The sequence below is a fragment of the Limanda limanda genome, chromosome 5 (assembly GCF_963576545.1).
Source record: "Limanda limanda chromosome 5, fLimLim1.1, whole genome shotgun sequence".
NCBI classification, from domain to species: Eukaryota; Metazoa; Chordata; class Actinopteri; order Pleuronectiformes; family Pleuronectidae; genus Limanda; species Limanda limanda.
In genome coordinates, this window is record NC_083640.1 from 8122117 (window position 1) to 8194205 (window position 72089).

General features: G+C 41.4%; 1 protein-coding gene across 2 annotated transcripts; it reads right to left on the minus strand.

Annotated features, from left to right (window-relative positions):
• Nucleotides 1-7318: 7318 nt before the first annotated feature.
• Nucleotides 7319-44348, minus strand: mvb12bb (multivesicular body subunit 12Bb). Of its 2 annotated transcripts, XM_061072175.1 has the most exons (11): nt 44271-44348; nt 44070-44142; nt 42102-42203; nt 36004-36099; nt 32758-32848; nt 31595-31724; nt 31330-31446; nt 25050-25108; nt 13599-13654; nt 12058-12117; nt 7319-7636 (listed from the first exon to the last, which is right to left on the minus strand). In XM_061072175.1, the coding sequence occupies exons 3-11, from the start codon at nt 42192-42194 to the stop codon at nt 7595-7597; spliced, it is 744 nt and encodes a 247-aa protein (XP_060928158.1). In that variant the 5' UTR covers nt 42195-42203; nt 44070-44142; nt 44271-44348; the 3' UTR covers nt 7319-7594. The 2 variants fall into 2 exon arrangements, with proteins under 2 accessions (XP_060928158.1, XP_060928159.1); XM_061072176.1 differs by lacking the exon at nt 44070-44142.
• Nucleotides 44349-72089: the final 27741 nt, after the last annotated feature.

Sequence of the window (72089 nt, forward strand, 5' to 3'; positions counted from 1 at the left end):
ACAGCCTAATGATTTCCACCCCCCCAAAGGATTCTCCTTAAAACACTTTAAAAAGTTGTTGAAAGTTGGATCAAACATGGCAACAGATGATACATTCTGAAACCCTGCAATAACAAATGCTTTTTATTCTGTGATGTGGGAATCTCCCTTTCTGTTCTGTTTCACTTCACACACAGGCCACGGCCAAACAAGTCTGCATGTGAGCTGAAGCTGTTCAGACACATGAGGAACAACTTACAGAGCGGCCATTTCAAACTAAATTAAACCATGGTCTCATAATGTCTCCATATGACACACGCCCACAAGGATTTGTCCAAATGATAATCACCTAAGAAATCTTAAATCTGCCTCCAACCAGGTCATTGAATATCCCACACAGAGGTGCTGAGTGGAGGACTTACACTGATATAAAACAATGTTTGGCCCTTTGAGATCCGACTTCCACAAACTTTTGAAAATCCTTGGCTCGTGTGCATGTGAGCAACTGATATTATATCGTCATGTCACAGTGGGATACACGGCTTTTGTTGTTACATGGCCGTTTTCATCATCAACTAGAGTGTCACAGCTCAGGCAAGATTTGCAGCCCCTTTCATCAGATGATCATGTTATTCAGTGGATTTGTCTTTGTAAAAATAATGTTTCCTCTGACGAAGAAGTTGGAGCTGCGGGAGGCCAGGAGCATGATTTTAGGATGTGTGCCATTAACAACAAACATAGGCCTTCCCTACCCGCTCCTCATGTGGAATGTATAAATTCTGTCTCTGCAGAATAAATTTCATGGACTCGCAGACTTTGTGGCTGAAGTAGGGAAAGATATTCTAAATATGTCTACACAGATACTGACTGTGATACAGGGCTGCAGTTGAATGGCTTTGTTTTCATGGCTAGCACATATCTGTAGAATCAGTTGAACCTGGTATCAGCACTAAACCTTGAGTTACATGTTCTCCAAAAACAATGCACGGGACACAAAAACAAGAAGTGAATCATCGCAATCGAGAGGACATGTGCAGAAAATCTGGCTTCTGGGGAAATAAAAGAGAAACATCCGTGTAATCAAACATCTGTATGTGTGATTTTGTTCCTTCTCTGCCTCAAACAAACACACTGGATGAGTTTTGTGTGTACTGGATGTGGAGTGTGCGTGCACGTGTAGGAGTTTGTCATTAATAGGCTGCACTTCAGAGAAAAAAAAAGGTAGAAATCCTCCAGATGTTTTGCAGCTGGGTGGATCTGGTAGTGAAGATCTAGACAGCATCTGTCACAGGCGAACATTTCTAATCTGTCCTGAACATTAGGCAGAGAGCACTAAAAACCCATCACTGGCCGCATGTGCTGCTCGGTTCACAATGTGCTCGCCACAGGCTCCGCCGCTCGGCCCCGAGAAGCTTCAAAAACAAATGAGAAACAAAAAAAGAAGAAAAGTAATAATCATCGCAGCAGAGACGCCATGTTAACTTTTCCACACTCATGTTTGAGAAACTTTTCTCTTTCTCCTTTACACAGAGACAAACGTTTAGAAATTAAAACAAGGCCTAACAGGCTAAGTGAAGTTTTTAGGGCAGAGCGCCTGAGGCTAAAGACGGAGGCTTTGAACTAGAGGTCCAGCAGAGCTTAGTGAGGTCAAGATGTGTCAAACAGCAAGCAGAGCTAACATCACAATGCTCCAGACAAACATGTCTTCAAAGAACTTCAGCTGGGCATTTAAAAGAATGAAACAGCTCAGTATTTAGGTTACAGTGAGCACTGCCATTTACAGTTTAGCTTCATAGAAACAACTTTAACACAAGGGTAAAAACCCTTAGTTCAGAAAACGACAACTGTAAACAAGATAGATCCGATCACTGAAATACACTTTCTGTATTTTTAATGTTGTCCTGGCAATTAACTTCCAATCATGTCTTGGCCATAGAGAACTAGCATATGTTTAGCTTATAGGCTGACTTTGCCTGTGCTTTATGCATCTGTGGGAATCGCTCCAAGCTGACCTTGATGGTCTTGAGATATTTCCCTTCCTGGGTTCATGTGCCTAGTTACCAGTTGGTCAACCTCGTGCCCTGTGAACTGACCCTGTCCTCCCTCTGAGATTTGAAAGGAAAAGAAACCCAATCCTCCGGGGAGCGCTCCGACTAACAAGAAAACTGCTGGCCCGAATCTCTAAGAAGTGCCGTGTTTTCCCACTGGACCACTTTCAGCTTAATAAACATCTTAACTAGCCAGAGGTCCCGCGGGAGCTGCTGGGAAATCCTCTGGGCAGCCAGAGCTCAGGAGCTGGCCCTTTATTGCATCCAGGTGGCTGTTAAAAAATGCTGGCCGGCCATAAATGTCCAATAAAATGCAAGTGGCACCTTCAGAGGTGGACAGGGTCAGTGCACCTGTCTGTGGACGAAAGCTCCACTCGCTCCCCCATGTCCGAACAGTTTGATGTGGCACTCGCATGTTGTGCGACCACCCTGTCCACAAGGATTATTTAAATGCCCCAAAGTGGGCACAGGCTCCAGGGAACCAAAGATTCAGGCAGCCAAAGACAAATTGCCAAAAGAGAGACACCGAAGACAAATCTGATGTGTAAGTAGTCAATTTGTGTCTCCTTCACTGTGACTTGCTCTTATAAAGGAGAAGGTTTGGGACTGAACGCACTGTGGGAGACAGAGCCATGAAGTCATGGAACCTACTACCAACAGAAATTATAAACGTGACACGTAAATGTATGTTCAAAAAGCAAATAATGAAACACTTGGGTACAGCATACTGTACATAAATGTGTAGTATTCTATTACATGGTTTGCAGTTTTCGCTTCTATGGAATTGGATATATCAGTGTTTTATATCATGACAAAGGTAAAACTGCATAACCACTAAGTTAATTTTTGATATCTGTAATATACAATTGTATGATCATTATTTTAATGTATTTTAACTTTTGATATTTGTAATTTAACGTATGTTTTAAATGTTTGATATTGGTATTGTAATGTATGTTTTAAATGTTTGATATCTGTATGTGTGTCTTAAATGTGGACCCCACTAAAAGTAGCTCTGTCTTAGGGTAGAGCTAATGGGGATCCTTCTAAATAAACAAATAAACATTCTTTCTGCAATCATGTTTTGTGATAATCTATCCAGTTATTTTTGCACAATCTCGTTTACAATGAAACAAACAAACACACCAACGTACAAACAGGTCAGGGGTGAAAACATGACCTCCTTGGTGAAGGTAAGGATACATGAAATCAACAAGAAGCAAAACAACCTCAGTGAGACAACCTGACTCCTAAGAGACACAGAAGTCAAAGTCCACTTCCCCATTTGTCCACAATGTCCTCCATAAAACCTTTCACTCTGCTGTATTAATGCACAACTGAGTGGCAAATTAAGGGGAATGCTCATCGAAATTCTCATCGCTCCCGTTGTTTACGACTACTTCACACGTATGTGAACAGTGGCAGCCTTCATCTGTCCGGCCTGGTCGCTGTCCAGAGGGAGATTTTAATTGTCCCACAGGTTGAGCGGAGACCTGGATGGTGTACTTTGTCTTTGATCTGACTTGAAAGCAGTTAATTGATTTCTGTGTTACAGGCGGTGTTAGAAGGAAGGGAAAAGAAAAAAAAAAAAAGGGATGCTTGCTGGTCATTTCACAACATGTGCAGGAATATCTAAGAGAGAAAGAGGGAGAGCGGGAGGGAGGGAGGGGATGAAGAGAGAGATCACCTCACACCCCACTCCATCCCTGCTCAATTACAATAATTTGACTCACATGGGCTGGCTGTTGTGGCAGTGAGAGAGAGAGAGAGAGAGAGAGAGCGGGAGAGGGGAGGTGAGCCGCTGTGTGAGAGATGGAGTGAGGGGGAGCTGGGTGGGGGGGGGGGGGGATCCCCGTCCTGGGACATCACTCATCTTACCTCTAGCTGAGGTATAGAAAGACAAATTTGATGTGCGGCTCCCCTCAGAGTGCAGCCCGGGGGCTTGTTACGGGAGAAGACCACACGTCTAACCTCCTGAGTCTCAGAGGGGGAATCCAACTGGTGATGACGTCAGCGTGCAAGGAACCAAGAGACAGTGTTGGAGGTGAGTGGTAAATTGCAGAGTAGTTTCACAGCCTATAATTAGTCGATTTTATAGAAAAATAGCACTTATTTGTTAGTTTTAAAGCATTTCCTGTTGCTGTTTCTATCCCAGCATGAACTCACATGAAGGAATCCCATTTGGAAGCACGCTGTCCACGGTTGTTCTTATGCAAACATGAAGTGGACATTAAGTGGGGCTTGTTCGAGTGATTTGCTGCATCACCTGCCCCAACCGTCTGCTCACCAGCTCTGGTCCGGGGGCTGCTTTGACAAGCCTTCACTCCTTCACCTCTCTGTGTCTCTGGTCAGCCCAGCTCTGGGGGGGGGGAAACAGGGCTGTCAGAGGGAGAGTGGCTGGCTAAGCCCGTCTTAACACAGCACCTCAAACCACCTCATAAATACAGGCTTCCTTTTCTAATTTCCAAGCAGCCCATCCACCTCTGTCTACATGCTTACACACTGCTCCATGTCATGTGCCGGGGTGTGAGTTTAAAAATGACCACGGGACATCTGGTGGGCTCGCAGAGGGGTGGGGCTTTGATCTGCTGCTCTGCAGTTCAGCTCAACTCCGGCGGAGCCAAGATCCTCGGAGCGATGCAGCAGCGGTGACCGAGGAGCCTGAAGTGGGCCTGGTCAGTTTAGAGATAGCGGAGGGGGTTTAAGACGTCCCTCTCGTAACAGATTCACCATATGTGAAAGGCTTAGAGGCAACAGCCCCCGAGCTATTCCACCATCATTTAAACTACTGCAGATCAAAAAAAAAAACGTTGTATCCATTTTAATTTTAAAATGTGGTCTTTGGAAATCATAATTTTCCACATGATAAAGTGGAGTGCGAGGAAAAGTGAAACCATGTGAGGCAGCTTTTTGAGGGGCGATGCCGGGCTGGGTTCACACAGGAACTGCAGCTCAGAGTTAAACTGCCCCGGTTGCCCATCTGGAGAGCTCAGCCACGCCGCTCCAGTCTCCATCAGCACAACAGTCCCAGCTAATGATCAGTTTCACTCTAAACACTTAGATCTGACCTGCAGGGCTAATGTCAGACTCAAGCTGCCGTCCATCACTGATAACATCTCTGCTTCTGACACAGAACGGAATATTGTGAACAGGTGACTATGCAGGCGCAGGGCCACATTACTAATTTGAAAGGATAAGTTCTAATTTTGCAATTGTCAACACTTCCCGTAGCTTGAGTGGCCCAACGGCCTTCTTATGAAACCACATTTAAATGGATTATTTGGATCTGCACCAAATTGCACACAGTCGTAAATATCAGTCCCCTCAAAATGCCTTATTCTTTCATCAAGATCCATGAATTACTCTCTGAGAAATCAAGAAGACTGTAAGAGCTTTTTCCCTGAACCACACCACATCCTTCCACCAAGTTTTGTGTTAATGCGCCAGTAGTTTTTGTGCAATCTTACTTACAACAAATCAACCAGAACACAAACAGTAAGAGATGAAAACATAACCTCCTGGGAGGTAGAAAGACCTAAATCAACAGATTACCAAAAGAAGTCCACATCTTACTTCCCTGCTTCTCTATGGCACTATGTCCCAAACACATTTGCTCCTTGTGAGAACCTGAATCTTTTAAAGCAGACAGAAATATTACTTTGTATTATTTTAATTGCCAAATTCTTTCCTTTCAGCAGCCGGGCACTGTAGTGTTTAGCACATGTTACTGAAACAACAGTGAATAGTGCTCGGATTAATACTCTTTCTGTATTTACAGCAGCAGAAGGTGTAAGTAGGATCAGTTAAAAAAAAGGATATTAGTGTTAATGAAGGACGTCACTCACTCAAACAGTGCGTGTGTCATCCATGTGCGTTTTGCACCTGTGACAAACAGGAATATGAAACAATATTTAAATATGAGGACTATTCTTGTTTGATTCCTCCATTGCTTGTTTTAGGCTTTTCATTTATAATTAATAAATAAAGTAAAGAATGTGTAAACTTACCCCAAACCAAATATTATTGAAACGTATCATCTCTAACCCTAATAACCTTTAAATGGTCAAAGTAAATGATTGAAGTTGTTGAACAATCTTAAATGTTTCAAAATTCTTCTTCTATACGTGATTCAATAAAGTAACGGTAGAAAACAGTCTACATGTGGATGTGGGTACATATGGAATACTGTGTGGATGCACTTTAAGCACAGCGGGGAGCAGGGCTGTCGGAGCCTGTCACACTGTGCTCCAGGGCATCACTGACATGAGTGTCACCTTCATGAAGGAGCATGAAAGCTGTTCCCTGTGCAGAGGATTCCTTCAGACCGTCGCTCTGATTCCCGCAGCAGAACAGAGGAGTTAACGCAAACGCTCGTGGAGGGTTGTCATCTGCCGGACGCTTCACTAAACACCTGTGAATATCGCAAGCCATTAGGAATTTTGGTCAAGGGGGAAAAAAAGCGAAAAAGAATACCTGCACTGTAAGCAGGATCTAAAAATTCTCAAAACACAGCAGGAAGAGCGCAATTAACAAGACATTAATACATGAATGAGTTTGTAATACTAATTACACCTGCAGACATGTGCAAATGGATTCTGGCAAATTAATGTAGTTGCAAAAGAGATGAGAAGGGAGAGGAAAGTGATGTTTTGGTGTCCAAGTGTAAATTCTAGCAAGGAGGATGCAACAAGGATGTTGCAGATAATTGATAGTCCTGTGTATAGGATATAAAGTTAATAAATCTGTGTTGCTAAAAAACTTAAAATGAATAAAGTTTTTCAGCATCCCCCCCAACCTAACCCAAAACCAGTGTTACATAGGAGCTGAGACTTACTGTTGTTCTAGTCTTAAAGATCTGACGTGGGTGGGCACCTGGGGTAAAAGGCTCCTGTGTCTCAAGGCTCTGCTCATTCTTGCTGCACGCTGCTCATGATGAACTTTGTGACAGAAAGATGCTTCTGCTGGAAAATGAACGTCAGAGGGGCCTGTGTGTGTGTGTGAGTGTGTGTGTGTGTGTGTGTGTGTGTGTGTGTGTGTGTGTGTGTGTGTGTGTGTGTGTGTGTGTGTGATGAGGCTGCGGCTCTGCTCCCTCTAGTCGTCTCTGACTGCCACTCACTGTCAGCACGACCCTGTTATTCGGATGAGCAAAGAGCGAGTCACAGTTAACATCCCTTTATCACTTTAACTGTACGGGGATATTCATTATTCTGTTTTAAACAATTCTGCTGTGACTTCCTCAGTAAGACAAGAAAAAACGCACACATTTAGCAGACAAATTTTAAAGACAGATACAACATTTCTAAAAGTTTAATGTTCAAATTTGTACATTATCAAAAAAATTTTAAGAGCTGAATCATTTACATAGAATTCATTAAAATAAAAAAAACTTTGTGCAATTTTGCATTAAAATTTCCAGCTTAAAATTACATTATATACATTTGAAGCAAATCTTGATTTCAAACCTTTCTTCATTTCATTAGTTTGTTATTTTACAAATTATCCCTTTTTTTCTTGAGTACTTGTCCAGTCCGTGTGGCTCTGTCACCTTTGGAGGCCCGGGAGGAAAGTTACAGGGCGACGCTTTGCTCTGCGCTGAAGTTGTAGTAAAACTGAGGAAGATTAAGAAGAAGAAGAAGAGTTAGAACACACAGATGACTGAAAGCACATTGTCCAAAACAGAACAGAGGGCATACATTTACAAGAAATCGCCATCATTAAATTCAGGCTCACAAATTAGTAGCATTATATAACCAATTTAACACATTTATAGCAGCTGAACCGTGGATTCAAACTTATTGGTTTAATGTTATCCTTGCTATTGAAAGCCACAAGCATAAAATTGGCCTTACAGCATAGTGATTAGTGGGTCAACCAGACTGGAGATTGAGGAAATATAAAGAAACACTGCCCCCCTCTGGAGTGTCAAAGACATGACAACAGGGCTTCTAACTATCTCAGCTTATGTTGCATTTAAAGACGGAAAATCGTATTTAAAAGAATGAATAAATCATTTAAATTATACTTTAATCATTTGATCTCATCATGTTGATGAGATCAAGTCTTGGAAGCCTCAGCCACAGTAGTCTGGAGAGCTCAACACACAGCAACTTAAGGAAACACCTGCAAATTCAGAAAATAGTAGCACAAGTGCATGTAGCACAAACAACGCTTGAAGACAGCGGCTGTTACTTGTGTTATTTGTTTTTCTTACCCCAGGTGGAGGAAGACCCTGCCTCTAACTGGCCTCTAACACAGACCAATCAACACTCTTCATGTCAAAACCTAATCCAATCAGATGTAGGGTAGAGGCAGGCGTTCTTCCACCTATAGGATGGAAAAAGTACTCAGAAAAGAAGACTTAGATAGCTTAAAAAGCCAAAAATATGACAACAAGCATGTCCCACCCAAGTTCATCACTTGTTTGTGTCTGCTTAAAGAACTTTGGTTTTCTGCCATGTGTCAGTATTTGCATTCATTAAGTTAATATGCTTGGGTTTTGTGTTTTTGCATGCGTTTTCTGATGTTGCAGTATTTTTAGCTCTCTCTGCCTCTGTTCTCAACCCCTGGACGTTTAGAATTTCTGGTGCCCAAAGTCTGTCATATTTTTAAAAGTTATATTAAGTTCAAAAGAGTTGCTTTTAGTGCGAATCCACGCCTATTGGCAACAACATGACAAATCCACTTGAACAATTGTTTCTTTGTTAATGATTCTGTTCTTCCACCATCAGTTATGTTCACTCAGTCAGTTTTTTAGTCCACCTGCAAATATCTAGCCTCAAGTTATCGAAAATAAAATATCTATATAAATCCCTGAGTTCCATGCATGAAGATATAGAGATGGTAAATTTGGGATAAGGACAACCCTGACTTGAGATAGTGAAAGGGGAAACAGTTAGATCATGCATCCCAAAAAACATTAGCAGTACAAAAACTTTTGATTATTTCATAAAAATCCAATTATTAAAAAATGATAAGAAAGAAAAGGTTCTAGAGGTACTTGTGATTAAATGATGACTACAATTAAATATTCTAAAAATAACAAACCTCACCTTTGATTAGTCGCTGTTTTAAAATTAAAAACATGGATTATAGCTCCACTGACTGTACATGGACCCTAATGTATTTTATAAACATGTTTTTGTGACTATTAAGTACTGCTCATTTCAGAAGGTCAGACAGTTGTATTACCACAACACAACACTAGGTGTTGCTGTATGATCACTGAAATAAGTTTCCGAATCTCCATCAGAGGCCACAGAGCCACAATGGCTGACACTGGGTTCTCCCGATCAAAATACCACCTTCCCCGATTTTCATCTAGTTGAGGCGAAGCTTCAAGTTACCCAAAACCTGTCACATATCACAAGCCTGTTAGTTGTGAAGAAATCCAGTCCCTCACCACACTAAAATTCAGACTCAACATCTGGCACAGTAAATAAATAAGCTAGTGTGTACGTGTATGTGTGTGTGTGTGTGTGTGTGTGTGTACGTGTGTGTGTGTGCGGATGATGGATGGGGGAATGGGGTGTTATCAGGGAGAGCATGTATCAATGTCTGCCAGTTTTACACACAGGCTGACAGGACAGTGACACACTAGAACATGGGCGGCAGTCACCCAGACGAGCCGAGCTTCATTTCCTGTCCCTGCTCCACTGCCAAAAATATGTGACATGTTGTCTTCATTAATTCCACCTCCATTTGGAGCTCTCCCTCTCACACCTCTCACATACCCCTGTACACCACTGTCCCTCCATCCATTCACAAACACACACACACACACACACACACACACACACACACACACACACACACACACACACACACACACACACACACACACACACACACACACACACACACACACACACACACACACACACACACACACACACACACACAAGCATATTCATGCACAGAAACACACAGATAACTCCCTAGAAAAACCGAAAACCAATCATACATAGGTGCTAATGAAAATCTTGTCATGTCTGCACACACGCGCTTCTTTCCACTCTTGCATACTCCATCTGAAAATCATTAGCCAGCCGCCAACAACAGTTTTCAGCCGAGCAAACTACATAAAGATGTCACTTTAAATCGCTTACTAATTAACACTTAAAAAGACACAAATTAGATATGCGTGGCTAAAAGCAATTATAATATCCGCAAGTTTTGCGAGTCATTTGGGAAATGAAAAGAATGCCTAATTGCTGGAACCAACATCATCCGAGACATGGCTTAAGTGATGCCTGTTAGGAAATGGTCTTATCTACAACTGTGGCTGTGATTACAACAGTTTTCCTCAATTACATGTGCATATGTAAAATTCTGGAGAGTGAGTCTCTCTCATGAATCTATATGTATTAATGGGCTAAGAAACCAGGCAATTACATTCTGTGCAGGAAGCACCGCTAGTTTCTGAAGAGGGGAAAAAAGGCCCACAGTCAAGTATGGACAGTGACCTCTTCTGGACAACAGAGGGAGGAATTCACTTCATTTATAAACCTGAGATCCAGTTTCATTCTAGAAACATCCGTTTATGAACCACAATATTGTGAATTTGGGGGTTTTCACATTTGTTTCATGAGTCCCTTCAACAGAAGCACAGACCCAGAAAACACAATGGAATTTAAATTGAAGGTTCAAGGCTGACAGAGGAAAACTAGACAAAGAAAAGATGCGGCTCCACAGACATGCATCACTTTATAAAAGAAGAACCTCTGATGTCCAGCGCGTTTGTGAGAAAACTATATTTCCAGCCCTTGTTCTGCAGATATCATCGTGGGATAATAATAAGAGGAGAGAAGTAAAAATAACACAATGGTGAGGGATGTTTCCACTTGGAAACTAATTATCAAGCTAAGCTGTGACTTCATCCTCATCAGCCTGGCCCCGCCATTAATCTTGTGCTGTCGTCCACTTCACTAAATCCTATGTGTTACACTATCTCACATTTACTTCATCAGCTCCATCGCGACTGTAATTAATGATTTCTCATGCCCTTCCCTTCCCTTCCCCAGCTCAGCTCACCATGTGTCCTCCTGCTAATCACACTCTCTGAGAAGAAAGGCAGGAGGAGAGGGAGCGGGAGAGGAAGGAGGAGGAGAAAAAAAAAAAGAAAAGACAAGAGCATATAGGATGAGCAGCCAGCCTGTCTCCACCCTGGACACACACACACACACACAGAGACGCATACACACCATTAATACCTGCGCTGACAATGAGCTTCATTCAGATGACCATATGACAAGATGGCGACTGTGTGATTTGGATAGTATGTGACAGAAGACAGAGGCAGAGTGCAGAACAGACACCCAGTTTGATGAGGGAGTGTTTGCTCTGTAACACATCTCAAACCCAACAGCACCTGTTCTTTTACAGTGGTCTGTCACTTCCTGGCAGTTCTGATACCAAGATACCGTGCTAATGAGAGAGAAGGGGGGTTGTCACTCTCTTTAAAGCATGTGCACGTGCACGCACACACACACAAACACGCTCTCACACGTGCACACACACACACGCACACACACCCTTTCTTCCCTCTTGCTCTTTCAAACACATGGGCTCTAAAGAAGGAGCAGCACATACTGTAGATGATTTCCTTCCCACTAATGCCTGCAGGCTACAGTGTTTCATCTGAAATACAGTCGTGCTTTTATTTGCCTCATACATGATCTCCAAAATTTTCACCACTGAAGATGAAGCTGATTGGAAACTTAAAAAAAGTTAAAACATGGAGAATCTGAGCAGGAAAAATAAATCGCCTGGAGATCCGCGGCGCTTCGCGAGTTGCTCGATTGAGCTGTTGCACAGAAGAATTGGGGGATAAAAGTCAAGTGTTTTGGAACAGGAGATGAAGCTTTTAAGAGAGAATGGCTGCCTAGTCTGGCCATGCTTTTATTCAATTGGGGCTTAGTGGAGCCAACAGGGCCTCGCTGTCTCAGACACTTAATTACAACCCCAAGACCGTTTGCTTTGCATTCTGGGCCAGCGGCGGCAGCGGCAGCCGAGCGTTGCAGCCTCTACTCACTTCCTCCTCGATCTCTGCCAGGGATTTGATCGTAATGCCCATTAAATTGACTTGCTGTATCTGAAATCAAAAGCAGGGAGAGGAGGAAGAAGGAGGAGGAGAAAAAAAACACACACAAGAAACATGGCGGTTAGGCTCATGGCTAAGTAAGCATGCTTAAAATCTTTAATCCTCTCCCTCTCTATGTCAGTACAAACGGGGCTATAGTGACAACCGCCGCCAGCCAGCCAAATGGACTGCATTGAGCCAGCTCTGCCTGACTGCATGCATTCATCACTCAGTCTGAAGGAAAGGAGAGGAGAGGAGAGGAGAGGAGAGGAGAGGGGAGGAGAGGAGAGGAGAGCAGAGCAGAGGAGAGGAGAGGAGAGGAGAGGAGAGGAGAGGAGAGGAGAGGAGAGGAGAGGAGAGGAGAGGAGAGGAGAGGAGAGCAGAGGAGAGCAGAGGAGAGGAGAGCATCCATGGACAGGGATGGAAAAAGAAAAAGACAAGAGCATATAGGATGAGCAGCCAGCCTGTCTCAACCGAGAGAGAGTAAAAGGCTAGAAAGGAAAAGAGGAAAGTAGAGAAATTAGAAGAAAGGAAAGAAGAGCAGAGGAATGGAGAGGAAAGCAGAGGAGAGGAGAGCAATGGGAAGGAAAGGTACGGAAAGATAATGAAAGGAAAGGAAAAGAGAGGAATGGAGAGGGATGGAAAAAGAAAAAGACAAGAGCATATAGGATGAGCAGCCAGCCTGTCTCAACCGAGAGAGAGTAAAAGGCTAGAAAGGAAAAGAGGAAAGTAGAGAAATTAGAAGAAAGGAAAGGAGAGCAGAGGAATGGAGAGGAAAGCAGAGGAGAGGAGAGCAATGTGAAGGAAAGGTACGGAAAGATAATGAAAGGAAAGTAAAAGAGAGGAATGGACAGGGATGGAAAAAGACAAGAGCATATAGGATGAGCAGCCAGCCTGTCTCCACCGAGAGAGAGGAAAAGGCAAGAAAGGAAAAGAGGAAAGTAGAGAAATTAGAAGAAAGGAAAGGAGAGCAGAGGAATGGAGAGGGGGAAAACAGAAAGGAAAGGAAGGGGAAAGAACGTAATGGAGAGGAGAGGAAAGGAAGGGAAAAGACAGAAAAGTGGAGAAAAGGAAAGGGAGTGAGAGTAATGAAAGGAGAGAAGAGGAGAGAAAGAGAGAGGGGGGAAATGGGAAGGAATGCAGTGGTAAGAAGAGAAGGGGAAGGAAAGGACAGGACAGGAAAGGGAAAGAAAGGAAATGGAGAGGAGAGGAGAGAAGCGGAAAGGAAAGGAAAGGAAAAGAAAAGAGAGGGAAGTAGAGAAAAAGAAAACGAATATTGAAAGAGGGAGGACAGTAATGCTAAAGGAAAGGAGTGGGAAGGAGATAAATGGAAGGAAAGGAAAAGACAAAAGAAAAGAGGAAAGCAGAGAAAAGGAAAAGAAAAGAGAGGCATGAAAGGCGTGGCAGCAGGACAAGTAACCATTATCCTTCTCATATTAAAAACTTAATTATGCATCTGTCACTAGTTCCTCAAAGATATTATTTTTTTTTACCTTTTTGGGGTTGTCATAAAACTTCTCAGAGATCACAAAGGGCACGTCATCCAGAGCTGCAAGGACGAGAGGAAACACACGTTTAATTTGGACTTTTAAACAATAAAAGAAGCACCCTGAGTATTTCCACAAGAGTAAATGTGGGATTATAAAACAGCAAAGCTATCAGCATCCCCTGTCACCCCCCCCCCGCTCAGACGTCTCCCCTCCTTCCGTCTATGGAGAGAAGATGAAAGGTTTTTTTTTTTCTATTCTCCGCTTTATTTCAGCACCTCCACTCTCTCCTCCAAACCCAGCCCTTTCCCAACCCTCTTCCAGTTTAATTACTCTTGATTATTCCCGATTCCGTCTTGTCTGGGAGATGTTCACCTCCGAAACAAAGACACACTCGCACCAGGCACAGAAAAGTGGAAAGAAGAGAGACAAAACATTCACCAGATATCAAATTTGCATGAAAATAAGCCACACTGTTCAACCGGCAAAAAGCGGATTGAAATGAGGACTTGCCAAGAGCGTGGTGGTATAATTAGCATTTGACCAAACAAACGAGCTTCAACAGAGCTATAATTAAGCAGGCCTGTAATTAAGTGTATGCCCTTTATCATAATGATCGTGGTTAAAATGGTGTGATGGCTGCCAGTTGATTATTAATGGTGTAACCCTGTACTGCATGCATCCTGCACTGGAATCAAGGTGTCATGACTGTCAGGCTAGAGAGCAGCCCTTTGTTTATAAAATACATTAGGGTCCAAATTAACACAGGGTGACAGGGGACACAAAGCCCCTCGTTTCCAGGCTGAAGGGAAAGCTGCAGCTGTTCGGCTTCATTATAAAACTCCCAAATCTGGAAGCACAAAAACTTCTGCAGCCGCCGGCTTCGTCGGGAGCCCAGAGAGCCCGAGAGCTTCCAACTGGTGTTCTTTAACCCACAGTCCATCAGAGCTGGCACAGGAAAAGGAACTCATAAATGTAAGCCTGGGCTGCTCAGGAGTCATCGCTTTGGAGCTGACACTCCTCTTGGTCTTTTCCTGTTCACAGCAATATTTTTAAGTATGAAATTCTAAAATATCATTCACTTTGACACTTATGTGACTTTGCTTTCCTCTCTCGGTTATTGCACAGTTTGGCACTTTCCACACCGCTGTAGTACAATGAGAGCTTTGTAATCAAGGCATGACCTTCACCCTCACGGCCACAAGAAAGCTTATTTAGTTTCTTGGCTTCCAGTCGATTCTGAGTAAAAGTGCAGTCCACATTGGTCCATGGTGCTTTGAACTAAATGAAAATATCAGCATACTAACATCCTCACAATAGCAATGCAGTATCCATTCAACCAGGATGATGATAACAGATTAAATGTTTACCATGTTCAACATGGTTGCTGATAATAGGCGCTAAAACTAGCTGAAGGCAGAAGTAGTCGTAAGTAGTTGTGGTCGTTATTTAATCTTGTGAACAAACCTTACCTTGGGGCGGCTACGGCTCTCCCATTATGAGTGCCCCAGTGTCCTTGGGCAAGACACTGAACACCAAATTGCCCCCGGCAGCTGTGCCGGCAGTACATATATGATAGATGCATTATAAAGGAATTGCTGCTTATAGATGCATTTTATTAAAGTATGTGTGAATTGAAAAGAGCTTTAAGTGGTCATCACGACCAGAAAAGATCTATATAAAGACAAACCATTTACCATTCACCATTTACATCATGACTAATTTGACTAATGATGGCGCTGTATGAAAATCTAGGGATCACCAAAGTAATTGATGTTCGGTTCATGACATGAGTGTTTGGAATCCACCGAATACTTGAGATGTAGAGTATCTCTCTAATAAATCCAGAAATATCTGTCTGTGGAAAGTATATCTCATATAATTGGCTTCACACCTGCTATATGCATTGTGATGGGCGATGTGGACGTTCAATATTAATACACTTATACAGGCGACCAGTGCTCTGTAGCAGCGGTGGTTGAGAATGTAAGTGACGTTAATCAGAACGAGAGGGCGTTAACAACAATATCAAAGAGACAACTGATTCTCCAGTTCGGGGTTATGCGTATTATGTTGAGCTTCATTGAACTTTGAATGAGCAGGTGAACAGCTCTTTGTGCAAAAGCTTCAGGGTCCAGAAGCCGGTCTTTACTTGCAGGCAGGTTTAGAATTGATACTGAACTACTCGCTCAAAACCCCAAATGTCAACCTCATGGTGGAAAAGAAAGTCAGGTGATCACCAAAGTCATCAGGACACATCATCTGGGAACCAATCCTTTTATTTCATAGGAATCCAAAATCTGAAGTATTAAATTCACCCAAAAGCTGTTCTGTGACACCTACATCCCTGTAGCAGCTTTGGATGAGTGGGTATTTAGAGCAGCAAGGATGCCAGGCTGACCAGCCAAGCACAATGGCTTGTTGTAGTCATAAAAACAAGTGAATAAACATGCACTGCTGTGTCGCTGGGAGTACCGACTCCAAGAAGCGGTCGGCAGGGAGAATACGGTTTAATCTACAGCCAGCCACGAGGAACTGAGATTGTAGCTGCTGATGGATCTGCGCGGCACGGACAGATGAATGCACAAGAGCTGAAGGCCAGAGAGTTTCTTTATTGCTCACGGATTACATTTAAAACCAGATCTCACTTTGTATTCCTCCACCATCTATACTGGAGAGGCTATCTTACACCCAGACAAATGGAGAGGCGCGGGAGATGACTTTGTGGTAAGGAATGAATGCTGCGCAGCGGAAAAAATCCAAAGGTGCAAAGGGCAAAAATAATGTAAATCCAATCTTCTGACCGGGAATCCCACTTTGAAGCATGTTCGAGGCTCTCAAATGACCGGGCTACAGTCCATTAACCCGTGAGTGTATTACAGTGCGGGGGAACCGGGTAGCTATTGGGCGTTTGGAGTGTATGAGCGCAGTCAACATGAAAACATCTGGCAGGAATTTTGGCACAATGACTACATTGATGATGATGGTGATGATGATGGCGGCGGTGAGCACAGAGGTGGCGTTAAGTAAGGAGGACCCTGTGGCTTGAGTGATTGTAGTGTAAAGAACGGAGTCAGCACGGGCCCCGTGTGGATCATTGCCTTATTAATGGCTCCGTCAGGTGCGATGAGCAATGGCTGCATTGTCATCTCCAGCCCCTGGGCACAGATGAATGGCTGTTTCAGGGCGGGAAGGGCTCCCTCGTACGCTGGGCTGAGCACTAATCCCTCACTTTTCCATTGTTGGATGCACTGTCACCCAGGACTTCGGCGGCGCCATACATTGCATCTCCAGGACTCGTACCGACGTGGCCATGTGGACAAGCGTACGTACGCACACACACATAAAGCACACGAGTTGTGCCCCGACACTGACTGATGGAAAAATATGCGCGGGTGATCGAGCGTAACCCCATATCACCACCACAACTCAAGAGTAACAGTTTGGGAACGTTGATGAACTTTTATTTTACACTTCACTAATTCAGCAGAATTGCATTGATCTCTGTCTGGTGCGATTACTTGGGTGAATCTGTCTCGCACCTGAATTAAGTGAGAAAGTCTCGGCTCGGGCAACAATCAGCAAGTGAACATCCATCACAAATTTTCACTCGCGACTGAGCTGAATTCTCTTGTTTAGTAGCGTAAAAAATAAATAATAAGTAAAGCTGGTCAAAAAAGTGGTTGGAACTACATCTGGAATCTGCCATAAAAAAATGGGATATTGCCTCCTCTCCCTGTGTATCCAGGCTAGACATTGCAATGCCTTTCCTGTCGGCGTGACTCTCAATTGGAGCCGGATTCTTTATGCAGACCATGAAGGCGCTATTCTGGTTGCAGACCCCGCTCTCTGTCACCTCTGCAGATAATGGTGAGTAGATGAACAGAGAGCTGGAGGAGGACCCCCTATGCCCACTCACAGCCCTTAGCCCCGCTCTGACATGAGAAATAGTGCCCAGGCCTGACAGCATCTCGGAGACATATTGTAGTTTATTTTGTCGCCCGGGCATGCCATCTGTGCCATTCCAATGGAGGGTGTGTGTTCAGGCTGCTGCAAGAGAGAGGGCGCGAGGCTCTGGGTCCCTCAGTAACTCTGCAGCCGCGGCAGGTCATTAGTCAAATTGCCTAATGAGAGAGAATACAAATGGCCCCCTACCCTGACAGGAGGAATTTTGGAGGTGTCAGAGCTCCTGACCCGTGCTATGAGAACAGATGATAGCGAGTTGCTATTTTCAGATTCTTTTAATGACTACGGCTCTGTGAAACCCATTCTTTTACTTTTATCTTCTCCCCGCTTTTTCAAACTCTCTAGACAGACGAGCGGAAAAAAATAAAAACTTTTTTAATATATTAAAAATTTCTCTTGCAAAAGCGGAAGTGTAACTTTTGAATTATTTAAATGTTTACTGGGGAGTCAATTAACATTCTAAAAAGTGAATAAAATTGATGCCAAAATAGATCACGCACTGAAATGATGTTGAGTGCTTCTGATAATCTATTTTTATTTGTTTCTGCCAGCTGCATGCAACTCGTTTCCCCGTCTCACTGTAGCGTACACAAGCTTCTGCTGCAGCTCTGCTGACAGAGAGTCAGTTATACTGAAATATTAATTATACCTCAGCCAAATGTTTAAAATGTAAACAAACTTAAATGAGGATTTAAACTGGGAAAACGCAAGACATCCAGTGGAAACACGCCTTTATGGCTTCAAACTGCAGGCTCGGAAAATACAAATAATGGTTTATAGAGGGGAAGAAAGAAGAACATAGTGAGTGAAAAGAAGATAAATCATTTTACATAAGCTTGCCGTTTGACCTCAACTGAAATTCAATTTTTTTTTTTACCATTTTCAGTAAGAAATGTTTACTCAGTTCTTTTGTGTATATGTACGTGCATATGTAAGTATGAGCGTATGGATATATTTGCATTTATAAATGTGTGTATAGGAACAAAAATTATGTAAAGAAGAAATGTTTAGTATTATATTAGGATGTGCTACTTCTTGTAAGAATACAAGTGAAATGTATGAAATGCACCAAAAATGTTACTTTTACATATAACACCTTTACTGACCTTTATTACTGGCCTTTACAGTCAGATTTGAACTATGAAGATTAAAGTTACATGGTGCTAAATATTTATGTCTTCACTGGCAAATAAAAAAATGAACATACTGTTTGAAATAATTAAAACAAAAACAGCGACAGAAAAACAAACTGTGCGACCAGAGGGATGCAAAATGGCAAGCTTATGTAGAATGACCCACTTACTTTTCCATCTGTGACAAGCGGTCCTTGAAATCTGGTTGTGGGTAGGGAGCCAGGCGGCAGTCCCAGTCAGGCGCTGGTCCATCAGTCTTCCAGAAAGTGGGCAGAGCCAGAAACACCTACAGTGAGTTGGCCACAAACACCGCTGCATAGCAGTGTATACCGTGTGGAGGCACGTACGTGTTTTATAACTCCTCAAATAATGCATAAGTGAAAGTAAGATTGTATTGAGTTTAAATGTAGAACAGGATAATTCAATAAAGTACCAGAATTGCACGGTCATTTGGTATAATTGTAAAGCCTGTTTTAGTTGTTTTATGATGCTCCGTACCGGAGAAATACTGGGAGAGCACTCTTTCGCTGGATAGCTCTCATGGAATTAAATGGACATTCAGACTTTAATCAGCAACACAGTGTCTTTAAGACATTGCCATGGCACCGACATTGATCCCCAGCTGTGGCTGCTGCTAAACGTGCAGCAGAATGTGTGTATAAATGGGGTACGCCTCTCTGGACAAGTGTAAACGCTGGCAGAGGGCTGACAGTAAATTGCATGTGCCGGATGGGACACAGCAGAAGGCACAATTACACAAATCCCCTCTTAATTAGCAGTTCTGTGGGCAAACTAAACCGTAATGATGCGAGGGATGTGGCGAGCCCCGGAAATCCTAACAAGAAGCACTCACCGGCACAGGAGACTGGGTCACATGGTTCCCCTGAAGTCGGGGCTGACGCGTGATCTGTTTTGATCAGCGCGGCAGCAGGAGATGATCCCCGTGTTGCCCTGCTCCCCACAACCCCTCGCCCTCGCTGAGCTGCTTGCCCTCTGGACTGTGGGTAAAGCAGCAGGCCCTGAGCGGTTGTGGGTGGCGTTATTAAGTTCTCCATGCTCACAGTACCAGGCAATGTAAAGTGGCATCTCACACAGTGAGTAATGAACTGTGCCAGAGTAGAAGCAGGAGGGATGACAGCCAAAGAGGCCTCCTTGGCAGCCACTAACCTGGGCATCCACCAATTTATCATCCCCTAGAACCAATCCACCAATGCTGCGCTGCCATTTGTCATTAATTATGCTAATAAGGACACCATTACTCTCCTGATGAAATGGGCAACTGTTATTAGTATAATGCACTTACAGTTTCATACATATGCATTTGATTATTAGTTTTATTGTGTGTGGAGAAGTGCACTTTAAAAAGAGATATCTTAAACAAAACTGTTAAGCAAAGAATTTTTCCTGCTACAAGGGAGCCCACGACATTTCTGTCCGAGCTAATTGACTCTTGTGAGATGACAAGGCAACACTTTAATAATCATGCACTATTCCTTGCGCCCCAACCATAAAAACGGCCCCATTTATGTAAAAACACTGATGGGTTTGAACTTTTTCACAGCAGACTTTATGGCTCTAAGCAAAGCAGTCTGAGCAGAACTATTTAATATACAGTAGCTTCTGGGAGCCCCAGATGCCCTTTTCTACAACGACTTCATTCCCAGAATCTCATTGTGCTTTCTAAATCACACCACAGTATGTATTAGAAGATCATTAATTACAAACTTAACAAGTCAGCAGAGCCATTAAAAGATCTTTAAGGCATATTTGACCATAAATCTCCTTAAACTATATTTAATGACTGGATTTTTGTGAAATATTTTTTATCAAGTTCTAATTAGATGTGTGATAACAAACCCTGCTGTACACGGGGCAAATGAGGGAGCCGTGACAGGCCCATCCATTGAGGCTGTCCACGTCTGGACACTGAAACTAATGGAGCACTGCTTCTATCTCAGGGATGGATAGAAAGCAATGAGGGATGAGACTCCAGAGTCCAGTCTGGCCTGCAAATGCAAAAGCCTGCTAAAAATCTCTTATTTGACTATAATAAAGGTCCAAAAATGCCCGAGGGCCTCAAGACTCCAGTCAAAAAAATCCATTAGGATTTATACAGGATTGATCCTCAAATACTTGGCATCATCACAACGGGATCGATCATGTTTTGCTACAAAAGCCGCCTAGTCATAAAGAATTTTTGACATATCAACAGAATAAATTCCAGCGGGATTGTTTTGAGAGGTTTCTCAACTGTTTGAAGCAAAAAAGCACTTTTTAACTGAGGCGACACACAGACTTTTCTCAATGAGAAAAAAAATACTTCTTAATCTCCACAGTTTACTTTGGTCACAGCAGAATGGATTTGTTTAAGATCTCTGATTTTTGAAAATACACACCAATATTATCCAGAATCACAAAAAAAAACTTATTAGAAAATCTCCACTTACAAAATGTTTTCATAAACAAACTTTGACTCAAGATCAGAAAATTATTGCGAGTATATTTTCATATTACATTACATTCATGATCTATCCAGACATTATATCATATGCTTTATACTACCTTTTTGACACTAATATTAATTATTCTATAACATACATTTGTCTTGACAGCCTGCTGGTGTGGTTTCTATCCCATGCTTTGATCCAGTTCTGTAGTAAGTTTGCCATAAAACACTGAAGCTACCCTGCTATGTCAATATGGAAAATGCACAAATAGCTAAAACCTAAACCTGAATTAAAGCTAATTTGAATAATATATGATATAATATACAAGACGTCAAATTATAAAATGAAATTCAGCACTGCTTTATATAATTAGTTTCTGGGATTAGTAAACACATTTAGCTCATGTGTGTGTGTTTGTGTGTGTGTGTGAACATTAGGTGTAAATACTTTTCTTCTGCTGAAGCTCTCTCTCGTGCTCTGCTTCGCCTTTTGCTGACCAGGGGAATTAAGGAGCAAAATGTGGGTTTTAAGAGCGTTCCTTTCATGTCTTGATGTAAGCTTTGGCATTACTTCAGACATCAAGATCGGTTTCATAGAAATCCCATTCCATCTAAAGTAAAAGCTCGGCAGTAAATCTGCCCATACCTCCCCCATAACACTTCCATAAATGATTCATTCAGCTCAGTTTAGCTGATGCAAAACAGAATGTTAGTGAGTTGTGGATGGAGCCCGAGCTGCAAGTGTAGGACCAACCCGGCTGCTTAGTAATTTCATCAATCTCTGGGAGAGAGAGCGAGCACGAGAGAGAAAGAGGAGAACGGCGTACACTAATAATAACTTTTGTGTCACTATCCAGAGGTTGTGTTTTTTAATCCCTCAGCCTAAAGAATTGTGTTATTCTAAAATATAACCCCGGCGGTAAAAGCGGTTGAGATCCATCATGGTTTGAGATAAGACCGGTTGATCTCCTCCCTCTGTATAGCCTTGCCCAGAACTACACGGGGCGATAAGATGGAACTTTTGTTTGAAACCTGATGAGAACCCTCTTAATGAAAGTGCTGCGCCAAAAATAATCTTTTTTCTCCATGTTAGTCAATCAAGAAATGGTGTAGTTGGGGGGAAAAAGAGGAGAAAGAAAGTAATTTTGCATAATCAGTGAGCACCATCTGGAACAATTAACCAAATTCCACAGAACTCAGAGGATCAGTCATATTGGCTTATTAAAGATCCAGAATTATACAAGTAATAAATCCTTGGAAAAACGAAGCGTACCCCTGCCTGTCACGACTATTTTAACTTCAAATACAGTGGAATACTTGATAAGGCTGAAAAGAGGAGATTAATATATGCAAATTATGTCGAGCATTTAAAAGCCCCCCAACAACTGTCTCCCTTTTTTTCTGTCTCTTATTACAGGGCTTTATGTTTTATTCATACACCAACTCACCTGTCATTTCATAAGCTATAATATTATGAGGGTATTATTAAACAGCATAAAGTACAGCTTTAATTGGAAAGCTCCATTGCATTTTCCAATTATTTGCAGCAAATTACAAGTAGATGCACATAGTTTAATAAGAATTCTAATATTGTTTCCTGAAAATCAAAAATCACTGTCATCCTGCCAAGATATTTTGCAAACCCAAGTTAATTTTGAGCCTCCTATTTTTTTTCTCCTTCCTCCTCCTCCTCTGAAGGATGAACTGTCTGGTGTCTGTTAATTGAAGTTCCCCTAATGGATAGGGAAATAATTGCTCTCCATATTACGTTAGATCAGGGCCAATGTCAGGATGTATTTTTGATTAATGCGATAGATATGTAAATGTATTGCTTTTTATTACATTTACCTTTTTATCAGGTGGATGGCTGCTGAATACTATATGTTGTTCTGTTGGTAATGAAGCGAGACTGCAGCTCAACTGACTGAACCGTCACATAGGTTTATTTCACAGATTGAGACTTTTCTTCCCCCAGCACTGTTACATATATTTCTATCAAAGATATGCAACATATGACACATTTCACAAAATGCAAATTTAATTACCTTTAAAACATCCTGCTTTTTCTGTCAATGTATGAATAATGGACCTAATTGGCAAAGGGACTTGGCGTGGATCAAAGCAACACCAGTGAAGAAAAGCAAAAGGTTGGCGCTGCTATGAAAACTTGATAACTTTTCAAATGAGCTTGAACTGTCAAGTCAAAGAGGGCAGCAAAATAAATGTGAATTAGTTTTTAATATTCTGGTAATAAATGTCAAAGCGCCTGCACATCACATCTGTACATGATGTGACTGCAGATGACAGATTTCCCAGACATGTTACCTCTCCTCCCCTCAGCTTGCTCTTTTTTTTTTGTGTTGGGGTTTTTGTTTTGTTGGGAAGTGACGGAGGGTTTAATCAAGAAAGCAGGCAATTCATCAATCCTAAAGAAGGCGCCTGTACAACCCTGACAGAGCGCACATGGTTTTAGACCAACTCGAACCTGGCCAGCTGTCAGCCCACACACACACACACACACACACACACACACACACACACACACACACACACACACACACACACACACACACACTCACACACACACGTGCACACCCCGGCGCCCACGCACCCACATACACACACACCCGAGCTACCACCACGGTAACAATTAACACAAATAGGCTGTCGGCTACGACCTCACACTTGGTCTGCAGGCTATCACATTGCTAATGAAGGGAAGTTGCGTTCTCTCACATCCACAGTGTGATGCTGTGAGGCTGACGAGTACACGGTCGCATGCAATAAAGCAAGAAGCATCTCAGGCTAACGCCATTAATCCTCTTTCCTTTCAAAATCTCGACAAATCATGAGGAGACACATAAAGGAAGGAGGAAGAGGAAGCGCGTGCACCTGCAAAGGACAGTTTTTCTGCGGATAAGTGATGACTGTTGGCAGCGTTCTGTACAGTATGTGCATGTTCTTCACTGTCACTCAAATCCCGTCCCAGTGGAGGAATCGCACACCAAATGCCACGAACCATTCAGCTGTGTGTTAATGTCTGCTCCTTCAGGGCTACACTCTGCACACTTGTCTGGACTAACTTCTAATGACCGTCTTACCAACACCGCGATGTATTCATCTTTGTTTTGTCAATTATGTTCTATTTCTTTCAAATTCATTTAAGGCATTTAAAAATAAAACTCCTAAATTTCTGTACATTTCAGCAGCTGTTTAAAGCTAGACTTGTATTAAAAAGGGTTGGGTGTAAAGTGGCCAAAGCCTGGGCGTGCCTCTCTCTCTACTGGAGCAGCAGGAGGAATCCTCACCACATGGTGTCTCTCTCCAGCTGGATAAAAACCTGCCTGCCTTGTTCACCTCGTGTGAATCACACGCTCTTTTAAGGCTGGAGCGTCTCAGCCGGGCTCCGACTCCGTGGCTCCGAGGCTGTCATAGCTGAGCTCCGCTTCCTCACGAATTAGCCCTTTTTCTGTTTTAGTCATGGGGCATTGTGCAGTAGTTGAGTTTGTCCTTGACAAAGAGAAGAGCATTCGTCCAGTGCATGCACGGTACACATGTAAGTATGGCATGTGATGGATGGTCTTTGACAGCTGTTAAATGTTCTCTTGAGTGTAAAGCGGAGCTCCTCTGATAAGGCACGTAGGCTCAGATAAGCAAAGCTCTGCGCAGTATCCATCAGTGAGGAGATGGAGACAGAGAGCGTTTGTAGATCAAGTAGCAGAGAAGCTTCTTTTATGTACAGGTGGAGACGAGACTGTTTGTAGATGCAACATTGGAAGCATGAGTATTTAACTCTTTCTCCAAAATCACAGCTATAGTAAGATCTTAGTTTTACAATGTAACGTATGTTGGATTCCGCTGATCGTCTACTGTGACTTTCATGAATGCATTTAAAGTGTGAGACCTCTTTACCTGTCTTGGTGTTGCTCCCACTGTTCTGCTGCTCATAGTTTGGCCTTCTCGTGGTTCTACTGCAGAAATAAAAAAAAACATGTTCAGTCAACTGATTCATACATTTGTATTGACAATTGTTATAAAAACACCCAATATGCATGACAATTTTGTATTTAAGAAGAACACTTTCAGTTTATACCAAGAGAAGTGCTTCAAACATTAAAATTTAAGCATGGCACCCTCCCCTACACAAAGGAATTCTGATCTGTCTACAGGCAAAGCAGAGCGCTGAAATACCCGGCTGAACGGGAAGAGGAGAAATATGGTAAAAGTTAAACCGTGCCTCAGCCTGTGCCCAGGGGCTCGAACAGACCTTTAACAGGAGGTTTGGAGCAGGATCTTGTTAATTCTGGAGGAACTGAGAGATTCCATTATTCAAGGGAAGTCTTTTTATTTTTTTTAAGACCATTCATGGCCTTGTATTACAGAAAACAGCACAGAATGCACTTTGTGGGGAGTTGAAGTTAACAAACCATATAAGATTGAAATCCTCATCAATCAAGCTATCATGAATTACACCCTGTGACTCACCCCTACGGATCGATAAATCCACAGCAAGCAGGAAAAAAAAAATTCACAGCTTCGAGAGGGCTGCATAACATGACATGCTCTGAAGGGAAAATGAGCTCTGAGATGGCATTATAAAACAAATGATCTCATAACGATAATGCAAAGCAGTCGGCGATATAAAAAAAAGAAGTGTACTGCTTTGGTTAGAGGATACAGAGGAAGGCAGTAAGAGCCTGTGGTAAAAGAAAGAGAACACGGCAGACAAGGACAGGATGGAGAATGGAGGGAAATCTACTGAATTATAAGACGAGGCAAATTTTTGGAAATGAGCTGGTGTGAAGCTGCAAATAATAAAGTGTGTATCATGATGTGTATTTGGTCTGTGTATGGATAAGATTATCAATCTTTGGGGAGGTGGTGGAAAATCTAATTTTTTAAATTTAAGACAGATCATATATCCTGAGGGTGCCTGCACGTGAGTTGTGGCTTTCAAAGCCTTATCTCTCGCTATGAGATAAATAAATGCAATAATTTCCATCAAGAGCAATAAAACAAGACTTCTGACGGGCCGTGGTATTTATGAGCTGAAGCCTGCAACTCAGATTTATTTGCAATGAAAGGGTCGACTTTTCTCCTCCTCATTTACATCAGCATTTGGCCATGTTAAATCCAGGCCAATGGTGAATTTTTAAAAGGTTGGCATCAATCTTGCGGGGACCGATTGCCATATTCGACGCAGACTTCTTTTACCTCGCGAAAGGTTGATTTCCACCGCAGAGGAGTAAAAGGTACACATCTTTCAAAGCAACAAGGCAGATAACACGGAGGGAAACGGTTTAAATGTCTTTTAAGGAATGACGAGAGGGCCGACAGAGATGACGAGAGGGACGACCGTCACAGTGTGCCTGTGTTGTTAAATTAGTGCTCCCGAGAAGAAAAGAAAGAACAAGGGAGGAAAAAGTATTAAGTCAGGCTCTTTATCTATTTATTTATCAGAAAGAGTGAAAGTGGTACTTAAGATCCCAAACACTCGGCGTGGATCCAGGGAAATGTGCTCAAGAAACGCTTTTTCCACTGGCCACCTCCGGGGTTGTTTTTCCCATCTGTCTCAAACACAAAACTGTCTTAATCCAAACTGGTGATTTCTAAATACAATTTTAGGTGCATGGGAGAGGGTAACATATGGCAAATCAATTAGAAAACTAATTCTCAAAACAAAAACATGGCAAATGCATTTGCTAATCAACAGCAGTGTTGGGGCTCACATTATGTTGGCCACTGGAGTTTTGACAACAATTAATCCTCATTTCAGGCAAGGAGAGCCATATTGACACATAATCCTAATTTGAATATTCAATTATAGTGTAGTTCCTCATCAAATTATAGTAAAACTGGGAACACGGCCTGAGAGATTTACGTAATTACGACGCAGACCAAGAGTCTTATGTTCCCTTGAAATCTGCCGGAGTTAAAATCATATTAGTGCCGTAAAGCAAAGCACAACACCAAGGATTACATGACAACATGAATTACACTTCTACTGACTTTTTTCTCTCCAATGCATGATGTTCTTTATGTTGTTCCATGAGGAATAAAGAAAAGAGAAGGAAGAAGAGACAAGTGTGAGAGACAGTGGGGACAGACGTGTGGTAGTCAGTGGAGAGGTAAGACGAGGATGAGAGTAATATCACTGAAGAGCCAGAGCTGCGATACAGAGAGCTGGGAGCGCTTGTTTTGACACACATCCAGCCTTTCCCGTGACAACATCTCCACACCTTCCTCTGTGCGCCGGCAGTGCTGCTTTGTGGAAGCTGCTTTCTCACCCATCATTATCCTCCTTTAAGTCTGGTGTCAGGTGCAGAAAAGCGGATTCTCTCTGAATTTGGTGGCAAATCAGCGAACAGCCTGAGCCCATCAGATCTCAGCTGATCATTCGATCATCCCCGGCGACTGCGCCACGTCCCCGCGCTTGATCCTCTCTACTTTTTTGTAACTTTCCTGAACACAACCAAGTAATGAGTGAGATTGAGCTGGGAATGATGATTGTTCTTCGACACCCCAGATGGAAGATTTTCAGGGCGACACACTTGACAGTCACAGTCTCTTTCTCTCGCTACTGGTTATGCAGTGGGAAGTCTTGGTTAACCAGCGTGCAAAGAAAGCTGATACAGTACTCCTGCAGAGCCGCAGCAACGCGTGGCGTGTCACAGGTAGACGACAGAGCAATCCAAAGCGTATTGATATGCGTGCCAGTTGTGACACTGATGACTCTGTAGGCTTCACGTGTTGAAGAAAAAGCCAGCTATGCAATGGAGGGGAAAAAAAGATGCTTGGCCTTGACATTTTTATCGCTGTGCGGTTTGATTTAAAAAGTGTCCGTGTGTACAATAGCCTATTATTCTAAGAGAAATGTCAAAAACCTTGATTCTGAGTGAAGCCAAAGAAATTGCAATATTAGGACAAGAATAATTTATGCTAGCAGTCACTGTAGAGGTCAGATATCAGCCTCAGCAATGACAGTTTTATCAGGAGAACAAATGGCAACGTTGGCCGGCGGAGGAAAGGAGGGGGATACTTTACTGGACACATTAAAAGGCTGACCGGATGGTGCAGGTTTTTCACATTATAAAGTCAGGGAGTGGCTGATACGGTCTGTCCTGACAGATAACAAGCCAAAGTGGTTGACATCAAGCTGCAGCTATGAATCAAAACACAACACTGTTGCTGGTTGAGGCGCTCGAGACGAACTTGATAAAGACACATTAAAACACACAAGGTTCACATGCATTTGCAAGGCGGGCTGCTTGACAGGGCCCCACCCTCACAGTTTTAGTGGCTCCGTATGGTGCAACAGCCTGGCCCAATAAGAAATAACTATTTTAGGTTTAGTGTTTATCCTTGATCTTTCTTTACGAACTCGTAAGATTCCTCTTTTACAGGGTTTCCGCAGTTTTCCCCTAGTTACATTTAAGACTTCTAAATACCACACAGACTGTGATTTAATGCCCGATTCATTAACACAACCAATAACAGCATCAACATGCGACATAAAACAAGTGTGATTGGAACAACATGACCTGAAATTCTGTATTATTATGTCAGCTCACAGCTGAATATAACTATAAGCCCTCTACTATATAAATACATTTGCTAGCATGGCTTCGGATGCACAGATTAACCAATTAAAATGATTAATTGATCTTGTACGAATTCCCGACCAATTGGAGGAAAAACTAATATTTGAAACAATCAATTAATATGTTCAGTTTAAAAAAAAATAGCTGGTTTTAGTGTATGAAACGTGAGGATTTGCTGATTTCCTTGTTTCACTGTATATGTATTGAAAATTGAGAAGTTGACCAGAAAAAACAAGCAATTTGAAAACATCATATTAGGCTGTGCGAAGTTGTCATGGTCAGTATTTACTGCTTTTTAATATTTAAAATACTCAACAAATAAACAATTAAGAAAAGTGACAGATTAGTCAATAATAAGTCAATAAGTCAATAATAATAATAAGTCAAAAATCAACTGCCTATTATTAGGAAGGGCAAATCACATGCCTATTATCAGGTAGGGCAAGTCAATTTTATTCAAAAAGCACCTTTCATACACAAAGGTAGATTCGAGGTGCTGATGATTCTATGAGATTAGGTTATAGGACAATGGTCCTCCGAGCTTCTATCACAAAAAACACAAAGACTTCCTTAAAGACTGAGGGAAGAGCCTCATGTGCGCATAATGACACTTACAGTTTGAATGTGTTTAACATATCCTGACAAAGATCAAAACACATGTTATGACCAACCTCACTGCTTACAGCTAGGAGGAGAAAGTATTAAAGACTTTTGTAAATTCAATTCCAAACTTAAAAAACATTCCCAGGAGCTGAATTCAGAACTTTTTTTTAAAGATTTCTACACTTTCAGGTACTCTGCTTTCAGCTGACAATAACAGCACAAAAACAATTCAAATACAACACCTTAGCCTTGATGCAATAACTGTGTGCATCCCATAATGATGCAACACCCTGCAGTTACTGTGTGCTGCAGCTCTGTGCTGCTGAAAAACCTGATTTGCAGTTTACATTTGTACACAACTCTAACAAGCTCCTGCTGCCTGAGGCAACGGAACATTTGAGAGGGATCACTGAAGCTTTCAAAATTATAAGGGTCATTAAAAATTTACACATTATTGACTGTATTTAAAACATCTTTTCCACTGACTGTAAAGAGCACTTAAATTTAAGAGGTGCTATTCTCCAAAGGCCATAAAGTTGTTATAGATAGCCCGAAGGAGGCATGGAGGAGAGAATTTTCTCCTGCTGAATATGAATAAAGTATAGTGGGGTGATACTACACAGACAGTTACACTGTGGTACTGTACTTACATAGGCAATCTGTGAGCTTGAGGAGCTGTTTATAAATCACTGTGTCGGACCATCTAATCTGTGACTTCAAAATAACTACAGGAATAATTATGGCTGCATGTATGGCTGTCGGAGGAGCATGTAACTACACAGAAAGGATGGCAGATAAACAGTCAAAGAACTGCCACTGTGGAAATTGCCCACAGTGCCGTCCTTATGTGTCAGTGCATTATGGATGGAAATACTCTAAAAGGAAGACTCTCCGACTGCGGGATGAATTTTAATGTTAATACAAAAACAGCAGCCTGTGATCTCAGCAGGCATCAGGAGGGGGGGTGAGTGGCTTCGAGGTGCAATTTATTCCAACCTCTGAGCCTCACCAACTTGAAAGTGGGTTTCAAAGGAACTGAGGATTACCGGTAACATGTGGGCCCAGACTCTCGCCATCACTTCAGCACATCAAAGATTATTGACCATTGACTTCCAAAATGTGGACAATTCACAAATGACGAGTTTGAACCTGGGTTTTAGATTCCCGCCTGTCCACTTCTACTGTTCTCAGTCTGCTGCGTGGCCATGTGAACAGAAGCTCGGTTTTGAATACGCCTGCTGGCATCCACTGCTCTGGCCTGTTGTGGCTTTTAAGTGGCTTTTACTCAGCCCAGCACAGGATGGCAGATCATAGCACTTCAAGCTGGCAAAGCCACAGGCCGCCCGTGCCAAGCTTCCCTCGCCTCAGCACCGCTACACCGAAGGAGTCTCAATTGTTTATTTACAATTTGCTGTGGAAATCCCCAAGATCTTCATTGCAATAAATAATTGAGCTGTTTGATCTGGACACAGTACAAAGGGTTGCTCCATTCACACTGAGGCCCGAGGCGGAGGAAGGCTGAGCAGCATGAGCAGAGGAGGGGGACACACACACTCCAGCATGGCGGAGATCTTGGAGCTCTCCTCCCTTCCTCTGCAGCTGTCGCTCCCTCTCCGGGCTACATCTCCTCCTCTTTGTCTGCACATAACAACACTCCTGTCAACACAGTCAGAGGAGCGACCTGCGTCTGCCTCCTGGGATACTCCACAAATAGCAGGAGTTTAGCCCTCATTGAACTCATGTTCTTGTTCAGGGGATCCTGTCTAGTTAGCCTGTCTCTCCGGTTCACCCTCGCTACCTCGTTGTCCAGCCACAACCTTTACGGCAGATTGCCCGGGAGTGATCAATTGCTTGTGTCTTCATTGTCGTACATACGGTACAGAAGCGTAACCACAGCTCGAGAGTGAACTCAGTGTGAAATACAAAGGAAAGCAAGGAGGAAAGCTTAACTTCAAGAGCTGCTGCAGAATACTCTAATATGACATTACCTTGTTGTGTTGATTTGTGTTGGGATGTCCGTGTCAGCTGGGATGGACGTTTTCTGGCACAACTGATGCTGAGGAACCGCTCTGATTTGATACCATATTCCCATATTGTTGATCTCACTATGTAAAAATGAAAAGGAGACACACCGAGAGTGTTGAAAGGGCTCGGTGAGTAATCTAAAGACACTTTATAATGTACAATACACTAAGTGAATGATAGAAACAGAAACATCATGATTGCATTCATTTCTGGTGCCAAACAACTCACCCTATACAGGTGTAGTTAACAAGCTGCTGCTTGGACTTCGCAGTGATCTTGATGTCACATACAGCCGTCTCAGCAAGCCCACGAGGGCTGATTTTCACACAGAGCCTCCTCTTCCTCAAGGCAGTTTCCTCTGATGAGTCAGGTACAGACAAGGGTGTCAGACAGGAAAACATGGTCGCATATTCAGGCCTGTCTTCTCTTGGTTTCAGGCTAAAAAATATATCTCAAGACATTTTGAAGCTGTAGGAGAAATACGTATTCATAAATCCTGCTTATTCTTTGCTATTTAGTGTTTACCAGTCTCAGAATAAGAGATGAGCTCATATCAGTATAATATCAGTTTCCTGGCGACCTGCTATGCTCAAAGGGAAATGACTGGACAGCGGAAAGTCACAAAAATCCACATGCGTTATTATCATTTTTATCATTTTAGGAGGCAAAATGACAGAAGCAAGTGAATCCTCCATCAGCTTTAGTACACAACAGGGATTTAAAGTGGATATTCTAGATAGAAACTCATACATAATGCCACATGTATACATTAAACATGAATTCAGACGAAGTAATAAAACATTAAATTACAACATAGCCAAACAAAACATAATCTCTTTTCTTCGTTCTGCCAAAAAAAAAAAAAACCTTGCCATGGCCCTCTATATTGCATCTGTGCCTCGCTCATTTATTTCCCCAGCAACACTAGAAAGTGCAGTGTAAATGCAATGATAATAAAAATAATAAACAAGCTGTCCTCACTCCCCACACCAAAATATTATTACATTTCCGAGGCATGGATAGTGAGGGGGAAATACATAGCACTCAAAAAGCACTAAAGCATTGGGGAATGCATTTCATTAATATTAGATAACCCCCATCCACTCGTCCTCTCCCCAAATAAATACATAAATAAATAAGCCTCTCATAAAGAAAAGCACAGCTCCAGCTGAGATAAACAATGACTCATGATTCTCTTCTCTTGTACCTCCAGGGCAAAATGTTTATTTTATTCCCACAGTCTGCCATAAATTAAGCTAACCTGCACCCATAAAACATTCACTATCTCAAGCAAAGCTGCCCCTGAGGACCTCCTCGTGAGCTGGTCGGAGAGTGAAAAAACAAGCAGAGGAGGGGAGCGAGCCTGTGGTTGGTATTGACTGTTTACTTACTCGTATCCATTGTTTCTTGCACAGGTGTGAAGCCCTCTGGCAACACGTCCTTAATGTCAGTCAGCTTCACGTCCGCAACGACGTCAGGCCCCTGAAAGACAGAGCACGGGCAGCAACATTAAAGTCTTCTATGCAAATTCAACTTTTAAAAAGGACAGAGTGCACGAACAAAAAAAAGGTTCATCATTTTTTCGGAGGGCTCAGAAAAGAAAATGTAGAGATAATAGAGCCGATGATTTACTAAAAGCTCAGGAAGTCTCTAAAGAGAAGGGTTGACAAAATAGCTGAAGTAATTACTCTCTAATAGCCTTTTTTTTTTGCAATGAGAGAATGCATCTGTGAACTTGTAATCACTCTCAACCTTTTGGCGAGAAGCTGTGGGATGATGGGAGACAGAGCGGGGAGTCTGATCAACAGAATGGGACTGGTTAAAAACAATCAGGGACTGTGTAGTTGACATTTTCAAGCATGACTCTTCCCTGCCTCCCATTACATTTTCATTTTTTGCCATAATAAATTGCAATAATACACAGCGGCAGTAGAGAGTGGGGCGAACCAGGCGTGACGTGATGCGTCCGAAAAGGCTGGATTCCACTGCTACTGTTGCCCGATAGTCATTACCATTAGAGACATTTTTTATTCATGGTTTTTATACTGACTTAAGGAGGAATATGGATGAATGTTATTACTATGCATGGAACCTTGTTTTTTAGTGGTTTCCCCTTTTTACTGGAGAGATTTCTTCCGTCAGGGCTTGACAAAAGGGGCTATCTACCTCCAACCTAGAGTATGATAAATCACAAACTATTTACTTCCCCCCCCATGTAATTCAGGGGCTAATTTTACAGAATCTGTTTTTGTCATAGACAATTACAGTGGGGGCTCGAATGACTGGCAGACAAAATATCCTTTGTTGATGGCTCTGTCATGTTTTATTTGTGTCAAAGCCTTTAAAACAATGTGGACACATATTTTAAGATAATATACAGGAACTAGGGGGAGGCTATTTGTATGCTAGATACTAAACAGAGGAGCAGATTGAGCTCGGGCATGAGGCAACCGCTACCAAGTTGCCCGTCTTCTCGAGGACACATAGCAAAAAATGAAAGACTTGATTAAGTCCTGAAATTGAGCTGATGCAAAATAATAACAAAAATGCAGCTTTTGTTTACGATGCTGTCTGCAATATCTGCCTGCAACCCAGGGAAACAAATGAATAGACAGCCAACAGTAAGCTGTATGAGCTGAGGTTAGACAGGCTGATCACCCAGCAGGTGTATTTATGGCCACAGAGCTGCTGACAGCCACACAACACATCAGCTGCAGGCTGCAGAGGAGACAACAATGACTGGTGTTATACTGATAATTCAAAGGTGTTATGATACCCTGCTGTTCAAAACATTACAATATCCCATTTACTACTAGGGATGGACAAAATGGCAAAATATTATATCAAAATATATATCTTAATTTAACAAAAGATTTTCTTATCTGTTGATAGTTATTATCAGGATTAAAGTCCAGTTATTATTTCAGTTTAAAGACATATTTCTGCTATCGAGTGAAGGCTTTGGTTTGAAACTCTTAATTATAAGCAGAGAATGGCAAACACCTGATAAACAGCTGAACATGATACAATTCTTAATCAATTATCTGTTAATATCTGTTAAACCTCATCACTGTGTTTGCACATTGTATAAGCACTATATTGATATATATTGGACCTTTGTTATGTTGCAATTTATGAAAATTATATTGCAATAAGCATTGATATGATTTTATTAGCGAGCTCTATTTAGTACTTTACTGGAATTCTAAAAATGAAGCTGTTTAATAAGAGCCATTATTCCAATGAGCTTCATCAATTTGCGACACCAGGGATGAGTACATAATGTGCAACTATTTTCAGATTTCATCATGACAGAACAATGGCTGAAACACATGTGCTCTTGTCGACCATCAATTGATTTTCAACAAATCAGAAACAAGACATGAAACATGTCAAACCCACTGACACCACAAACCTCTTTTGTAAAACTTGTTTGAAACCAATGCAGATGCAGCACGTGCAGGAATTTAAACAGTGATTGGTTAGTGAAATCGTTAGTCCTGTTAGATAACAGAATTATGCCCATGCACTTATAAGTATATTAGTTTGATGAAGTAAGGGCACTAATAACTGTTGATTTGGCTTGATATTTTGAGCTAACTAATCAATATAGCAGACAAGTAAAAAAAAGCTATATTCACCCTCGTAATGTTAACTTAACCATAATTTGCTCAGGCATTCACTAGTAAACAGATCGACAACATTGTATTATATATGACCAATTTGTACTTAATCAGTACTGGCAATGTCAATCGTTTTTACAAATAATTATTATATTACTACAAATTGCCCTAAGACCAAACACTTTTCAAAATAAAAAGGGGTGTGTTGAGTCTTGTTAAACACTGTTCATAAGTGATATTCAAAGGCAAATCTAAACTAACTTATTAAAGAAATCATATAAACTCAAGTATTAGGGACGTGAGAATACTGCATGCAAATGCTTTAATAACAGTGTGATCTAATCTAATTATTTTCAATAACCCAATGATTAATGTTATTAATTTAACTACTTCAGCAAAGAATTGGGCTCTACTGAGCCTCTTTTCTATTTGGTCAGTTGTGATATTGTTTCAGTAGCAATGTCAACATATTTATGTATTCTATAAAAGTCAAAGTTTTGGTATCGTAACGAGACTGAGCAAGAACAACTCTGCTGTGGCTGTGAATGTTTCTCAGAATCCTTTTGGGTCATTTATAAAGTTCTACCAGAGTACTTTCTGGCATAAATAGCATTATTTTCATATTCATAGGTACATGTACATCAGCTTTCTCAAATCACTGTTTTTCTCTTCAGAGACACTGTTGATTGAATGAATTGGAATACTTAGAACACAGCTCATTGTTATTTCATGAATAAACATAGATTATATCCTCAGAAGGACAACTGCAACATGAAAATATCGCACCGGAGTATTATTCATCAAGAATATGCATGCAAATCCATTATATGTAAGAGTTTAAAACTGCGCTGCCAACGATGGCCTTTCTAAATGGGACTTTTACTGATCAAAGTGCAAAGTGCATAAAGATATTCTGAAAGCTGAGATAATAACTGCTGGAGGACAGAAATAAAAAGTGCTGTAGATGATGTGCGGGATGCATAGGGAAAGGGAGAAGTTTACATTTGCACTTACAGGTTTTCTGGTGAAACAGAGGTAGCGAGTGACCTTGGATTTGAATAAGGCGTCCTTCCACAGGTCGGCGTCAGAGCCATCTGTTGTTTGTGCAACCTACGTGGAAAAAAGAGGGAGGAAAAAAAAACAAGGAGTGAAAAAAACATGCAGGAGGTGGGATAAAGTTAATGTATGTATGCCACAAGCGTGTTGCTCTTGCCTCTTCCCTTGCATACTAGCCTTAATTAACGCTTGCCTACACTAGCGCTCCATCTCATTAGTGCTCTGTGTGGGTAAAGGAGTCTTAGCCTCCAAAATCGTGGCTAAAAATACCATCCCTTGGGACCAGGCTGATTAAAGATGCCCTGACAAAGGATCTGCCCTAATAAGGAAACCAAACTTCAGTGTGCTTCAATGGAAAAGCAGGGATTTTATTTGCGGTAAATGTGGAATGTGTATTTGTAAAAAACCTACCATTGTATCCCAAGACACAGGTAAACTGACAACATTGCACAGGCACCTTGAATATGTTTACTGCTTTACCCAGTGTGTATTCATTCTATCATTTAATGAGACATCTTCTCTAAGAATGAATTACTGAGGATTTAAACCAATTCCACGTGGATGGCCAAATAAGTCTAAATTCAGAGATGTACGCTGCTTGTCCTTGTACAATAAGCTCATTCGTGGTTGTAAATGATCAGTGGAGTCAGTAAAAAAAAAATAGATAGCATCATATTGACAGCATGTGGGCACCACAAGTCAAGCTCAAGGTCCTAAACTACATTGCTATGTAAATGCAGTTGTGGAGGGCAGAACGATAAAGCAAAATATAACCCACATACTGCATCACCAACACTCTTCCATCGCTGGAGCAAATACGGTTGGCTGAAACGTCATGTTCCATTGGCTATCATGTGAGAATCACCTAAATAACTGCCAGAGTTATTTTCTAAAGGGATCCTTTACAAAGAAGAGTCAATCTAATGAGGTTCATTCAAATGAAGAAGTCATAGATCTCTGCACCCACCCACACACATTACCCCTTGACAATAATGATGAATGACCCTGGTGACTGGTGGGGGAAACATGGCATGGGGAGATTCATGCAAAACCACCACTGACTAGATGAGATGAGAGCAGAGACTAGAGTGGGGAACAGAGATAGATAGTGGGATGAGAGAGAGAGAAAGAGCAGAAGACGAGCAGAGAGAGGGATTGTGGGGCGTCTCCAACAGCAGTTCCATGAAAGGTCCCAGAAGGAGCCTATACATCACCAGCCTCCCTCTTCTTTACAAGACAACCCGTCTTGGCCACTTTTTCCAGGTCAGTAGCCAGCGCATCCTGTCAGCGTAAACAAAGGGCTCGCTTTGTGAAACCCAAAGTCAAGCTGAGGAGTAACGAGGGCACGGTCCTCCTCCGAGGCACCTCAGGCATCATCCTGCCACAGCCACCGGCAGCAAGGATGCTACGCAGCTTGAATTTGAAACGCCAACTGCTGAGCCACGGCAGGAAAGGCATGTGTAAAGTTGCGGCTGGCTCTTCTCTCACACTTTCAAGCCTGCCACTGTCTGGCTCCATCATTACAGACTTCAAGAGGAACGCCACATGTCTAATAAGAGACGTCACGGCTATGATGTTGAAATAAGCCTGTAACATTTGATGTAAAATGCAGTGACAGATTCAACTGCCACTTCCGAAAATCTTACGCAAACAGTGATCTGAAAGCCCACCTATGAAACAAGTCTTAAGGGGGTGCTGCATATTCCTATGAAGCATATCTGGAGACCGACATCACCAGCAAGTTGCTATGAAGCACTATGAAGCACAGCTGTGAATACAAAGATATAAAGGCACACCATCAAAAATCTCCACAGAGTGAAACCAGGTGGAGACGAAAAGTAGAGGGAAAAAAACGTCTCTTTATATTATATCCACAGAAAAACTGAACAAAAAAAATAAATTCTCTCAATTGAAAAGAGATACTGACTTACAGGCACACTTACTTTGAATCGTTCTTTTATTTTCAGTAATAGTTTGACTTCTTCGCAAATGTGGTTATTGGCTAACTTGCCGGGATTTAGATAATATAACTATTCTATGCATGAAGTAGCCTAAGGAGCAGACATTAGAACCAGGGGGCGCTTAGTTTAGATTAGTTTAGCTTAAGAGTGGGAGCAGAGGGAGCAGCTTGGCTCTGGTCAAAGTTGAGAAAATACGCCTGACAGTATCTCATGACCCGTGTTCCGATTCATGGATCCCATCCTTTAGTGGCTGCATCTGAAGACCGACTGCGACACAATAGAGTGACTATAGGCTAGGGGTGCATGCAGAAAGTCCAAATAATGTCCTTTCTTTACCACTATTCCTTGACCCCGATGTAATATGTCATGGGTCAAGGAAAAATACGAAGGAGAAGCTGTAAGGAGTTAAGAAAAGAGAACCATGGTGCAGAGAAAATCTCCTTCACTTGCTGTACACTCACAAAATGTATGGTACTCAAAGTACTGAAAATGTTGAAATAATATAATAAGGTGAAGACTACACATGGAGATAACCTTATATAAGTGGAGATAGTTATATTTTGTGTGCATTCCACTATAAGAGGTTTGAAATGACTATAAGTGTAGTATGCTTATTGTGCGGAAATCAGGAGCCTCAGACAAATATGAGGATTTACATCAGTTCTGGATCGTGTCATGAGAATAATATTAATAATAATGTTCTGTTTTCTATATTTACATGGGTCTGTCCAGGTGCAAATACGAGGTTGTGTCGCTTTAAATGTTGCTGCCTCAAACAATTTAGGGGCGGCATTTTCTCCTTTCCTTTCATAAAGGATGATCGGATGGTTCCTATGCTAAAGGAGACATTGAAACTCTTATTATGGCAGCCGCTGAAATACTTCCGGGTGATTTCACTGAGTAAGGAAGGTTCCTAAGCAAATGGTCTATTCAAACGCACCCTCATCCTTTTCAAAGGCTTCCTCAAACGGAACTGACAAATGTGTCCTTTCATTCCCAAGCAATGAACAATGCAATGGTTGGAGGCTTTTCAGGCCACCCTGATTCAGGGTTGCACGGCGGTAACAAAGCTAACAAGCTAGCTATGTGGGTGGTTGAGCTGCATTAAGGGCAGCCGCTCAGTGTAGCTAAGTAGGGGCAGGAGAACTAAGAGATCTAATTTCGAGATCTAATTTCGGTTTAGCCCTAGTGGCCTACTCAAATTGGGACACAGTTTGAACCTCACTTATTAAAAGATATTTTTTAGTTTTTTTTAATCTCTGTAAGAACAAGATTGTCGTTTTAAAAAGGGAATTCCATGATGCTGCAGCTGTTACTTGAAAAAACAAACTCTTCTGTGGATTGTCTCTGCTCAAAACCACTCAGTGTCAATTTTATATTTTTTATAAACAAATGAAACAAACAATTGTATATTGTAGGTGTATTTTTGAGTTTTAGACAGAACTCCACTAGTTGTTTTTACCCCTACTTGCATTCGTAATGCTAAGTGCCGACTTGCCTTAGCTCAAAACTTAGCATGCAGACATGAAAATTGTTTCGTCCTCTTTTGGTTAGACAACAAATAATCTTACCAAAATTTCAAGCTGCACCTTTAAAGTACAGGTTTTTTAAAGCAGCTATTTGGGCTTTTAAACCTAGACATTCAAGCTAATCAAAAGCTAGCACTATTCATCTTCAAATAAACGTATATTTCATTAACAAGTTTGTGGGCATAAAATATCAAATGCTGAGGTGAATACACACAAACATCCACTTTGCAACCTGTGCACAGAGAGTGAGTGTGCAGGAGTCTACTGATGGTGTTTGATGTTGGGTGGTTGCTGGTGCTTCAGAAAAGCTCCTGATCCCAGTGGAGCAGTGTTTGATCTGGGCCTGTGCTCTCCTGTGTTGGAACAACTTGCTCAGAGTTCAGAGATGTGAGCGCACCGTACCAGAGAGCAAAAGAGTTAATCAACCCTTTGATCTGCAGTATAAAAAGTACAGTAAGTATGGTGAGCAGCCAGTGTGAGGGAGGAATTTGCAAGGAAGTCTAGTACGAAGAGAAAAACAAATCAATACAGCGTTATATCCTGAGATTTACCTTTGTCAGCACTGCATTGGTAAGATGTTGCTGAAGATGGGACAAATGCATTTAAAAGATTATTCAGAGTCTGAAAGTCCTTGAACTTTATCTTAGAGGATGATTTGAACTTTGCATAGATTTGATATTAATATTTTTTCCTCTTAAAAAAATGTTTCCTATTTTACAAAGGAAAACTAACACAAGTAAACCTTACCAATGAAAATTAAACTATAGGCTTTACGCTATTTGTAGTGTAACCCTGTTTCCCATTTGTCTTTCTTCATCATCTGGGTTTCTCTTCCAAGACTTATAAACAGTGAAAGTCTGCGTGTCTGAGTTTCAGCAGCAGTTTCTCTCCTACTTGGCTGTGAACAACTCTATCCACTGTAAGTCAGAGGTGAAAATATTGGCACACCCAACAGAAACGAGTGGTGCCTCACACTGGTGCTGTGCTGTCTTCTGTTTTCAACACCCGGCTCTATCTTCATTATGGTTAGATTTAAGGGTGCTCAATTCAAGACAAATGTGGGTTTGTACAGTTTACAGCTTTTCAACAATTGCTCCAACATTGCTGTGTAAAGAAAGAAGTTTTAAAAAGTACAATGATCAATCGATTCTGAGTTTATACCATGCCCTTGTGTTTTTTTTGTGGCAGTATAAATTCATAATCTATATCATGATCCACAAGCACAGACTTCGAACATATTCAAAACACGTCCACACACGGCTTCTAAGATGCTGTGATATTGTTATTGTCGGCTCAGGACGGCTTTGTTTGCTAGACTCCTCTACCAGTGCAGCAAAACAGTAACAATATTGGCTTAATTTACTGACAGGTCAAGAGGGCATGCAAAAGGTCAATGTGAAAGTGAGTGCCCTCTGCTGGATCACGAGGCAAACTACGCCAGACAGTCTGATGCGCCTCTTGACTGTAGAAATCAAACATGGCATTACAGTTCCAATATGAGGCCTTATGCCCCCCCAAGTTCAAATTAATTTTTCGTTTTTCAAATATAAAGGGACAGTATTATTAGTGACATGAGTATTTACCTATATTTATTCATATGTCAACACTTTCTGAATGATGTACCAAGTCTAAACTTATTACAAATTTCCAACTGCTGCTCTATAACTTGTAGATTAACAAAAAACTTTAAAAAATAAACTGAGTAGCTATTATTAGGTGAAATCTGTACCATATTCAGATTTTAGCCCCCCCAGAACATCCACAGTATTTGCATATCAGCTGAAATGTAAGGGCGCACTGAAGCAGCAGAGGAGGAAGTCTGATGGGGTTTCTGTGTTTGTCACTGCCGCGTGGTGTGTACACAGTTTCCCTGCCAGTGGCTCCATTCTAATGCCAACCCACCATCATCTGCCAGAGATTAGAACAAGCTGGGTGTGCAGGGTGGAGCAGGAAGAGATAAAAAAACTGGGGGGAAGCGAGAGGGTTGGGAGGCAACGGGTAAAGGCAAGAAAGTCTGAATAGGAAGAGGGAGCAGGAGGAAGAGAGAATCTGCCCCTGAGCTTGTTCTGTGCTTTGTTAAACTTACTCACACTCCTTGCTTTTTAACCTCTCTAACTCTTTCGCAACAAGGGAAGAGCTTATATAAACCTGTCCATCCTGCACTACTTCACATCCTGACACAATCCTATTCACCGTGTAGTTGTAGTTGAGCATAAGGGGGGTAAAGTTAAATAACTCTGGTGGGCATCAACCCAACACAATTAAACCCTTGCCTCTGGTGTGTCTGTAATACTGGCGGCAACCAGTAACAATGTCAGGAAGGGAATCATCCTAATCATCAAAGTAAACTTAATGAATAAGTCATCTAACAAAAAACACCATGGAAAGCTGCCAACCTCCTGGCTGTGCGTCATTATATACAATCAGTAACAACAATTACACACATAACCGACGCAAGAGATAAGCCTCTAATTGCAACTCTGACTTTTAAATGAGATGGGGGATAAAAAAAAAACACAATACCTTTAAAACATCAAGCCGTCAATAGATTAAAATAATTACTCACAACATAGAAGTCATCAGGGGCCTTATTTAGCGAAGAGACAAATCCAACTGCAGAGATGGGATCAGCGGGCAGCTGGTTACTCACATCAGACATGTTGGAAATCTGATAGAAAAGCAGAAGAGACTCATCAGAACAATAGAGCTAAAAAAACAAACAAAAAACGTGTTATTTGAGACAAACAGCTCAATGAAAACTCATTGTAAACATGAAAATGCAAACACAAAAGAAATGGACGAAATACAGATGGTGAAACTAAGTGGGAGTTGCATCCTTCTGGGTCAATACATGGAGAACGGACAAGGTTTTTCTTGGCTAAAATGACCACATTATTGACTTCTTGATGAGGCTAATTAGGATCCGGAAGAAAAAGTGGCTTCCTAATCAAGGATCAAATGACAAGTGAGACCAGTGACAAAACAGCATTGGGAGACCACCCAGTGACTTCACCAAATCACAAATTAGGCAGAGTGATCACATATTTTCAAGGAAGTCCCAATCAATTGCTGTCTATTCCTGTCTAAGGGAATTTTTGCCTAATGGGCATGCAAGCCTTTTACAGGGTGAGTGGCTTTGCAAAGGTTCCCTTATGCAATGTTATTAGATTAGCTTTAAAGCATTCTTGTACTAACTGACAAAGTTGCTGCATTCAATCTTGATGTTTACCAAATCTATTGCAATTACACTGATGAAATTAGGGGATTTGCTCCAGAAACAGCTGTCTCTTTAACAAATGTTAGATAGCCGTACTTATTCAAATGAAACAGGATAGCAAATTGGCTAATAGGATGAGGGATCTCTTTGTAACATTAATTTGTTCAAAATTAGCCTTGTTTTCCAGCACAACATCAAGGCTTTGAGACTTATCCGGCAAGGGCGAAGAAAAAGAAAAATCCAAACTTATTTCTGTCTCATATGTGGAAAGAATCACTGTGTGTTCTCACCCATGAAGACCCAACTGGAAAAGTGAGTGTGTGATATCCAACACTAGGTTAATAATGACTGTAGGACACGAAAACATGTAGCATTCAAAGCGTGGCCTCCAATATAAAATTTGAGGTGATAATAATGTTAATTTTAGAGATACAAACATTGGAAATGCCTCTGAAGCTACAGAAAATCAGCGTCTTGCATCGACTAGTACGAAAACCTATTTTAAAGTTTATTAATTCCTCTACTTCTTCACCTCTCTAATAAAGTAGTTGTGCTGTACTGTTTTCAAAGCAGCGAAGAAGTGATTTGCAGGAGTGAAGCATTAGGAGCTAGCTAAAATGTCAACAGTTTCGCAATAGCTCACACTGGATAGTCCTAAAAGTAAAATTGCGATCTTTACAGTATGCAAGTCTTCAGTTTGGCTAGCACTATATATTTATTCTGGGATTTGTATAGTATGAAGTTGTCGTTGCACTGTTTGATGCTGAATATACTGTATATATTTTATGTTTAGTGGAAGAAATTGTTGTGTATTTGTGTTCTTTTTCATTTATGAGTGTCAAACTAGAAAATAAAAGAAGTAATTCATTTTCTGTATGTATTTTCGATTAAAATGGTTTGGTATTTGTATGATTAACTGTTCCTGAATAATAGTTAAATAACTATCACAAAACTGATGATTGACTGCTTTAGTTTCCCATTATGCAATAAAACTCATGTAAAGTGTTGAGAGGGAGTGAGCAGCAGGTTAACATATCACTAATCCATGACTCTTTATGACATATCACTTTAGCTAGCTTACACTTAGTGAGGCTATGTAACATATACAACCAGACTGATAATCATACAGTGACATAATAAGGCACCAGGCAGCTGATTTAGAGCCAAACAACAATCAACATAAACCCACAAACTACCCTGGTTCATTATAGTGTGTGGTTAGCTGCGTGTAGCTAGCTCATTCATTCAGTTCCTCACTCTCTGCTCTAAGCATAGACTGTACATATAAGGGCTCTAACTTGTTTTAGCTTCACCTACTTCCTGTTGTCTGCGTTTGTGTAAACTTTGCGGCAAACTCCCTCCGAAGTGCACCTGACGCGTGACGTCGTTTCTGAAAAAGGAGAACTCATTACAGCAGCTACTGAATCCTGTAGAATCAAACTCTCACCTTGCGTCTTCTTTAACCTGGTTAAACATTTAGTTTAATTGTCCAGTGTAAACGTGTGTGGTTTATTTTACCTGTTCAGCCGTGTCTTCCTGCTGAACCCACTCTGGACCAGTCTATTCTCTGGACTTCACCCCCGCCAGCCACCGGAGATGAACGCTTCCGGGTATTGTGGGTAATTAATAATTAACCAAGCATTCAGAAGATCATGATCCTGACTGTGTACATGTATTCCTATAGTTATTATTATTATTTTGATTATTTATTAATCTTATTAAGAAAACAGAACACTTCTATAAAAAAACATCTATATGAATAAGTTCCGATTGGCAATCATGATTATGATTATTATTATTATTGTTGTTATTATTATTATTGTTGATGTTATTATTATTATTATTATTATTATTATTATTATTATTATTATTATTATTGTTGTTGTTGTTGTTATTTCAGTAGTAGTAGTAATAGTAGTAGTAGTAGTGGTATTAACTGGTGCTGATATCCTTCATATAGTACCATCTATAAGTATCATAAGTATTACATTTAAATTTCAGAGCTTAAATATGACACAACTAACACAACTGTTTCTGTTCTCCCCCCCTCCCCCATTTCCCCTCACACTGAGTCTGCTTTGTTTGCAAGTATTTGCTCATTATGGGAACTGTTGGGTTTATATATGATTTCTAAGGTCTCGACCTTGCTATGTCGAGTGTCTCGAGATAATGTATGTTGTGATTTGCTGCTATTACAATAAGGTGAAGCTCATTCCCTACTCACTGTTGTTGTCTTTTAGAATTTCATTATCGTTTCTTATATCTATCAGGAGTATTAAATGAGTATGCCTATCATAGGACGCTATAGCTGTGTTTAAATTAATTCATAATTCATAGTTCTGCATTCTTCCGAGGTTGCTTTTGGGTCACTTTGAATGCAGCCGACAAATGCCTCCACCGGTTGAATCCTTCCCAGCCCAACCTATCCAAGAATTCATTGCGTTTCCGTGACAAAAGAGGTGATGGTGCCAGCGAGCAGCGAGACGTCTGTTGAACGTCTGTTGATTGAGTATCCCGTGTCATCTCAACTGAACAGCTTATGGTACACATTTAAAAAAGCAAAGGGTATTACAACTTTATCGTCATGTCCAGCTTCAGCTCTGTTGCTATGCAACAGCAATAAGGGTGAAACAAGCTGGTAAAACTGATTCAGAAATCCTCTGCAGACCACACCATCTCATTTGAGTTTGGCATGGGGCGGTCTTCACGGGCCGGGTGGATGCAGTCCCTGAGACACAGCTAATGAGTGCAGCACAACATCTTAGAAAAGCATTATCAGAAAGGGTCAACATGTCAATTGACTTTGTCTGAGTGAGTCTGCATGGAGCATCAAGGCCCAGGACAACAACGCCACACTGAGTTGTGGGTGTATTTCTTTGCAATAACTTCTGAGAGCCAATTTAACTACGGTAACAAAATTAAGGCTGTGCTTCACTAAATGACCGTCATTACATGGATGTAATCTAAGGTCACGCCCTCTGACAGTTGCTTCTCTCAATAATCATCACATGTCATTACTGTAATCAGATAAAAGTAAGATTAAGAGCAATGTATTAGCCTGGCTTCAACGTTAGGATACACAGAGACGCTTTGTTGACTGTCTAAAACAGCAACCAGCAGCAGATGTTTTCCCATTAAAATTATTATTTCTAACCCTCATGATACTGAAACCAATAACTTATTAAAGACGTGTTGCTCTGTTGTGTGACATGGTGCCACAGGCCAGTAAGGTGTCTTCTTTCGGACCACACACACACACACACACACACACACACACACACACACACACACACACACACACACACACACACACACACACAGTGAGATGTATTTATCGGCCTACACAATATGTGATCAGTTTTCCCTTTTTTTAAATACATGATGCTCATATAATTATAGGGGAGATATTCTGCCATCTCACACGTCCAGCAGCTTTCACCGCCTCCGCTCACTGTTGATGTTAACTGAAGACGCAAAATCTTGCCTGTGTTTGGGTTCATTTTATTAATTTTAATTCTCGAAATTCTCAACAGCGAAACATGGCACTGTCTGCTGTTGCAGCCCTTGTATCTATTCTGGGTTTAGTCGTCTCGTGCGTCAGTAAATCTTAACCACCATGGCTCTGTAAAACAGTTTGCTAAATCTTTATCTTCTTGTTGTTGTGATGTTGGATTATGATCATCTTTTGCAAAAATATACTTTAACATGTTTCTCAGCAGCACTGCAACTGGCAGTCATAGACCAACAGTCTTAGGCACCAAAGGACAAGGGAAAGTTGCAGGTCCCACATTTGCAAACTCTGAACCATTTTCTTTTTTTTATTATCATCTTTGGCTTTAAAATGGAATAAAATGATTAATCCTTTATTATAATAATTGCTGATACATTTTCTTTAGATTAAGTTTAAGCTGCCATCTGAATAGATTATTATGATGAAATCCTTCTGTTTTAACGACTTAAGTAAACATGTGAGTTAATATTATTTAATACATTAAACTTATATTTTTTGATGTAAGAATGATTGATTGGACAACTATAAAGATACCAGCCTGCTTATGAATAGTCCAGGTTAGTGTTCTCCTACTGTACCACAGCAGCAAATCACAGATGTCAATATTAATGACAAATAAATACAGCAGAGACATGTGTTGCGAGTGGATTCTTGACATGACTCATTTATTTATAATACATTTTGGATATAATACACTTTGGACATGATAGTAGTTGACAGAACAACTATAAAGACTCGAGCCGGCTGCCAAACAGTGTTCAGGACAGTATTTTCAAGTACTGTACCACAGCAACATATCCTTCATGTCAATATTAACTACTAATAATTACAGCAGAGACATTTACATGGTGGAGGAAGATTTCTTTTTATTCCAGTCTTACTTCATCAGATACTGTAACACCCCACCTCCATCAACACCACTACCCACCTCACACACACATAACCCCACCAACACACGCTCTCACATCAAGGTGTTGACAACCTTCAGAAATAGGCATGCTCATTTAATTTTGAATTTGGTGATAAGATAAAAACTCAGGTGTCAGTGTGGGAAAGAAAAAAACAGAAACACAACACATGCTCGAGAAGCACTACACCTGCTAAAGTAATGGTCTAATTATGGAATAGGTGATGAAACACTCGTCGGGAGTCTGGAGATATCAGCAACACATGCTAACTGTGCAAGCCATCAGCTATTACAGTGTTTTAATGTGCGGCACATCGCACGCTGAGGACTGTGGGGTAAGATGAATGATGGCTGTGGCAGGTTTCTGTGGGGGAGCAGCCAGTGTAGGATGCATAGCATTACAGCTGGCATTTTGAAAAGGTTCATTAAAACTGTGATTTCTTCGTTCACGCTTTGTTTCGTGTACACTTTATGATACGTCTCAGTTAAAGTCAATCCCATAAACACGGGATCATCCCATCAGGTACGGAATATCGCGCCCATTTTCTGGTAAGTCCTAACAACGCTGTAGTCGTGAGTGGTAATCAGCGGATGACTGAGGAGCCCGTGGGCCAAAATTATACCTCTGTGAATGACTCTGCACCCAAATGATCAAAAAACAAAGCAGCAAAGGTTTTCTTTTCCCTGTGTAAAGGTCATTCGCTGTGTTTTGTAATTTGCTGACACTAGTCAGGGGACTGAAGACGGAGATTTCTGTGTTGCCACCCTGAGAGTAATAATATCCCTATCTCAACTTGGGAAATCTACTGCACCCCAATGTCCCCGTCACCCGCATGAACCCATTACGGGCTTTGTAGAAATCTGCAGGTCTCATTTCATATATGACCCTCACGCCCCTCCTCCTCCTCTCTTTTTCTGTCTACACATAACAAAAGTCCCTGTGTCTCCTGAATAGCTTATAATAACAAGCTTTAAGAAACCTACCCTTAGTGCCTCATAGGATACAGCCTTGCAAGGCTCTATAATATAATGCCTTTTTTCTAATTAAAGGTCAGTTTGGTCTAGTCTCATTGTTGCCGTGGCTGAAAAATCTTCTCAAACATGATGGCTTTGCCAAATGTGATTTAATTTTCCATTTATGCCATCTGTGTTCTTGGCCGAAGCACTGAAATGCAAGTTGAAAGTTGAGTCACTTTGTAAAAAGTAGATATCTCTTATGCAGTTTTGTATACAGCCTTCAAAGATGACTTATAAGATGCTTTCTTCGGAGTGTGCATGTATCTCGCTCGTATCGCTCAGAGACGGTCAGTCTGGCACTTTCTTGGGGAGATTCTTTCGTACGCTCATCTCTACCAGCTTACACTCCATTGCTCAACTTATCATCAAGCCCAACCATACACTCACATCTGCATGCACACCACACACACACAGGCACACGCCCACACGCACATATACTTTCCTCCGTCTGGTGGGGAGTCTGGACTGCTCCGACTGACTGCGCCTCACTGCCCTTGTGCAGTGGTGTGCCAGTTGTGCCTTCCCCCATCGCTGTGAATGCCACCATCTGGTGTGCCACGTGGACATCATAATCTCCCCTTAATTACATTAGCAGTGCAATCAGTTACTGCATTACAAGGCCGGGCGAAGAGCTTTTAAATCTTGGAGGAAATCATAAATAATTGCACTAAGTACCCAGCGCCAGATGTGCGTGCCAACTTGGCTGGCATGAGATAAATAGTAACCTCGACAACGGTGTTCAGGATCGACTCTGCAAACATTTTTGGGGGCGGTGTGATCCCCTTGTCCTTTGCTCCGGTCCCACGTCCTCGTCCTTTCCCGTTGGATTCTCCCGCTCTGTGTGTCAAAGCACACGGAGAGGTTGGGCTCCGGTGACTGCACACAGTCGGCTACCTGTTGCAGAAGCATTCTCACCCACTGCAGTGTGACTGATGGCATCCGAGAAACAGTTTGTAACAAGGTGTTTCACAGCGTCACCATTCAGTCCATTACTACACCCCTCAATCATTCTTCAGTTGCGTAATTAGATATTTCTCAGGTATCTTGTACAGGAAATTGAAATCCTTTATGGATTCTGAATGGGTGTCTGTTGGTGGGTGGGTGTATTTGTGTGTGTGTGTGTGTGCAGGGTAACAAGACATTACACATTATGAGTCACCAGCACGTCGTACTCCTCTGAGGGGATGTTGCGTTGTATTGCGTGGCACTTTTCACTCATCTTCCTGTCATGTTCTCAGTTCCCAGGGCTGCTCACACTGACACACATCTCACTCAGTGCACTGGCAGCTCATACTGCACTTCCTCTCTGCCACTGGCTCGATGGAGTGACAACCCAGAGTCATTACATCAGGGGTCACCAAAGACTTTAACAGTAACAAGTAGGAGGCATTAAAGGGATAGTTCCCCCAAAAATAAAAATGCACTTACTGTCTACTCACCGCTATGCTGATGGAGGGGTGGGTGAAGTGAGGGTGAAGTGTTTGAGTCCACAAAACCATTTAGGAGTTTCAGGGGTAAAAAGAATTGCAGCCAAATCCAATACAATTGAAGTAACTGGTGACCACTTATACCATGTTTGTACCCTAAATGTCCGCTTTTATTCGTCTCTCTGATGCCACATTTGCAAATGGATCCCAGTGGACATTTAAGCTTAAAACACGTTGAAATACAACTATCAAAATACATGACGCTGTTTCGAGTTGAATTTAGATGTCGGGGCTTGCGGACACTTAGATGACACCAGGAGCAATGTGGAGGCATTTTTATGTTTTTTTTCTGTTGTTTTTTTTTACATTTGAAGATGTGTTGGATTTGGCTGCAACACTGTTTCCCCCTGAGACTCCAAAGGTGCTTTATGGACCCCAACACTTTACCCACCCCTCCATCAGCAAAGTGGTGAGGAGATAATGAGTGAGTTTTCATTTGCAGTTTGCCATGTTGCCAATCTGCAGAATTACCCTCTGTAGAGTGAATACCTCCGCCAAGGCCCAACAGTACACTTAATTGTAATAAATCTTTCACTCATGGATAGTAGTTACCTAAGTATCCCTGGCTTTTTTTCATCAAGCTCCATGAATTACTCCCTGGGAAAACAGTGAGAACGCACTATCTCACAATGTTAAAAAAAGTTAATATTAAAAATCCCTGCATTCACCCCCTGGTCCAGATCCACAGCAAATTTTGAACGGGTTCCTCTCTGAAACCATACCATCAGCTTTGTAGAAATCAGTCCTGTAGTGTTTGTGTGATCTTGCGTACAAACATACCAACCAACCAACAAAGAGACAGGGGTGAAATCATAACCTCCTCGTTGGAAGTAAAAAAGATAATTTCTCAAGGCTAATGTAAAGTTGATCACCGGATTTTTAGGGACAGTAAAACATTATGTGGTATTCACGTTGCTATTTATGGAACACATAAAAATATTAGGAGTACCAATGTAAAGGATTCTAAAAAGGAAAGGGCAGGGCTCTACCACTGCAACGCTCTTCTGTTTGGGACCCCTGCCAGCAGTCTGTAGAAACTCCAGTATATTCAGAGCAGTGCTGCTATTACCCTAATGACAGAGAAGAAATATCACCATATTACTCCCATCCGTTACTAACTTCACTGCCCACTGGTCTTCTTCTGGAGAGTTTAAAATTCTTCCCCTGACCAACTGATGTATCGACTACCAACTAGTGCTGCAGGATTTAATTTGCTCCATGAACCCGAGCCTTTCTTCATTCTTTTTTTTTCTTCTTTTTTTGTGAAACCATGAAATAAACTTAAAAAAGGTGTTATTAATAAAACTAATGATGGCGGAATTAAATTAAGCTGCTTTGGTTTTAGGGGCCTGGTATTGAGGGTGTTGGCTCACTGTCACGTTGCCATGGCTGGAATAGAACAGAGCCATGTTAAATGTTGTTACTGGCATCAGTTTTAGTATTAACTTGCACAACAAGTCTTCCAAACCAAACTGAAATGCCATGTAGGAAAATTGTCCCCACCCTTTGTTACTAGTGCTCCTTCTGCCTAGGATCAGGTTTTGGGAGTATCCTGGTTATGTTTTGCACACGTTAACATCTAATCCCGTTTCAAGAAACCTGATATAGTATCTTGAGTACTCTGATAGAAAAACCAGGACAATCTGATATGTAAACAATCTTGACTCCCTACTGCCTCCTTTACTTCTGTCATACTTACAAAGGCCTTTAGAGGTCGCCTAACAATGATCCTAACTATGCTTTTTTGATGCTGCACAGACAAAATATGTTTTGTCTGTGCAGCATCACACAGACAAAATATGTTTTGTCTGTGACAAGAGGACAATCCCTAATAACAAATAGGTCAAAGTGACATTTTTTTCAAAGACATCCTGTAGGTACACTGTAGAATAACGGTTTCTTACTGGTGACTGTAGCTGCTGTAGTTTACTGTAATTTAACAGAGAAATTTCTAACAGTAAACTGAATATTTGACATAAATATCCCAAATGGAATATAAATGTCCTTTTCTCTGGATCCCCAGTTGCCTAAAGAAGTTTCTTCCAATAAACTCTCTTCAGTATCCAATCCATGTGACAGATAAAATAGAAACTGATCCACAACCCCACCTCATGATATCAAGACAACTTTAATTTAATTTACCCAAAGTCGATCCAGAAACTTGTCAGCATTTACTACAATGAAGCACATCTCTGTCCACAGTGGGTCCACAGAATCTGTTCAGTCTACAAATTATACAAGTTTAAAATTAATGTTTTATAATGGGTTTTAAAGGATGGTAAAGTGTCTTTAACTTTATTTTCCAATTTCATTTATGAGATTAGTGTTTATCTGAGCGGCAACTGGTTAGTAGATGTGTGATTTACATTTTCATTTGACTCTTTGACTCTTCTTGTGCTTTCTGAGAAAGCTGGGGTAAAGAAACATCTGTACAGTTTGTATCTTCTAGATCTGCTTCCTTCTATGTGTAAATAAGATATAAATTCATAAAAGCCCGTCTCCTGGATGGAGATATTGATATTGATATTAACATGTGCAATGCCCATTTCAATTTGATCACAATCTGGCCCCTCAAAGTGCAATTTAAATGAACGGGTGTCTTTTCAACTAAACAGAGAGAGGATAAAAACACAGTGGAGGGAAGAAAGAGAATTACAGATATTGACGAAATACGTCTTATCATTTATCATAATTTCTCCATCCACTTTGTCACGGCTTCAGCATTTAAGGAAGATAGATGATACAAGATGTTCTCTCTTTCATACTTTCCGTGCTCTGGGAAGTGTGTCCAATATGAACTTACTGTGCCTCTTTGCTATTCAGTTGGCATGCGTTTGTCACCATCGAGACACACCGTGCATTTCTTGCATGTTTTTTCCACATGCTGTGCTATGGGACATCTGGCATTTTGACCTTTAACCCAAATGATAAAGTATGCGTTTCATCAGCGGCGATATATCTTGGTAATAACAAATATTTAGAGGGCAGCGTGTCAAATTACTACATGGGTGTTTTAGGCGACTAAGCGTTTGATATATGTTCTTCGGGAAGTTTTTGAAGGCGCCACAATGTCAGCCTAGTGTCATTAAGAAGCAAGGATTTGAAGAGGTGTGGCGTTTTCTGCTCCGGGTTCCCAGTGGGCTTTGTGCTGAGGTGGTGGAGCTCGGCAAGGGCGACCATTAATATCAGCGAGGGAGTATTCCCATGGCGAGGTGACTGGTTGAAGAAGGTCCTGCTCCAGCGCAGACACCTGCAACGTGAAAGTAACAAAAAAAGAAAAGTGCTGACTTCCTCCGTGAGCTTGTAGCAGCCATCTGCTCCCCTGCTAACTAATGCAGAAACATCCACTATACGAACAAATCTCCAGGAGGGATGCCATCCCTTGTCCAATTTCTCTTCCAAGAAGGAGCTCCCTCAAATCACACATATCAGATACACATCAGGAAAAAAAGCAGGGAACACTATGAGTTACTAGTTTAATAAGATGTTGCGATAGGCCTATAGCTATCAGAACGCTATCTTTTTTTATTTCTTGTTTTTGATGCAGCGATCGTCACATCCATTACACACTCCCCCCCCCTCCCCTCGACTCTCTTATGTATTTGAATGTGTTGTTTGCCCGGTCTGGTGATTTAGAGGGAGCATTTTTTATCAGAGCTAGCCAAGCAAGCCTGGTCCACCAGGGAGCCAGGCGTTTTATAAGGGTATAAATAATCAATGACACTGCATCTGTAATGGCCTGTAATGCAGTTTGTTAACTCCCCCCACTCCACCCCGCCCCCCACCCACACAGGCACGTTTGTTGCTCAAACAATAGAAACGGATTGCCGCGGCTAATTGACAAAGCAGGGGAATGTCTCTTTAGTTGTCTCTGTTTCTCTGGCTGTGTGTGAGACCTCTTGTATCATGCGACTGGGAACCTTTTGGGGTTTGTTGCCATCATATTAAGCTATGAACTATGCACGGATGCTTATCATGTGAACCCATGTTGTGTCAGTATAAGTGCACGTGCAGTGGATAAATGGAAGACGAAAAGTGATTAAGTCCATGTTAAATAATAAGTTATTTGTGCATGCATTGCATTCGGATTGTGCTCTCTACTATTAATCTGTTTTTCTCTTGTGTCATTTCAGCTGTTGCTTATTATCAGAGTGTCTCACAAATGAACTTTTATTGACCAATTAAATATCTCAGCCACAAGGGGCTAGAAAGAATTGCCAAAACGTTTAATTGTGTGAACCAAAATATTATAAAACTAGTAAACTTTTTAATGATTATGGCCAGTGAGTGTTCCTAATAAGTTTTGAAAAGAGCAGTCAGCAGTGTCACATTTAAAAGAATGTCATTATATTCTCAATCACATAAACACGAAGCTCTCACGGTTACATCCAGTTATCACATTATATTTATTTCCAGCAGGGGTGGATCCAGGGGTTTGGCCATTCTCAGCTTCTTTGTAGAACACAATGTGCTCGAACAGGATACAATTTTCTAAATATATTTAATGATGTGTGGCTTTGTTTATAGCTATAGAGCTAACAGAAAACAAGGGATGACTTAAAGTTGCAGTGTGTAGAATTTAGTGGTGGTGAAGTTGCATGTAGCAGCTGAACACCCCTCACCTCAACTTCCCCTTCCAAACAGGAAAGAGAACATGTGGTAACCATAGATATCATATATAAAGGCTAGATGTCTTGTTCGACGGAGCCGCACGTCCGCACATGGTGGCCATCTTGCTACGTGGCATCTCGCTCACCCATAACATTGTGTTGGTAGTAGTAAATAACCATAATAATTCATAAGTATGCAGTGTCATATCTACATCTCTGACGTTTATAACAAACCAAACCGTTTAAAAATCGGTTGAAAATTGAGCAAGTTATGGTTATTTACCACTACCAACACAATGTTATGGGTGAGCGAGCTGCCCCGTAGCAAGATGGCCGCCATGTAGGGACGTTCCTCTCCGTTGGCCGGCAACGCAGACGAGACATCTAGCCTTTATATATGATATCTATGGTGGTAACTACAAGAAACATGGCGGCCTCCATAGAGAGGACCCCCCCCCCTGATGTACATATAAAGTATTACAATATAAAGGTTCCATTTTAGTGTAAATAAAACAACAATTAGGATAATTTAGATGAAACACACTTGTGAAAACATCACTAGGATTATTTTATATTAAACTAGATCCCTTCCACCTACATCTTACACACTGGACCTTTAAATGAGCACTTTACTGAATCAGGAATCTTGCATGGATGTTGGACATAAAATAGCTCCCTCTATGTAAATAATGGCCCCTTTATGGCCTCTGATTTAGAAAAATCCTAAATCCGCCTATGATTTCAAGAGAGGAGATAATACCCCTCAAACACCGAGTACACCCCCCCCCCACCACCCGCTCCCACACGCATGCACCTACAGCTGAGCATGATACATATTTTGAGTCTCTCCCCCTCCCCCCAATCTCTCCCATGAGCCTCTGATTTCCATTATTATTAATATCTGCCTGTTTAATTTTCAGCTCTGTCATAATGTGTCGGCCTAAACTACAAGAGACAATCCCTTATTGATTACTTTCCCAGCAGCCCCGGCGCATGCCCCAGCTGATCATGCCTCTCATGCACAGACATCTCATGCATTCCAGATAATAAGCTGCTGCTCTGGAGTTGAAACAAATTGGATGTGCAGTCAGTCACTGTCCAAGTGAATCATGTTGCAGTCTGTCAGTGGACTAGGCTTGGATTATCATCTTACCCATGCGAGGCAAAAAATAAAAGAGGAGGAGGGGGAAAAAAAGGCACGAGCACCTGCCATGATGACAGGGTGGTATATGTGAGCATGACTCCCAAACTGTTGCAGAGTTGTACATTTGGACTATTGATCACCTTACATGCTGTTATATCTGATGTACTTTCATTTCACAGAGACGCGAGAGGAGATCTTGGTAACTTTTCCCCGAAATATAATCAAAGAAGACTCCGATAAAAGAACCTTGTTTGCCATCTGCATCATTTGCGTAGTTGTTTTCGGCAAAAATCAAATCCTTTGTCAAATGTCACTGTCATATAAAAATGTGGGTTTGAGTGATGAAAGTGAAAAGGATTCTCTCGTTTTCTTTATTTTGACAAAGCTTGAAGCTTCAAAGAGACACGATGATTGCCTCAGGGTATCGTGAGAGCAAATACTGACATTTAGCATCACCGCTAATGGCATCTATAGGGTTTCCATTGTAGGAATCGAACAAGTCATTAGCTCCTTGAATCAATGAAAAGTAAAGGCTTTATTATGCTGTGCTAACACCGCATGCAAAGTAAACATTTGGCGTGATGAGATTATGTACAACGTCAATGCAAAGACGCAAATAGACACATTTTGCATCTCTCGTGTTGAGCAAAGCCATCGAACCGAATGGCACGATGCAATAGACGTGAATTTTGCGTTAGCCGGAACTGTTGGGTTTCTAATTTTTAAGGTCTCGGTTATGATTTGACACTTAAAATGAAAGTGAATTGAATATGACTCTAATATCCGCTTACATTAAATTTTTTATTCAATTGTTTTTTATTGACACGTATTTTGTAAAGCACTTTGTAACCTTGTTGAGATAAGTGCTACACAAGAAAAGTTATTTTTATTATCATTATTATTATTTGTGTCTATGAAACACTTGTGTGGCGTGAAGTTTCGAAAGCCAATTAGTGTTGAGAATGGAACTCAGGGCCTGGTGCAAAACAAGCAGCTCACCTGGGTGGGCTTCAGGACCCTCACACAACAGCTCTGACTTCCCTGGCGTTTCCACAGCAGGTAGCCAACAACGCAACGATATATTGTAATGTGTCTACTCGTGTTGCTAACGTAAGTAAACACAATTGATGAAAGGAAAATTCGCATTCAGTTTAGGTGTGAACGCACAATGACAAATTAATATAACACTGGGACATCTTTCTTGTTAATGCACCGTGATGTCTGACTCTCAGCAGTTCTCTATAGCATAACAGCACTTGTGAACTTACACTCACATGCCCCACTGGACAAGGCACAGAGTGTGCTACAACAGCTCACAATGCAGCCATTGTATTCACTTGCTTTACTCTGTAACAGGACATACACAATGAAGCATCCTGTCACCACGGACCTGGCACTGCTGCAAATTCAGTTCACTTTCAAGTTACAAAAATCTAAAAGGAGGGATCTTCTTTTTTTTTTGAGTTGCATGGGAAGACATGATTAATAATACATCAGGATTATGGAGCACAGACTGTGCAGCACTGACTTTAATAAGTCCATGGAGGGAAAACAAACCCAGACTATGAAAACAACCACACTTGCTGCCTGAAAAACATCTGCATTTAAACAGCAATAAATCTGCATTTCCCCCCCGTTCAGCATTAAGCATTAGTGAGTGTTTCATGATTAAAATACACACGTGTAAAGGATAGCCGTCGCATTCGTCCGCTTGTCTCCGATTTCTCACAAACTGGACGATTGTGTTGTTTTATTTGGGAAGAACACCTGAGCTACAGTGGTTTGCTGCAGAACCCCGAGAAGTAGAATAATTGGCACCCTAGTGTAAGACTCCCTCTGTTTGGTGCCAGCTGTTTAAAATATGGATGATATTGTTTTCATTGCTGGGCTTTTATTGAGTTCTACTTGGGACGTGCAGTATAATCCTCTGACTCTGACCTTTTCTGGCATGTGGAAAAAGTAAATAAACAAGGCACTGATGTATTCCCTCTGTTACCAGAGGAGCTGAGCAGCAGCTTTCCAGTTGATCATATTCAGGTGTCTGGATTCAGAAAGCTGTCTGTGGCTGCCTAAGCAAGAGTGGAGAGAAGCCTCTTCCTGCGGAACAGGCAGAGAATAATGGATGACGGGGAGGAAGAGAGAAATTTATCGACAACTGTGATCGTTTTGTAGCATCTGCTTTCTATTGGCATATTTCCCCTGCTAGCAGAACCAGAGGCTGTTGACCATGAGATGTTTTAGTGTGAGCGTTCTTTAAAAATGTAGCTCCGGGTGGAGGTCACAATAAAATACAGAATAACCAGAGAAGCGAGACAAGTGTAATTTTGAAAAACGTCACTGATGCCCTGAAGTGAATTATACACATATATATGAAGAGTGAAAAAATGAACGAAACAAGACATTTCTAGAAATGAGCCCATCTCTGACATAAGTTGTCTGAAGCAATAAATTCTCCTTCAGCCTCAGATTTGACGAGCCCACAGCAACACTGTGGCTGTGACAGCACGTGGATCTCACACTAATCCCGCTCTCATTGCATTATTCCACTCATGGCCGTCCATTGTTAACTCTTGCATAAATACATAGATAAGAAAATGATTAAATTTAAGTCAAGTCTTTCTCGTTATACACTGTCGCCTTAAATCATGCATAAATGTGATAATTACCCACACTAGGCCAAAAGGGCCCATCACTGCCACTTTAAATCCAATAAACGCCACGACCTGATCACTATAATTGACCATCTATCAGGGTCATTGAGGAGTCCAATGTTGTTAACCGCCGCTTATAATTCCTCTTGATCATTGCTAATTACAGAAAGTGGGAGAAACCAATATTCCAGACACCCAGATAGCAGCTGCCAGCCATTTCACAGAGGTGGGAGTGAATGGTTTGATATCAGTTAATTTAAAAATGATATGCTACGTACATTCACAACTTGAAATGCTCCAAAATCATCATGTTCAAATCAGCTTCTCAATTCTGCGTGACTGGTGATTCTGCAAGGTTGGAATGGATGACATGAGAGATTGAGGTCACATTCTTACATACGACAATTATGATTGTGATTGAGCAACACTTCTAAACTAATGTGAACAAAACACACTCACAAGGAGAGGAGATTCACTCAGTTTGGGACTTTAAAAGGATTGTGATTGTTGCTTGGTTCGCTTGCCCGTGTCATAACAGTCTATTTGAATGAATTCACTCTATTTTTCTGTGGTAAATGAGCAAATTTAAGGTAAAGATTTGTTATGTTGTAACGTAGTTAACTTGTTTTTTTATACTTACAAGCATATTAAATGAAAAAAAAGCCTTTTTGTATTACTCAGGGGAGAACAGCCGTCTGGTCATGAATTTCATTTAGCCCCGTAATGTTCCGTGAATATGAGGTGCACTTAACAGGCAGTTTTTACACAGATGTCACATATGTGGATGACCTCCAATGACATTTTATGACATGTTAAATAAGCTTAAATATGCAAACGCTATAAAAAAAAAAGAAGCATTTTGCTGCCTTTTAACGGGTTAAACTGCAAAATAACGATTGCCGCTGCCAGGATTTGCACCCCATTTCTTGGAGTCAGGAATTCTCGCAGTGCCGTTCACGTGGGGCAACAAGTCATTGAGAAAATGCACAATTTATTGAAATTTTATGGAAATACTCTTACCCCCTTTCACCACCACACAATTACGTAAAAGCCATCTAGCCCTGGAGTAACCCTTTTTATAGTAATTCATTTATGGCTCTGGTCACAGAGGGGATGCCGCTCCTGCCACAAACACCCTAAACCATGTGTGGATGGCATGAGGATGAAATCCACACTGCACCAAGGGGCACAGCTTTCATCAAGGCATTCTCTCTCCCTGCATAAGCACGTCATAAAATATTTCATTCCGCTTTTAAAATCGACTTGTTTCATTACAAAGTCGTACATTTGATTTCCTCGAATGGGGCACAGACATGAGCAAGGCTCATTTGGGTATTTCGGAGTTGTTCTTCCCCGATAGAAAACATGCCACTCAGATGGCTCGTTTAAGTGCGGGAGAGCATTAAAGAGGTGGACAAAGTGAAAGGAAGCCAGACGATGATGCCACAGACGGAGAAATAAGGAGGAGAGTGAGACAAAAAGATTGAGTGAGTGGTCGAGAGCCCGCTGCAGTCTCTCCTGAGATGAGTATGATGATTGCACCCACATTCCACTGCAGAGCTTAAACCCTCGGAGGCTTTTGGAATGTGAAAACCCACTTCTTCTCTCTTTATAGTACAACACTTAGGCAGCGTACCACTTTTTTATTTTTTCCACCCTGAACATTGCTCACATCGCTGTTCCCTGAAGCTTGAAAGCACAACATTTCTCAGCCAGCAACTCCCACTGGGACCAAAGCCCAGAGATGGAAATGCAAAGGATATGTTTTATTGGACAGTTGCAGACAAATAAATCTAAATATGTATTTTGGTCATGTTTGTTTGCCGACTGCATCCGGAGGGAGCTGAAATGATTATATGACATAAATAACAACGTGGTAGCAAGAGATTAGGTCACATGTTTACATACATGGACCTGAGGTCAGGGAAGAGAATAATTCAAACACTGTTTCTCTTCTTCTGAAGTGAACATTGTTTTAGCTGCGTACATAGGCTGCTTACATACATGGCGCTGGGAGCCACGCTTCGCTTCCCAGTGTGCACGGACTGTTAATGAGAGATGGAACCCTGCAGTCGGGTAAAAATATACATACTTAAGTGGATAAAAGTCATAGCTGTGTTGAAGCCTGCCAGTGAGACACAAATCAACCTGTCCAGTGGTGGGAGTCGGGGGGAGCGGCAGCGGGTCACCCTGAATGAAATGGTTTAGGCTCACTGATCTGTATGAAGGAAAGTCAATGGAAGGTGTCAATGAGAGGGCAGGCGGGGACTCCTGCAGTCACGTGTCCTGTGATTGACGTGCCCTAACCTGGGGGGGGTGGGGTTGCTGTGTGAGATGTCAACATATAGTGCAGCAACCAAATATAACCTCGGCTCCGTCGGATCACAGTGAATCACAGAGGGGCACAGTGTGATCCAACCTGCATCTCTTTTACTGTGTAGTTTAATAGATAAGCTTTCAATTTAATTATGTGGGCCTGCTATCATACGATGTTAAAGCTTTATTTATCATATGTGACTCATGTTAAAAAAGTGCCTGTATTGGACGTTATAGTGGACGAATGTGTGTTGACATTTTTCATGCTTTCGGATAAACTCTCCTCTCTCAGCTGGCTAACATCAACGTTTATCAATGCTGGCATAACCATCCTGATTGATGCTCTGCTGCCTCCCAGTTTTTGGTGGAATTGTTGGAAAGGCTAATCTCAGTATCTCTATACACAGTTTCTAAGAAATACCCTCCGAGGATCTGATTTTGTATCAGGAAATTGAGTTACTTATAGTAATAGAGATTTTTATAGTTTGACATTGTTTGGTGATTTCTGTGTCCTTTAAAATATCCTTTATTATTTATAAGGAACAGGTTTAGGGTCACTTTGAATTATATATAAATCTGATAATCCGCTAAATAATATTTCCCTGTGCCATAATTTAAATTCAGTTTTTCCAAATAAAAATACTGTTTGTAAAAATCTTTCCTCTTCTCTGCTTAAGACTCTGCTTCAATAACGAAAGAAAAAAGCATTCTAAATTCCTTTGCCGTCTTTGAAGATGTAGCAAACTTGGGAAATAAAAGTGGCGGCCTATGGCAAACTGCACTTCAGAGAATCCAGCCCTTTTTTCCTTCTGCCACATGTGACAAGTGAGCCATGCAGCTTTGCACAATTATATACCTGTGTGTCTAATTATTTCTTTTCAAGTCCATACAATAAAAAGAGTGCGTGCATTCTTCTTGCCGGCGGAGAGGACAGCAGGAGGAGTGCCCCCCAAAATATTCCCTCTCATGCCTCTGACATGCACATCTGTCTGCACGTCAGCGTGGCAACTTCCAAGACGTCTTTTGGTTTTAATGAAAGAGATGTGGGAGCTACAAATGCAGTAGGTGCTCTGATGACACACTTCAATTTCTTTTGTGCAAATAGAATATCTCTGAGTTTCCTTTAATCTTTATCATGCTTCAGTTCAAGCTGCAGTGACGGTGTCTGACAATTGCCCTTCAAAGCCAAGAATTCCACACAGACTCATTGTTATAAATATGTGTTACCTGTGCAGAATGATGGGGACTGTTGTTACACCAACAATCTTTAAAATATGTGCATCATACGTGTCAATTTTTGATGTATCATACAAGCACAATATTATTTGTAAAAAAAGGTCTTTTATGTTTTTGAAGTGGACCGTTTCCTCTGCAGTGAACGGCGGCTGTGTGGAAATGCTCCTGCTGCAGTGCGGTCACAAGGGGGTAGCATTGACACAGTTGTTTAAGCCCTTTAGCAGGCAGCCCAGCAGCAGGACAAACTGCATTTGATGTAATTGAGGTCTTAGACCTCTTAGAAAAGCATATATTGGTTTGTGTGTGGAAATGTTCAAGGAACAATGGATTTCCATAAGTGGATGTAAAATTGTATTTGGAGCATCCTCGGCATGCTAACCGCTCTCTAAACAATCAGAAAAAAAGGACTCCTCCAGGATGGGATGGGTAATTCCGAGGCACTTACAGCCTGGAAATGTAACAGGATGCAGCATTAGGATTAAATGTGTGACTAAAAGACACCGACTTGACTAGTTTTGGGCTCTTTCCTGGGTGATTCATTCCAATAAATTTGTGGATATTCTCCGCTCATGTCCGGCAGTGCCATACATCCTAATAGAAGCCAGCAAGCAGAATAACAGCACATCCTTTGGTCTCTATTTCAGAGGAATGATTAAAGGTTGAATGTTTTTTGTCATTGTGTAGAATTATGAATATATTCATTTTTTTTCAAGCCTTGGAAAAAAAAAATCCTGCCACACGAAAGAAGGTAAATTATGACCTCCAACCTGATTAAGCTGTTAATTATCAATCATTCCTTAGCCGCGCGTTCCCCCTAACTAACATGTTTGTCTATCCATCTTATCATCCGAAGTAATACTTAAGAGTACGAGTCTGGCAGGGACTCATAAATAAAGGTTACCTATTTACATATTCAGTTTTTCATAAATATTGCATACTCTGTACATAAAAATTCAAATGCAGTGTTTATGAAATATGATCATGCAGCAAATGTGAGAAGACACAGAGCACAGCCCATTCATACACAGAGGGGATTTAGAGCAACCCTCTGTGATTAATAAAGAATGAAATAGACATTAGACCTGCAGAAATTAACCCTGGACATTTTATCTTTCTATCTAGTCTCCCTTTTTTTTATACATATATAAAATGTCTTTAAAAGCCGCGACCAAAATTGACATTTGACTGTCTTTACACCTGGGTCACAGATGGATTAATGTCCCATTATGTCTGTGACATATTCAAACCCTTACCTATCTGTAACTCACCCACCCAATAATTCAGCAGGAAATAATGACAGCTATAAAACGCTCTGCTTTACTGACTTGTCCCTCAGTGGTCATCTTCTCCACTGTGTGTGATTTAACATGGACACTAGTGTAAGTAAAACAGATATCATGTATTCCTGAAGCCAAAGTCTGTGAAAATCCAGGGCAACGATCTGATGTGTTTTCAAGTCGACAAGTTTCAAATTATTATTCATTTTAATTTTGCCCTCCGTTGCAGAAGATCAGCTTTGTGTACGCTGATGCACGTGAGCACCAGATCCATGAAAGTAGTGCCGACATGCCTGATCGATTTTTAACTGCAAGGACCAGATATATGCATTCAGCAGCGACACACACACATGCAGAGTTTGGTCTGAACGTAACAACAGCCGAGAGGAATAATGGCTGAAAGAAGCAAACACTGTGCAGCAAGTGTCTCCTCTCCTCTCATGAACTAGTTAACCTGAAAGAATACGCTCTACAAATGTGTTTCAGCAAAAGCAAATTACCTGGGTTTTGTGGAGGGGAACTAATCTCTCCAAGCATGACACTGGACAGGAAAGGCCTCTTACTGTTATTATGATGTGTCGGCTTGTGTTAGATGGAGGGCCTTGATGGCCGCATCAGGAAGGAGCATCGAAGCCCCTCTACCATGACAGCGCTCTGATGGATGTACGGGTGGTGGAGGGGCAGGAAGATGGAGGTTAGAAAGCTGGAGATGAGGAGAAGAGGTGCAGTGGGGGTTATATACAATAGTAAACACCTATATACAGAATGCGGCACATTAGCAGTGTAGGTGCAGAGCCCGGAGATAACATTAGCATGCATGATAAAGCTCCCGATTGGACAGGCCATCACCGAAACAAAATAAAGGTCCTGTGTGTTGAATTCTCAAAGCCTATTTCTTGTGACCTGCGATGATTTGTTCCCCGTATGAAACCGACTGACGATAACAGCCCATTTGAAAGTAATTTAGAAAATCAAAATAACTGTACGTCAAGGACTGACACATTATGCAATGCCAGATACACTCAGTGGGAGTATACACATGTGCAATACACTACAAGTCAATTTACTGTAAAGTCTAAACCTTTATAATATCCAGTGACAGTGTCAGAAATGTGTACTAACATGTTCATTTAAGGTGGCGTACTGTGTTGTACTGGATTTCCTTTTTTCCTACTTCCCATTAACATACATGGTTGAATAACAGAATATTACAAACTGCTCTCAATAAAATGCAGCGGAGTACAACACCTCAGAGCAGGAAGTCATGTGTTAAATGACTGTTTGTCAATCATGTTTTCTTGTAACAGAACAGCAGATGCACAGGCTTCTGGATGTATTAACACGAGCTTTATCACCCATACTGAGTGTAGGTTAAAGAGCTCGTGTCAAATAATCTCTCAGCCAGTGCAATGGATTTTAGACATATTGTTGATTTTAGTTTTTTTCCAGACATGGTGGAAAACTACAAGTTAGATTTTCCTGAACAATTATAAATTACAGATATGATTTTTTTCTAAGGGCAACAACATTATGCATTACATTATGGATTACATTTTTTTTTTTTTTTTTTTTTATCATTTAACCTGGACGCTGATTCAAAGTGTGCATCCTTAGTCAGTTTATTTTTTGCCATGTTAGATGGAGACATATTGGGAGAAGCATGGTGGACGGCAACTTGTTGGTGCATCTCATTCTTTTCCTCCCTTCATCTGAGAACGGTCCCAGCTGGGGGTGTCTCGCACATAGTATCCACATTCAAATATTAATAGCCAGTTTTTCCTGCATGTCAGCAGCTTGTAATCTGATTTCTGGGTAAGAAATGCAGTTTTGGGCGTCAGATCTCCCGGTGAACACACACCGGTCTCTCGGTTCTCCCTCATCTTGCTCCTCCGGGCGTCCCGTGAGACGGTGGGGTTGGGGGAAAGTGTTATGATGGTGCTCCTCCTTGGCCTGGTAAAGATTGGGGGTGCCGATGCACAGCGGGGGACAGGTGTTCCGAGCTGCACACGGGGGAGTCTCACCGGGCTGCAGTGCCTGGCCTACATCCATCTCTGTACCTGGGGAGATAAATGGAAAAATGGGACCCAAACAGTCCAACATCAAGGCAGTGGCAGGAGCGTGTTGTAACAATGGGGAGCGGGGAGGGTTCCCCATATCATTACCACACTGCAATTAATTCCAGCCCTAAATGAATGTCTACTGCTCGCAGCATACCTCTTTGTGGCAACAGAGGCAGATTAATGGTGCAGAATAGAAAAAATAATCTTATCCTGTACCAGGCTGCACTGATATCAAATGGGCTTCAATGCTGAGCTCATCTCTTGATCAACAATTTTTTTTGTCATCTTGCAAACCCCACTTTTTTCTGCCCTTATTGTACGAAATGGTGTGATCTTTCCACTGCCCTTTGTCTTGGAAGAAAAATTAATTCTCATTTGCATTACCACGTCTAAATGTCAGCCACCGATATTTTGTTAGACATTAGTAAAGCTGGCAGCGAGAGGCGCTGGATAATTGCACTCAGCCTAGCAGAGGGATTTACATAATTTCAGATAGCAATTAAAGAATCCTTGGGAATTTTCTTCTTGGCCTCTCTCTCCAGCTCACTTCTACAACAGTACAAAAGGAGCATTTACATTAAGCTCCATGCTCCTTGCTGTTCATTTGCATGAAATTAAAGGTTTTCATGATCTTGAACAGCGGGGTAACATTTAAAATGCTGTTTTAAAGCCCTCACCTTGGAATAATGAAACGCTTCGACTTTTTTTAGAGAAGGCAGTGGGAGTTCATTGACTGCCTGTCCACAGAAAAACTTCCGTATTTCCATTCTCTCATATATTAAAATCTGATAACGCTTTCAGTGAGTTGAAAATGCAACTTTGTTCCCCCTCTCACTTTGATCTGACCACTCCCACCTCACCTTCTCATCAGCTCCTTTTAATGGGGCATTAGAAGAATGGCTGTTCAAATAACCCATGTGCCAAAAACTGCACCTCTATACATGAACTAACAACTGAACACTTACTTCCTTCCCCCTCGCCTGGACAAACCGATGAGGGGACTTTTGCCAGTGCCGCAAAGATAAACCTCTCACAGTATCTTTAATTAGGTCCCTGTGGGTCCCGCTGTTATCTGCCACGCTGATTAGAACGAACATTAACTTGCTTTAGCCCTGAGTCTGATAATGTGTGTCAGAGTGTGGTGACGAGAGTGAAAAATCCAATCCGACGTCTTTTTGCATATTCAATATGCTCCCCTGTTTTGGAGCATATGATATATATATATTATTTAATTTTTTTGAGCTATTACTCAATGATGCTTTCATGATGGCAGAGGGAAAAGCCACATTCCTTTAAATCCTTCATTTCCTATTGGTGTTGCCGGGATGACACATTTGATATGGGTATGGATCATCAGGATTAGTTAAACCGAACCCTTCTCCTGGGAGGTCTGTGGCTCAGCAGCACAATGTATGCATAATATTACTGTCCTTAACAACATTGTGCATTTGCTGGCTCTCACTTTTGTGTTTAATCATTATACCATCCAATAAAACAGGAGTGCTGTCAGGATCATCTGAAAGAAAGAAAAAAGATTTCTGATAAATAGTAGAGCTTTGTTAAAACAATAAAGCTTTGTCACAGAGCTCAGAAATAAATACAAAGCCTCATCAGAACAATACCCTTCACACTTCTTCCTTGATTCCCCTTCATTCCTTAAAGGCATCACGGAACATTTTCACACTAGTCGTCCCACTGCTGTGAAATAAATTGTGACAGTAACTCAATATGAAGTGAAATAGCTGAGAAAGCCTTGAGTTCACTTGTGCTGACAGTGCTGTTTAATTCCATCTTGTGCCAGCCTGACATTTCTGCTGCCACTAAATATTAAACATGTGTACCCGTTTCATTTGCATCTGGTAATGAGGTGGGAGACGGCGCCCAACTGGTCAAGCCTCTCTCTCTCAGAAATATTTAGTGAGGAAGGAGGTAGAATGGAGTACAGGAAAGGAAGAAAGTGGTGGAGTGGTGGTGGTGGTGAAGGATAGAGCCCCCTTGTGTGTGCATGTGAGCTCTCCAGAATCACAGACTGCTCTGAAATGACCCCGGCTCCAGAGCAGTGTCTGCTTCAGGCTGACATTTTATCCTGAATCTTTTAAGATGCATCCCTTGCTGCAAAATGCATTAGTGTGGAAGAGTAAAAACAGAGGCACAAGAGGAGAGGGTTAAATGTGATTGCTCTAAATGTCATCACATCTTCATAATGCAATATATATTCATGATCCGGCAGTCCAGGAGGGCAGACGTCACAGTTGGGTTCTGTGATTCAAATGTTTTATCCCAATTTTGATTCACCGAACAATTCTGTGCAGACGTCTGGAACCAGGGACTGCTACTGTTCTTAGGCGTCAAACCTTTGGGTGTGGAGGAGGAGTCTGAGGTAGATGCTGTTAGTGGATGCTTTAAAAAGGCCCAGCTGTATAACATGGTATCAGCTCTAACTCAGAATTAAGCAGCGGTGGAAGTGGCTTTTAGATTCTAAACTGTTTTTATATAAACTATGGATCACAAGGGGTATGTGACAGAATTAGCTTGTATTGATTAAGTCATTAACCTTCAGCCACAAGGAGCATTTTAGCTTCTTTCTAAGCTCAGTGTTTTGGTTTTACTGCCAACAACAGCACCGTTTTGATTCACTCTCAGTGCTCTTTATTACCATTATCATAATTTTAGCAAGAGCACTATAGAAAAAGCTATAAGGGCAGAGAGATATTTAATAGGTATAACCATAACGTTGTTGAGAGCCAAATCTTTTGGTAGTTCATGGAAACATACATGACTCCAGATAAAATCTAATGTTTGTGTGTAACTGTTGGAAGCTAAGTTTTCTAACACGCTAATTTAACTTAAAAGGTGAGTGTTGACCTACTAAAAAATAATTAAACATCAAATGTGCAGTAAATTGGCCCCATTAAAATATTATATATTACAGTATTCTATTTTTTTATAATTGATATTTTTTACAAGTTAGCCATTTAATGCAGCCGGTTAAGTTGTTAACTTTTATAAGCTGGGAGGCTATTTGTGTGTTAACTGCTTTTTTGTGAAGGACAAGTACATGAAATACTTGGTAAAATGATCACAAGCATATTACTTTAATTGGATCAAATTAAAGTTAACAATTGTGTTTATAAAGCATCTTACCTTAATTTGAACAAACTAAATAAATTTGTGAGATAATATTTGAAGTGTTATCTTTTTAAGTTGGTTTAACTTTTTTTTGTCTATCTAAATTATCTTAATTTTTATATTACATTAATAAAAACTCAAGTTATATTTGATACCATGTATAATACAGATATAATACAGTTTCTGTATTGTGATGCTCAGTGTGAATAGAAAATACTAATAATAGAATTCAGTTTAAATATTAAACAGATTTTTCTGATGGTATTGAAGTACAGTACAATATACGTAGACCCTCATGACAATGTGCATCTGTAACCACAAAAAAAATCAACACCGATGGAAAATTTGAACAATTGTTTCACTTGTGTCACTTCCTACCAACAGATTTACAGTTTCTTGGTCCTCAGCAGTGTGGATGGATGACGTACTTCTGTCATTGCCCTGTTCTGCGTGCCGCTCTGCAACAGTTCAAGTTTAGCGGCTCCCTGGCCTCTCTGTGAGGGCTTGTATTGCTTTCATAATATGTGTCAGATATTCAGATATGTCACAAGAAATCAAGCCTTGATCAAAACCGAAGCCGACTGTCGAAGAGAAACAGGGAAACATCAAAGAGCTTGCAGAAGAAAGGCAGAGGAGGTTGAAGTCGAGTGTGTGTGCGTGTGTGTGGTAACGGCGGCGGCGTCAGTAGCTTCCCACTTCTTGTTAATTCTTTTCATAAGAGCTGTTAAGGACATTCAGCAATCATCAACAATTGTGTCCAGTCTCGGGCCTCCGGTGGGATTGCGTGTCCTGAGGTTTACTGTTGCTAGCTTGTCATGTCCACGTCAACAGCACTTATCGCCTTCCGTCTGAGCGCTGAGACATTTCCCAGGCATTTAGCTGCCTGTTTGTCTTCTCTTGATTTCCCCTCCAAATCTGTCACATATAGTCTTCACCTGACACCTAACAGAGTGTTCCTCTCTCAGACACTGTCAAAACAGGCAGATCCGACAAGAGGCGATAGCAGCAGGGAACCACAGATTGCAAAATGTTATACGATGATCAGACGCCGCCAATAAGGACTTGTGTAGGTAAAGCGGTCTGGGATTGTTTACTTCATCAACACGCTGACTGCTTTCCAAATAAGAACAAGTGAACAGTTTGTGTTCACAGCTTCGGTTTCGCAGTTCATTTGGACACTGAATTATCAAGTGCTACTTTAAGCTCCTCGCACATTGAACTGTATGTCAGTACCACAGAGTCCAGAGTTTTCACATCACTGCGACTTTCACTGTGCTTTTATATCTGGGAGTAAAAGCGCTGGCATTGAAAACAATGCTCCTCACAGTGAAAGCCTGGCGCAGACTCCAACACTTCTCTTTGGTGCATTTTTCTTCCTCTGCCTTTCTTCCCCTGGTGAAAACCCTTCTATTATTTCAATAAGCTCTTGGTTTTAATACATTATTGATCCCAAGGTTGAACTACGGGCCACTGCATTACCTAGATTCTACAGCCCATCATGGCATGACACTCATGTACTTGTGAAAAATTATACCAATTATGAAATCAACCAACAACCACCTCAAAAGGCAATCAATTGTCACATTGGAAAGCATTTTGTCCCACACTGCTATTGGCTTTGTGGTTACACAGAAGGGGTGGGCGTTGGATGTTTAATGACTTCCAAATACTGACTTCTCTCTTTTTTTTGCCCAAACACTTATTACTATTCACTCCCAAGCCTTCGATTATCTTTGATGCTCTTTGCTGAGCGACTGTGTGCCAATAGGACAATAGCATTTGCCATTGATTCCCCCTTTATGAGCACCAAAGGCTCAACACCACCATGTGCACTTAAAAGCCTGCATTAGGACTATGAATTATGATTAGTACACTGCATACCGGTGCATTAGAGAGAGGACATATTCATTTTAATTCTGCAAATGCCACAAAGCAAGCTGGGGAGAAAAAGCCAGAGCTGCTAAAGTGGGTGGGGGCCAGGGGCTGAGTGCTGGCGGGGTCAAGTGCGAGCCGTGTCTTTGACAGTGGCTGCCTGCCTGTGTTTCCATATCACAACGTTCAATCATGCGGTGCCCTCATGCAGAAACCTTTAACTCAATGCTCATAAATGCAGGGAAGCAAAGCGTACTGTGCGCTCCATCAACAACCTCTGTTCTTGTATTCATCGTGGTCAGTGGGTATTTTTCATTGTTTGCTTTTTTTCCTGCTTGAAGCTTGAAGATATTGTGTTTTTGTGGACAAAAGGGGCATATTAATGAAATCCAACCAACCCAGTGCCACCCACAGAGAACTAGTTATGAGAAAGATGCAATTAGGGTCACCTTTATTGTTTCCAATCTAAATCATCGGTGTGACATCTAAATGACATTTTAATGAAAATTTTAGACAGGTTATTTTGAAGAGTTTCCTAAAAGATGCAGAAGGTTGAGCAGTGGTGAATTGCATGTGTCTTTGGGGGGGAACGGGTGACTTGACGGGCGTACAAAATCGCAGCCAAATAAATGAAGTGGAGATGGTAATACCGAGTGTTATAGTGGAGAGTGACAAGCCCGTTCCTCCCATGAAGCAGCTGAGCTGGCATTAAACAGACAAGACATCCCGTTCAGTCAGTTATCAGCCCAGGAATAATGAAGGAACAGGCCGGCAGACCAGGACGAGTCACCCTAGTCAGCCAAGTGGAGAATTTAATTTCGTGCAGGTTTCTCTGTAGCCAAGCATTTCCCCATCGGAGGTCCACTGGTGCTTGGGTGAGCATGGACAACTCAGTGCACCCGACTCAGGGTCTCTGTGGCGCTGACAGAGATGTGCGGTGATGGATTTTAGAGTAGAGGGGGAAGAGGTAGACTTAAGTTTGGGCAGTGCTGTTAAAGAGGAGAGAGAGCCATGACAAGCCAACATCAGAGAAAAGTAAGAAAGCGATCACTCGTGCTCCTCATTTTCCAGAGTATGGGCGCATTATTAAATCAAAGACAGTGAAATGAGAAATGGGTCCTGTCTGACCCAAAGATGTGTAGGAAGGAAATAATATTGTCTGAGCTTAATGTGGCCCCTGCTCCACCAACTGCTGCTCTACCTAGCACGGCCACTTGGCCACCAGATTTAAATATTAAGACGGATTTCTCTGTGTGTTCCTGCAAATCCAACTATTATCAGCTACTAGCACCATATTTCATAATTTTTTTTTTTTTTTTTTTTAATATATTTTTTATTGAGCACTCATATCACAGGAGTTGTACATGATACAACATTCACAAAAGAACTTTAGACCAATGCTCACATCATTTTGTATATATTACCCCCCCCCCCTCCCGAACATACAGGACATCCATCCAGGAAAAAAAAAACAAAGAAAAAAAACCAACAACACATACCTTAACATAGGCTCACCATTTTTTTCAAGTTGTGTACTACACACTATAGCTCACAAGGATAAATATCACAACTGTAGATGCTAAAGGGCTGCTAAGTGGTACTAAGCAGGCATAGTCTTAAGTTTACCCAAATATGTCAGCACTGGATTCCAGACTGAAAAGAATTTGTCCCTGGACCCCCTGAGAGTGTATTATATTTTCTCTAACTGTATAAACTGCATTAGGTCATTAAACCACAGAGACACACTAGGTAGATTTTTAGATTTCCAATGTAATACCATTTTTCATAATTTATTGTTTTTCACATGTGTTTGGAAATATTATGGAATCAGCCTTTTCTGTGAATGTTGATGTTCAGACTGAACCGCAAGTCTGGCTTTTTCTCTCTTTCTCAATATCATAATTTTCCCCAAGGACCAGCCCGGGCTTATGTGGTCACATGTTCCCACGTTTCCAAAGAACCATAACCTCTAGTCATAGCAGGGCTATGCTGTGTCAGGTCTGCACCTCACACGAGTCTTGCAGACATGTTGGATGAACAGGATTACCTGTTTACTTGTTACAAGTTTGCACTCATTCATAGTATCAAGTAAATGTCACACCACAGGTATAATGTGCGTT

What these genes read in the sequence shown, in the direction of transcription:
- mvb12bb (XM_061072176.1), bottom strand. Translation starts at nt 42,194, where the DNA reads ATGTCTGATGTGAGTAACCAGCTGCCCGCTGATCCCATCTCTGCAGTT. An exon ending in CCCCTGATGACTTCTATGTT is followed by an intron (nt 36,100 to 42,101) that starts GTGAGTAATTAT and finishes TTTTCCACGTAG; the next exon opens with GTTGCACAAACAACAGATGG. An exon ending in TCTGTTTCACCAGAAAACCT is followed by an intron (nt 32,849 to 36,003) that starts GTAAGTGCAAAT and finishes TCTGTCTTTCAG; the next exon opens with GGGCCTGACGTCGTTGCGGA.